At 40.1% G+C, this 72,089-nt stretch overlaps 1 pseudogene; it reads left to right on the plus strand.

Annotated features, from left to right (window-relative positions):
• The first annotated feature begins 20,719 nt into the window (after nt 1-20,719).
• LOC137771014 (mediator of RNA polymerase II transcription subunit 25-like) lies at nt 20,720-60,225 on the plus strand (annotated as a pseudogene).
• The last annotated feature ends 11,864 nt before the right edge of the window (nt 60,226-72,089 follow it).

Consider the following 72,089-nt stretch of genomic DNA (forward strand, 5'->3'; position numbering starts at 1 on the left):
AGGCCTCAGGAAAAACCAACCCTGCAGAATCTAGATCTCAGACTTCTAGTCTCTAGAATCATGGGAAAATAAATTTCTATCGTTTAAGTAACCCAGTCTGTGGTTCTTTACTATGGCAGCCCTAGCAAACTAATACCTTTAGCAAACTGGCCATTTGGCCAACGTGCTGTCAGTGCTCACCTCTTGCCCAGATGGGGTCTCCCTTCTGGCGTCAAGAGGGCTGCCAAAGACCCTGGGTACATCCTTCCTGGTTCACAGCCCAATTCCAGCTAGTCCTGACATTCACTCTAACTATAGGGCATAGATCACGTGTGTCATGAAATAATATTTTGCATTTATATTAAAATTACTTTTCTTAGTATTCTTTCAATGCACGCTTCTTTACCAAGCTTATTTTTTATTTTATTTTGTATTTATTTGGCTGCATCGGGTCTTAACTGCAGCACACGGGATCTTCATTGTGGCTAGTGGGCTCTTCATTATGGCACGTGGGCTTCTCTCTCTAGTTGCGGTGTGTGGGCTCAGTAGTTGCGGCGCTCAGGCTTAGTTGCCCCACGGCATGAGGGATCTTAGTTCCCTGACCAGGGATCGAACCCAAGTTCCCTGAGTTGGAAGGTGGATCCTTAACCACTGAACCACCAGGGAAGTCCCCTATATTCAAATTACTTTGGTTTGGTTTTTGGTTTGTGCTTTCTTGTTGGTGACCTCCCCACCTATTTTATAAGGAAGAATTGACAGTCCACTTTTTGACTTTCTAAAGAGGCTCTTGGAACCCATGGACCATCGTTGTAAAGAGTGAAGCTTTTGCTTTGCCTGAGCCAGACATCATAGAAGGAAAGGATAAGGCTCTTTCCCTCTAAAGGCAAAGTTTGAAAGGAGTGGGGCATAACGTTTCTTTGGTAACCGTGAGCACCACGTGGAGAGGTGTGGAGTCAATGTCAAGGACAGCCAAACTCAGACAGGTGAACACCCTCAGTCCACAGCACCAGGAGGCTCAGGGCCGCTGTCTCAGAGACCACGGCCAGTCCAGGGGAGACCAGCATGGTACCTGTTAGGGGCAGCCTTAGCAGTGCTGTCTTTCTTGCTCCAGGCAGAGAGGCCACAGGGACTGCCAACTGTCTAACAAAAGTGGCACCTCTTAGAGCTTTGGATTTTGGCCAGCTCGTGCAAACTTTACTTTAAGGACAATGTCCATTTCGGGATCGTTTTAATCCCCCCCCCCTCCCCAGCCACCACCAAATACAGGTTGATGCCTTGGACACTCAGGGAAGGCAGAGATGTTAGTGACGGGAAGGTCCCAGAGCGCATACTTTTCTGAGGCTGAATAGAACTAGCTGGAGATTTCTACCCCAACATCCTCACACAGCAAATCCCTTTATAGGGATGCACCATTGGCCCAGGAACTACTGCAATGTCCTCATTAACTTGGGACTGGCTTTGTGCCCCGCCAACCCGTTCCTCAGAACGGGGAGCAGATCTTCTAAGTGCAGGGGCCAAGGATGGGGGAATCCCCAATGCCAATGAGAGGCTGGTGATGGAACGAGGTAAATGACTACTTTAGCAGAAATGTAAGTTTAAGTGGCCAAAGCCACTGTGGTCCACTATACCCTGTAACCTCTTGTTCCTATACTTTAGATTTTCCCAGAGAAAGGAAACATTTTTTCCCCCTCTCAGGTTCACACACGCTGCCCAGGAGCTCTTGACCTTCCCTAAATCTTTGGTAAACAATTGCAGTCAGTGCACGGTAACAGCAGACCACAAATAAGATGCATTCCGATAGTGGGATAACAAGGTCAGAAAGGGTCAGTTTTATAAGGATTAACAGGAATTCGTACAAAGAAATGGAGTTAGCTATTTGTGTAAATATTTCCAGTGTGTCAACCCCATTAAATGATATTTTGCAAATATGACTAGGGAAATTAGTATGTCTCTCACAGATCTTCAAAATACCAAGGATGCCTGTCCCAAGTCTTGTCAAGAAGAAACAGATAAGATACATCATAGGTAGTGACTGGGAAAAGATATGAGGCCAGCTTGTGGGGTGCTGGTAATGTTCTGGTTTTGGATCTGGGTGTTAGTTATCAGATGTGTTCCATTTATGAAAAGTCATTGAGCCGTACATTATGATTGTGTCCTTTTCAGTATCTCAAAATAAATTTTAGAAAGAACTAGAGAGAGATAACCTTGTAAATTAAGCTACCATCCAATGTCTAAATATTTTGAAGAAGTCCCTCAAAGTTATAAACCTTTGGTCATTGGTAGGGAACATGGACACATAATAATTTCATAGTAGGAAAGTTTTAGGGTTTATCCAGGTCTTTGTATGGGAAAAACAGACTGACAGATTGAGTGGTCTGGTTATAGAGTAGTCTCTGCTCCTACAAGCAAGGACGATTCTCTTGGATTCCTCGCAAGCTAGGTGCTTTTCCAGCTTTGTCTGGTCAGGTGCTACAGTCCCCTGCTGGCCTTGGGCAGGGTCTGTTTCCCGGGCACTTTGATACCAGTGCGGCATTGCCCCAAGGGTTGGGTATAAGGCCTCTATGCCCTGGCAGCACAAAGCCACAGTCCTTCACCCAAAACCCTTGGGGCCAGATACGCTTCAGAACACAGATATTTTCAAATTTTAGAAAGGAAACAGTGCACATACTGTATATTCAGTCTGTAAACCCACCTTCTAGCAAAGTCTGGGGCTACACCATGCAACTAAACACACATTCTGCAGTGTAATTCATGAATATTCACATAAAGGACGATCAAAGGAGACTTTAAATAGCCTCACCTCAATTCATGGAAGTTCTGCTCCCTAATAAGTACAGAAACTGGTTTTGAAAGATTTGGGATTAGAGGCTGCAGATAAAGTAGTCTGGACCCATATATACTCACCATTTTTAATCAGTAAGTTAATATTCTGGATTTATAAATTTCTTATAGCTGTGACTAGTGTGGATACATTTCTCAGAGTCAGATACTCTTCCACACACACCCCCAGGTAAATTGATAAAAATACAATAGCTAGAATCAGCAAACCCAAGAAAAATGTTGGACAGTGTGCCCTCTCCAATGAGTGGCCATCCTGGAAGGAGTGGGTGAAAACGGCCTGCCAGAACTTTCTCTGCAGCTTACCACAAGGCAACATTCATTTTTGGATAACATGCCCTGATCTAAGACTTTCCCTTTTACCTCTTTCCTAAAAATCGCCTAAGAGACCTCACTGGTCAAGTAAATATTTGTCTAATGGAAAAGTCATTCAATTCAATAAATTTAACAAGCGAGTGTATTAGGACTGTGTTATTTTAACCTACACAATTTTGATGCTCAAGGTGTGATCAAGTATGCTAAGAAAGAATCAATCTCAATTTTTCTGAAACCTGCAAATCTAAAACTGGGAGAGGGACTTCCCTGGCGGTCCAGTGGTTAAGGCTCTCTCTGTGCTTCCAATGCAGTGGACATGGGTTCGATCCCTGGTCAGGGAACTAAGATCCCACATGCTGCATGGCCAAAAATAAAAAAGGAAACTAAATAAATAAATAAAACCGGGAGAAGTTTTCTGCTCTTTTGTTCGAGGAGGATTTGGGAACTCAATTTGGAGGACCTTTTTTTTTTTTTTTTTTTTTTAATATTTATTTATTTATTTATTTATTTATTTATTTAGGGCTGTGTTGGGTCTTCGTTTCTGTGCGAGGGCTTTCTCCAGTAGCGGCGAGCGGGGGCCACTCTTCATCGCGGTGCGCGGGCCTCTCACTGTCGCGGCCTCTCTTGTTGCGGAGCACAGGCTCCAGACGCGCAGGCTCAGCAATTGTGGCTCACGGGCCCAGCTGCTCCGCGGCACGTGGGATCCTCCCAGACCAGGACTCGAACCCGTGTCCCCTGCATTGGCAGGCGGATTCTCAACCACTGTGCCACCAGGGAAGCCCTGGAGGACCTTTTGGTTCAGAAGTAAAGCCCACTGCCTGCTCAGAAATGGAAAGTTTGGGAATACATGGAGCCCTATTGCTGTGTTTTCATGTGTGCAGAATTGCATTTCTGCAGATTTTTATCAGGCTGGGTGGGAGGAGGCCCTGAAATGGAGAGAAGTTTTTTCCCTCTCTTTAGACCATAGAAAAAAACAACCCTGATGAGGTGGGCATGGTCAAGGCAACCCCACTGGGGAGGGTGCACTGGCCACAGTGCCTGGTGCCAGGCCAAGGCCTAAGGATAGAGCTGATCAGGAGAAGCCCCCACGGAGAGGCATGACCTGAGGACTCTGTCAGCAGTGATGTCCATTTAAGGTTGTTCTTTGGGTTTTGTTTTGTTTGGTTTTTTTTAAACATCTTTATTGGAGTATAATTGCTTTACAATGGTGTGTTAGTTTCTGCTGTATAACAAAGTGAATCAGCTATACATATACATATATCCCCATATCTCTTCCCTCTTGCGTCTCCCTCCCTCCCACCATCCCTATCCCACTGCTCTAGGTGGTCACAAAGCACCAAGCTGATCTCCCTGTGCTATCCGGCTGCTTCCCACTAGCTATCTATTTTACATTTGGTAGTGTATATATGTCCATGCCACTCTCTCACTTTGTCCCAGCTTACCCTTCCCCCTCCCCGTGTCCTCAAGTCCATTCTCTAGTAGGTCTGCGTCTTTATTCCCATCCTGCCCCTAGGTTCTTCATGACCTTGTTTTTTTTTTTTTTTTAGATTCCATATATATGTGTTAACATACAGTATTTCTTTTTCTCTTTCTGACTTACTTCACTCTGTATGACAGACTCTAGGTCCATCCACCTGACTACAAATAACTCAATTTTGTTTCTTTTTATGGCTGAGTAATATTCCATTGTATATATATGCCACATCTTCTTTATCCACTCATCTGTCGATGGACACATAGGTTGCTTCCATGTCCTGGCTATTGTAAATAGAGCTGCAGTGAACATTGTGGTACATGACTCTTTTTGGGTTTTGTTTTGTTTTTAATTTGGCTTTGGTCTTTTCAGATTAGTACTTCCCTTTAACTTGTTTTTGTTTGTTTGTTTTTTATTTTTTTTGCAAAGTTTGGTTAAACATTTTGGAGGAGAGCACTGAATCTGCAAAGAGAATAAATACAACCAGAAAAGAAAGTACTAAAAGAATCTATAAAGAGTGGATATGTGTATATGTATAATTGATTCACTTTGCTGTATGCATGAAACTAACACAGCATTGTAAATCAAGTATACTCCAATAAAAATTTTTTTTTAAAAAGAAAGTGCTGAGATTGAGGTGAGAGAGGGTCAGATCACTGCAGTACGGCCCATCCTGTTTACTGACCGGAGCAGGCAGCCAACAGTTTGCAGGGATACTAAAGAGAAGGACGGAATCCTATTTAAAAAATAATCGATGGGTAATGACTTGGCACTTACAACAATGTAGGTGACAGCACATTAGCTCAGTCGTGAGGACCACGGAACAAGAGGTTTAACTTCTGCCTGGGAGACACAAGACAAGGGCAACGTGACACTCACAGGGAGGATCAGACTGCATGACCCCCAAGACTGATTTCAAATCTTGCCTCTACCACCTAGTGGATCTGTAATTTAGGAGAGTCCTTGAAAACTCTCTGAGCCTGTTTCCCCACCTAATATATAAATTTACTTATTCCTGCTTCATGGGGCTCCTAAGTAAGATTGCTTATGTAAGATTTTTATGCAATTCCCAATAAGTTATTATTATTGTTAGTATAGCACAATATATGAATAGTATATGCTAATATAAATGTAATATGATATCAGTTACTTATTAATAAATCATTATTATTATCCTTTACAAGTTAATTAAGGCTTACGAACATTTCCTTAGTAAGGGAAGATTTTGAATTGCTATATCCTTTAGAGTTTATTACATATAAATCTGTTTGTGAATGATATCACTGCATACAGAGCATGGAGTCAGTATTTTTAAATAATCCTGTGTTGTCCTCATGAAGCCTCAGGAAAAAGAACATTTCAAAAACCCATCAGAGGGGCTTCCCTGGTGGCGCAGTGGTTGAGAATCTGCCTGCCAATGCAGGGGACATGGGTTCGAGCCCTGGTCTGGGAAGATCCCACATGCCGCGGAGCAACTAAGCCCGTGAGCCACAACTACTGAGCCTGCGCGTCTGGAGCCTGTGCTCCGCAACAAGAGAGGCCGCGATAGTGAGAGGCCCGTGCACCGCGATGAAGAGTGGCCCCCTCTGGCCACAACTAGAGGAAGCCCTCGCAGAGAAACGAAGACCCAACACAGCCAATAAATAAATAAATAAATAAAAATTTTTTTAAAAAAGGAGTCTCTTTAAAAAAAAAAAAACCATCAGAGTACCAAAAATGTGCCAATCTGAAGAGCCGAGTGTTGGTGGCTGTGGACTTGTGCAGAGACTCCCTAACATTGGCTTTGGCAGTGAAACGAGGAACAATCACGTTGAGAAGCTATTCAGCAGCATGACCCAGCCTTTCCACCCTGAAATGTACATTTTCTAGAATCACTCATTCAGGCAGCAAGGAGACATGTATAAGGATCCTACTGAAGCAGTTTCTACTAGAGAAACAAGAACCCTGAAAATAACCAAATGTCCACTAATGGAAGAGTGAATAAATAAATTGAGCTGTAGATAAACAACAGAACATTATTTAGAAACCAAAATGAATAAACCACAGGAAAAGCAAGTTGCAGGAGGATATGTACAGTAAAATGCTATTTATAAAGCATTTATAAACATTCAAGGCAATAATGCATTGTTTAAGGAAAATTGAATATTTTGTTAAAGCATAAAAACATATGTGATCATTGTAACTACCCAAGTCAGGATGGTTGTCACTCCCGGGACGCGGGGGGGAGACTCGTTGGTGAGATCTACACAGGCAGCTTCAAGTGTATCTGTAATGTTCTCTTTCTGTTAAAAGAAAAACAACCTGAAACAAATACAGCAAAAAGAAATTAAGATTTTACAAAGCTTTGTATTAGGCATATTGTTCATGATATCATTCTCTCCAGTTTTCTGAATTTTTGAAGTTGCTCACATTTAAAAAAAAAAAAAAAAAATCAGGACTTCTAGGGAATTCCCTGGGGGTCTAGTGGTTAGGATTCGGTGCTTTCACTGCTGTGGCCCAGGTTCAATCCCTGGTTGGGGAACTGAGATCCCACAAGCCAAAAAAAAAAAAAAAAAATCAGGACTTCTAGGTTCCTGTAGGAAAATGGGAGCCAATTAATTCTAAATCTTTTCACACATTCTCTAAAAAAGATGGGAATGCACAAAAAGTGTGATAAAGCCACCCATTATCAATGCCTACAGCAAAACTAAGAGACAAAGAATATTAAAAATCTCATGTGGGGAATTAGGTACCCAAAACCAATAGAGACAGCTGCAAAGCCCATATCAAGGTAAAATCAAGATGAAGAGTGCGGGGAAAAGGAGAGGATGCAGATAATACGAGGTCCACCTGGGAAAGTCAAGAAAATCAATGACAAGACTCGTATAGACAATAAGAGAATTCAGTAAGGTAGTATGATATTAAATAAACCTTAGAAAATCAGTAACTCTCATACATACAATCTATAACCAATTAGAAGTTGCAATGGAAAAGAAAACATAATTTTTAGTAACAAAATAAAAACTAAATTCTTAGAAATAAACTGAACAAAAAATTTGCAAAAGCTATAGGAAGAAAACTTTCAAAACATGCCTAGGGCTTCCCTGGTGGCGCAGTGGTCGAGAATCTGCCTGCCAATGCAGAGGACACGGGTTCGAGCCCTGGTCTGGGAGGATCCCACATGCCGCGGAGCAACTGGGCCCGTGAGCCACAACTACTGAGCCTGCGCGTCTGGAGCCTGTGCTCCGCAACAAGAGAGGCCGCGATAGTGAGAGGCCTGCGCACCACGATGAAGAGAGGCCCCCGCTTGCCGCAACTAGAGAAAGCCCTCGCACAGAAACGAAGACCCAACACAGCCAAAAAATAAATATTAAAAAAAAAAAATGCCTAAAAAACCCAAAAGTAGACTTGAACAAATGCAAAGACATTCCTTGTTCCTGGTTAGGATGACAACATCAAAAAGATGCCAATTTGCCACCAGTTAACAGGTAAAATTAAAGTGATCCCTGTAAAAATATTTCTTTTTCCTAGAGCTAGACAAGTTGATTTGAAAGTACATACAAAAAGATAAGCAAGAGAAACGTGAACATTTTGAAAAAGAAGAGCAGTGAGGGGAGCTTGCTGACAAGGCAGACAGTAAAATGTAGTAGAAAGTCTCTATAAATTAAGACGATGTGGTCCTGGCACATAAACGGACAGACAATCCAGTGGAACAGAATAGAAAACCTAGTGGTACTCCCAAGTACATGTGAAAGTTTATTGTATTATGATGAGGACATCTCAAATCACTGTAGAAAACATGTACTTTTTACTAAGTGACGTTAGGACAAGAGTATAACCATTTTAAAAAAGATAAAATTGGACCATACTTCATGCATTGAACCAGAATATACTCTGAATAAGTCAGAGACCTAAATGGCTTTTTTTTTATAAGTACAGGAACTATGAGAAATATGGATGAGTGCCTTTATAACCTGGATGTAGAGAAAGTTTTTCTATGAATGACTCAAAATCTAGTAGCAATTAGGAAAAGATTGATAAATTTGACCATATAATACTAAACCCATTTTTTTTTACATGGGAAAAATCCCATAAACAAAGGGAAAAATGAATGACAAGCTGATAAAATATTTGAAACTTAAGCTTCTTAATATATAAAGACCTCTCAAAAAAAAAAAAAAAAAAAGGAGGGACAACTGTAGAGAAAGACAAATAAAAGACAAGAACAGACATTTCACAGAAAAAGACAAATGATACTTAAGCATATGAATACAGACTCAACTTCTCTCACACTGAGAAACAAAAATTAAAACTACACCAAGCTACAATTTCACATCCATTAGACTGACAAAATTTCAAAAGCTTGACAACACACTTGGTGAGAATATGGGAAAAGAGACATTCTCATACATTGCTGGTAGAAGTACACAAAGATATGCCCTTGGCATGCACAATGGTATGGAAGGGAATTAAGAAGATATAATAAAACTACATATTCACTTATGCTTTGACTCAGCAATCCAGTATCCAGCAGTTTACCCTGAAAGTACATGTCCACAAATTATAAACAACATTTGTACTAGTTATTCCCTCTGCATTATTTATAATGGCAAAATATTGGAAACCATTCAAATGCCCATCCCGGAGATGAGCTGAATAAACCATCATACAATGGGATAATCTACAGCCATAAAAACGGGGGGGGAGGGAATCAATGAATCTTTATGAACTGATAAGAAGTCACTTGAATCAAAATCCCTAAAATGACAAATTAAGCCCCAGCCCCACACCACCCCTGACTTATTTCCTATTATTTCTCTCGGGCTTATTCCTCTGGAGCTGCTGGTTGTAGTACCAAGTCAATGAGGGTACATTCCTACCTTCAGTCATTTGCATTTGATATCCGATTCCAGAGATCCACATGGTTTCTCCATTATTTCCTTCAGGACTTACTCAACTGTTGTCTTCTCGGTGAGACATTCACTGGCTGTTCTGTCCAAAACTGCAACCTCTCCTGACCCTTCCTTTCTTCCTTACATGCTAGATATTTTCCTCTAGCATTTATCACTAATACACTCTATATTTTATCTATTTATTTAATTTTATTAACTATCTCTCACACTAGAATGTAAATTCCATAAGGGCAGAGATTTTTCACCTTATGTTGTTTACACCTGTATCCTCTGTACTTAAGAGAATGTCTGGCACTCAACAAGTATTCAATGGATAAGTAGATGGGTGGATGGATGGATGGATGGATGGATGGACAGATGAATCCTTCTGGTAATTTTTTTTGATAATTTCTTCCCCACATATTCTATTTCTCTTTCTGAAATTCCAATTAGTCATACATTAGGTCTCCTGGATAGATCCTCTAAATCTATGCACAAAGGCAAGAAAGTAGAGATGACGTGGCGTGCAAGGAGCAGAGAACAAAAAGGGGAGCTGGAGCTTCAAGAGGCTGGGCTGATATTCAGCTGGAAGGATATGCAAATTGCTAAAGCAATGAAATACTTCTGAACTAGTGGTAAAGGGCCACGAGTCCCGGCCCTCGAATGTTCACCCTGCCATCCCAGCTGCCCCCTGGGTCCCCTGGACCGCCCACACCCCAGTGACCAGAGCTGCCCCTGACACAGCAGGGTTGCTGCACGAGCCTGCTTCGGTGCTGTGGTCCCACCGGCTTGGGCTGATTGGCACCCAGACTTTACCGGCTGTTACACATTTTGAACATCGTCTCAGAGCATAGGATTCTGAGGGTGACTCACAGCAGGTTTTGGAAAGGTGGGCTGGAGCCCTCGAATGCCACACCGTGAAGGGTGGATTTTATTCATTAAGAGGGAGGAGGGTGTCTTGAGTAGGCAAGTAATTGTCTTGAGTAGGCAAGTAATGTGATCAGATCGTCTTGAGTAGGCAAGTAATATGATCAGAGCTCTGACAGCAGCTAATTTAGGATGATATGAAGGAGAGAAACTAGAAACGGGGATTCAGTGATCTTTGTAAGGAACGACACCACCTTATTAAAACGGCGGCGGCATCTCCTCTAATTAGTTATTACAGTTATTAAGGTAAGGGAAACATTGCCAACAAACTAGATCAGACCCGACCTTATTACTTTGTTCTAATTATGAATGTTTGTAATTGTAGCACAACTACTGTTGTATCTGCGTGAGTGGCAATGCGATTCTGATGTATGTCTGAGGGCTCTAATGCCGGGATTTACAGAGTATCAGTTGATAACCATCTTCCATCCGCTGCCTCCATCATCTCTGTGAAGACAAGAACCTGCTCTGTTCTGCCTGTTATTTGAGGGCTGTATCTGTGATTTCCCCATCCCCCATTTCTCCCCACATGCCCACACCCACACACATACACACCTGAGCAAGCATGCACATGTACACATACTCACACACACGCACACACACACACACACACACACACACAGAGTCATAATACTGCTTCTTGCCTGTGAGGATCACTCCTTTGCCTGGAATGTCATCTCTCCTTTTCTCCTGGATGGATCCTCCTATTCATCCTTTAATTCAGGACGTGTACTCCTGCTCCTCTTCCAAGAAGTCTCCTCCGTAGCCCTCTTCAGCGCAGTGTGGGTTGTTCCGTAGCACTCCACGCATCATTGTATTACCACTTTAGATTGCAATTGTTTGTTTGCATTTCTATCTCCCCTCTTAGACTATAATGAGCTCCTTCGTAGCCTCTACTATGCCTGTATCCAAAGTAGTAGCACAGAGACCTCGCTGGTGGCCCAGTGGTTGGGACTTTGCCTTTCCGTGCTGGGTTGCAGGTTCGATCCCTGGTTGGGGAGCTAGGATCCCACATGCCTCGCGGCCAAAAAACCAAAACATAAAACAGAAACGGGACTTCCCTGGTGGCGCAGTGGTTAAGAATCTGCCTGCCAATGCAGGGGACACAGGTTTGATCCCTAGTCTGGGAAGATCTCATATGCCGCAGAGCAACGAAGTCCGTGCACCACAACTACTGAAGCCCACGTGCCTAGAGCCCGTGTTCCGCAACAAAGAGAAGCCACCGCAATGAAAAGCCCGCGGACCGCCAGGAAGAGTAGGCCCTGCTCAACACAGTTAGGGAAAGCCCGGGCGCAGCAATGAAGACCCAATGCAGCCAAAAATAAAAGTAAATAAATTTATTTTTTTTAAAAAAAGACAGAAGCAATATTGTAATAAATTCAATAAAGACTTTTTAAAAATGGTCCTCATCAAAAAATCTTAAAAAAAAAATACTAGCACAGTGGCTGGCACATGGGAAAGCTCTTTTTTAAAAGTTTGTTGAATGAACTCATGGATGATGGTTTTAACTCTAATTAAAAGAATCGATGGAGCCTAACGTCTAATTGTTCTCATATCCTATGTAACCCTTGATCTCTTCAATGGTGACTGTTTCTCCAGTCTCATCTGCTACCCCTTGCTCAGCTGCAACCACGCTGGCCTCTTGGCTGCTCCTCTAGCACTCTGACCTTGCTCTACCCCAGGACCTTTGCATGTCCTGCCTGGAATGCTCTTCCCCCAGGTCTCTGATCAAAGTCACTGAACAGACATTACAGTATGTACTTATTTGTTTATTGTTATCGATCTGTGATCTGCCTCCCACCCCCACCATTAGAATGTAAATTGTTGGGAGCAGAGATCTGGGTTGATTCACTGTAGTATCCCAGCACCTAGAAAGGTATCTAGCACTTGATAAATGCTTGTTGAATAAAAGGGTTTCCTCCTGTATAACATGGTCTGTCCCAGACTGCTCACTGTGGTCCCATTACCCCTTCTCTTATACTTCTACTTAGAGAATCCCAGACTTCTAGCCAGGTACCTGACTACCTGGATTAAAAACTACATAGAGCTTCCCTCGCAGTTGAGTATGATCACTTGGCTAAATTCTGGCAGATGAGCTGTAAGAGGAAATGATGTGCCCAGATTCCAGGATGTGTCTTTAAAGGGAGCTGCCATGATCCTTCTTCCCTCCTTTCTCCAACCTACAACTTGGAACATAGATGTGATGACTCTGCTTGGCTCTATCTTCAATAAAGAGCACACAGTTCTTAGAAGAACTGTCAACGTATGATGTGATGTTTATGCCACTGTAATATTCTTTTTTTTAAATTAATTAATTAATTATTTTTGGCTGTGTTGGGTCTTCGTTTCTGTGCGAGGGCTTTCTCTAGTTGTGGCAAGCGGGAGCCACTCTTCATCGCGCTGCGCGGGCCTCTCACTATCGCGGCCTCTCTTGTTGCGGAGCACAGGCTCCAGCCGCACAGGCTCAGTAGCTGTGGCTCATGGGCCCAGTTGCTCCGCGGCATGTGGGATCCTCCCAGACCAGGGCTCGAACCCGTGTCCCCTACATTGGCAGGTGGATTCTCAACCACTGCGCCACCAGGGAAGCCCCCACTGTAATATTCTTGCTTGACCACTTAAACCAGTGGCCTGTGAAAGTTGGTGGATTCATTAGAATAAGGTTCTAAGAAAGTTTTCAAATCTAGGCTACACTGCCAGTAGAGTGAGAGTGTTCTAGAAGCCTAATTTCCAGTGACTGGTAGAAACTCTGTGTACTTTGCTGCGTTTATCGTATTCTCCTAACTTATCAATTAGTGCAGGAAAATTCTCTCTCCTTTATCGTTTGTAACTGTGTACTGAAGTCATAACTGTGCTAATTTTAAGAAAACCTATGCTTGGATATAATAATACAATATTAGTGAGAGTCCAATCAGAAAATCAGAAACCACACTAGGCTTTTCAAATAGAGGGAACTTAATACAAGGAATTGGGTACACAGGTGCTGAAAGATGGAGGCAACTCAGATATTAATAATTGCAGGAAGCAGCTATGACTCCTAGAGTTGAGGGGACAAAAGTGAAGAGGAGTGATACCAAAATGTTGCTTAGATTTCTGAGTGGGGCACTGCACCGCTGCTACAAAGACCTCAGAAGGCTGGGCATGGCACAGCAGGTTCTGGAAGTACTGAAAGAAGCTAGCTTGTGATGCTGGAGGGACGCTAACAGGAGCTAGAAACAGGAGGGAAATCTCTCCTCCTCCCACTTTCCCACCTCCCCCTCGAGCTCCACATGGCGACATGTCATCAGGCAACAGGATGCCAGAACATAATGGAGTCTAGGGCTTCTAGTTTGCTCAGTCCCATTCCTGCCACCAAAGAGTGGACCATCACTGGTGGGCTTGGGGCCAAGAGACCATAAGTGAACAACCAACAGAAACACCTCCTGCCCCATGGTTGCCCAACGGAGTCATCACATCCCTCAAGGCTCAACTCAAGGTGACAGTTTGGAATTGTAATTACTGTAAATATGGGAAGGGAAGAGCTCCAAAGGAAAATATCCAACCCACATTGTAATCTTTACAATTAGGTCTCCCCGCTTTAGCTTTCAGTTTTAGTACTATGATTTTTTTTTAACCTAAAGTGAAAGCCAATTTATATATAAATCTATGTTTGGACTCACATTTTCTTATGCCCCTATTAGTGATGATAATGTAAAATTATTTCAGGCTATGAAATCAAATATACCATTTTTGCAACACCGAATATATTCAGGGGAAATATGTCATTTCTGTTACTGTATTAGAATATCAGACATAATGCTATTTCGGGTCCTACCATTTGTTTTACAAATGTGCAAGCCTTTCTATAACAATCCTTTGTTTCAAAGATCATTCTGACGCAAAGATCTCGAGCACGTAAAAACCCATAATAAATCCACATTGATTCTTTCAAAAGAACTCCTTTCTGTGACTAAAAAATGAAAAACAGACCGTAAATATTTGCCCAAATTGGAAAAAAAAAAGCTTGAGTGCAAGAGCCCTAAGTCCAGTTCCTTTTGCATTGATTCACCAAATGGTGCCTCTCAAAACTGTTCTTATTTTAATGCCTCAATTCCATGGAAAGAAAGTGACTTCACTCTTTAAATTTCAGATCTTATGGCTCCAGGATTCTTTGGATTTGATGAGAAATGAGATGTCTCTGGGCTTGGATCCACCCAGCTGCTCTTTGTACTCCATTTCTACAGCAGTGTAATGTGTCTAAATACATTAGTTCAAGGATTTACAGTTAGTTCCTAGACACTGAGAAGTCAGGGTAGAGAGAAAAGTTTATAAATTTTGCTCAGCATAAAAGCCTTATATAAATCATGGCATCTTTTTTTGGAAACCAGTGTTACCAGCCATCCTGACAGGTATATATTTTAAAAGCCTTCTTGTCTGCTGTTACTAACTCAGGGAAATACGTATATAAAAGGAAGCAAACGCCAAAATGGTTGGGAGCCAGATCAGAAGGAGTGACAGTAAAATGACAATGCAAATGCATGTTGTCCTTCAAAATAGTCACCATGGAGGAAAATACACATATTCCAGTGACGCTGCCATTTGCAAGTGTTTAGGGGACAGTTCTGAATCTTTTTGGAGCCACTTTAAGAGACTCATAAGAAAATCAGTTTAATAGGCACTTTGACATCGGTCTTAGCAATGTCTTTTGAGATATGTCTTCTCAGGCAAAAGAAACAAAAGCAAAAATAAACAAATGGGACTATATCAAACTAAAAAGCTTCTGCCCAGCAAGGGAAACTATCGACAAAAAGAAAGGACAACTTACTGAATGGGAGAAGATATTTGCAAATCACATATCCAATAAAGGGTTGATATACAAAAATATGTGAAGAATTCATACAACTCAACAACAACAGCAAACTGATTAAAAAATGGGCAGAGGATCTGAATAGACATTTTTCCAAAGAAGACATGCAGATGGCCAGCAGACACATGAAAAGATGTTCAACATCACTAATTATTAGAGAAATGCAAATAAAAACCACAGTGAGATATCACCTCACATGTGTTAGAATGGTTATCAAAAAGGCAAGAAATAACAAGTGCTGGAGGGGATGTGGAAAAAACAGAACGTTCATACACTGTTGGAGGGAAGGTAAACTGGTGCAGCCACTATGGAAAACAGCATGGAGATTCCTGACAAAATTAAGAACAGAACAAGCATATGATCCAGCTACTTCACTTCTGGGTACTTATCTGAAGAAAACTAAAACAGTAATTTGAAAAGATATAGGTACCCCTATGTTCATCAGAGCATTATTTACAATAGCCAAGATGGAAATGACCTAAGTGCCCACTGATGGCTGCTGAACGGATAAAGAAAATGTGATATGGATTTTTTTTATTACTCAGCCATAAAGAGGAATCAACTCTTGCCATTTGCAACAACATGGATGGATCTTGACCATATTATGCTAAGTGAAATAAATCAGATGGAGAAAGATAAATACCATATGATTTCATTCATATGAGGAATATAAAAAATAAAACAAACGAACAAACAACAGAGTAGTGGTAACAAGGGAAAGGGGGCAGGAGCAGGGTGAAATGGTTAAAGGGGGTCAATTGTATGATGACAGACGAAAAGTAGACTTTTGATGGTGTATACAAAAGCCAAAAGATAATGTGGTACACTTGAAACTTACATAATGTTATAAACCAATGTTACCTCAATTTCAAAAATCAGTTTAGTCACTTTCTTCTCAATGCTTGTTTTTTGCGACCAAAGGGTATTTACATAGCTCAGTGTGTTACCAGATTTGATTCCAAGTGAGTTTTGGATGCTTCCCATTTTTAACAGCTATCTTAAAAGTCAAACATTATGTATCTATTGAGAATGCTCCTAAAAATGGGTTTCTTTTCTAAAACATTTCCAAAATACAAGTTCCAAGGTATTTTGCATATTGGGTATAATCCAAGTGTTGGCTCCCAATGTTCCTAACCCTGAAAGAAAAAGTCAATGTTCAGAAAAGTGGAGGTTTAGATTCTGATATTTTGTTAAAAATTGGTCACAGCATTTTATAGACCATGTACTTTAGCCGTGCCTTTAAGGGTGGAAAAAACTTCAACAATCTTCCCCAGCATTTTGCTTTCCTTAGTTAATTACAATCTTCATTTAAATGAGATGCTTTTCCAGGATGAGTTTCCCAATGATAGTGTCACATTCAGTTACACTCCAGAAGATTCATGATGAATAAAGGCTCACAAACTCAGAAAGACTTTTGTTGTTATTACATGAACACTAGAATGTAATCAAAGATAGCAGCAGAAAAATGTCTCAACAAATCAAGTAAACAAAATGAAACCAACAGACCAACAGAGGGAAAATGCTTCCTGAAAGTAAGTATTGGTTGGTGACGGCATATGTTCTATCCCTTTGTATTAGTCTGTTCAGGCTCTCGTAACAAAATACAATTGACCATGTGGCTTAAACAACAGAAATTCATTTCCTCACAGTTCTGGAGGCTGGAAAGTCCAAGATCAAGGTTTCTGGTGAGAACTCTCTTCCTGGCTTGCAGAGGGCCACTTTGTCCTCACATGGCCTTTCCTCTAAGTGCAGGTGGAGAGAGTGGACCCTGGTGTCTCTTTCTCTTCTTATAAGGGCACCAGCCCTATCAGTTTAGGGCCCCACCCCATTACCTCATTTGACCTTTATCACCTCCTCACAGGCCCTATCTCCAAATATAGTCACGTGGCAGGTTAGGGTTTCAACATATGAATCTGGGATGGGGGTGGGGAGGACACAGATAATTAGTCTGTAACACCCTTCCTTCTGAACACTGAAGTCATTTCCACGGGGTTCAAGACAGAGATTAAAATAAAGAATAGTGAGGCCAAACTGTCAAGCAAAGGGATCTACTAAAAGTGATGTCCAAGTTCGTGGATGAAGATCCGAACAAAACTCAGAATCCGAGAAAGGATCAGAAGACACACACAGGTGTTGAGCAGGAAAAATGATGAGCATCTAACTTTAAGTTCATTACTTGGAAAAAAGATAAAGAGAAAAAAATCTACCAGGAGTGAGAGGAGTGAGGTTTAAATATCCACCAGTGTCCTTTGTGTGAGCACTCTGATACTCTCTCAGTAAATTCCATTTCTGTTCAGACTAACCAGAGGTGATCTCTTTTTGCAGCTAGGAAGCCTGAGTAGCACACAACCTCTAGTCCCAATAGATGGAATGGAAGTGGAATTCTAAGCCAGAAGAATTATTGAAAATTGAGCATTATAGCAAGCATCAGGTACATAAACTGGACATGAACTTGATGTGGAACCAATTAGAATAGAAAAGCAAAAACTCCCCAAGCAGTTTTTTTTTCTTTTGTCCCTGAGGCTTTGTGAAGGTCATGCAGACTTTTCAGCAGTTTTTTGACAGCAGACTTAAAACACTCCCTGAATCTGAATCTCCTTGGTTAAGAAAGGCATACTTTTTTGATTTGCTTGGCTAGTTCTCAAAGCCAATTCTCTGCAGTGTCTCATAAAGGCCAAGCAACTTTAAAACGATTACAGATTGCTTCTAGAGTACGAAACTTAGCCAAGTTTTGAGAAGTAATTTATTCACAACCTGATGTGTTCCATCAAGTAGAAGCCCAGGGGTCTCTTTCATATCTAGTGTGTCAGGAACAAATGGGTTTCAGTGAATTCCAGAAAACAAAGACATTTTGGGAACAGTTTTCAGGGAACATTCAGAACTTTCTAACACCACAGGGCCTAATTTGCTAGTATATCGAATTTCAGCGATCCTAATTTTAGAGTTTTACAACACCTGCTGGTAAAGCCACCCAACTTTCTCTTACTGAACTGATGAAGTAGGTAAGAGATAATTTTTTATTGAGAGCTGGGTAATCAGGAAACAGGGAGAAAACAAAGGAATATTGCTCTTTCTCTCAGAGATGAGTCCACACAACACAGCATGAAAAGCCTACATTTTCATACAAACTAATTAAAACTACTTGAGCCTTACCTCGTTAGACCAATTTCATCTAAGCTAAACATAGGCAGAGACTCCTACCGTCAACAGATTAAAATCATACAGGATATGAGACTTGTGTAGTTGCCAGCTTAGTAGATGGGCCTCTCCTTATCCAGCAAAGATGTGTGTTTCCTGCAGAGATTGACCACTGATTAGATTAAGGGCTTAGAGGCAAAGGTAAATATAAAAAGAATTGCATTGCAGGCAGTGAGTGGATCCCAGTGGGTAACCTGAGGATGACCACCTTGATAATAAACATAAATAACTACGTCAGAGGTCTGCTTCCACTTCCTTTTAGTCATGATTTTCCTTTCCATTTATTTTGTATAATAACAATTAAAAATTAGCAAGTACCTCACAAGGATTTCTGGGTGCCAATAACAGATTGGGTATTTGATGTTGGCGTTTGACATTTAGCATCACATATATGAGATTTTGATTTGATATTTCTTCTCTCTCTCTCTCTCTGCCTTTGTCTCCACTTTCTTCATCCCTTTTTTCTAATGTCTGAAACAAAATTTGTCATTCGTGCTCATTCTAGGTAATCTGAGGAAAATCACAGTTGTCAGTCTCTGCTCTTGGTTTTGACCTTGTTCTGTGTTCTGTTCTCAGGGTAGGCATTTGTCACAGCAGGGAGAACATAGAGAGGTTCTGGCCAGGACAAGGCTGTGTCTCAGAGTCAAGGTCTCCGTGGTGCCTACTGGGTGGCAGCATCGCTGGGAACGTTCGGGAGGAGAACTGTCATGGGACACTGATGAGGGGAGAGGAACAGGATCCGAGGCAGGAGTACCTTGAGGAGGGACCGAGAACCCGAGCCAGCACCAAGAGGAGAGCTGACCAGCCAGGGGCTGGAGAGGTGGGGAGAGGGTCAGGAAGCAGAAATTATGAGAAGCCCAGGCAGAGTCCAGGTCGTTGCAAGAACTCTTGTAAGTCTAGGGAGAAAAGAAGCAACGCTAAGTCCTGTCAGGGACCCTAGAAGAGACTAAGAGGATCGCCGCCCCCATTCTTGGGTACAGGGCAAGGCACGACTCCTCTCTCAAGCCAGTGCAGCCCAGGGCCTTGGGGAATACTCAGCAACTCTGGGCATCCAGCCCTATGGGGCTTAATGGTGGTTTGCCCTCAACAGAGGTTACACTGGGAGGGAAAGGAGGGTCTGAAACATGACAGCGTTGTAGAGACTGTTGCCTTATAGCTTAAAGAAGCAGGAAAAAAAAATATTTTCAACAAGCAAGAGCTATTGTTGTATACTGACATTCCTGGTACCGGGTTTTCGGATTTCCCTGTTTGCTTTTTGTCTGTTTGCTATCTAGAACATAACTACGCCTTAAGTAGGATTATTGGTGGCAAGCAAAAGAAATCACCCCTGGCTGAGTTAGGCAGAAAAAGTAGTTTATGAAAAGGATATTAAGAAGTTCATGGGATCACTAGGAGTTCTGGAGAGCCAGGCCAGGTATCCCAAAGTCCCACAGCAGGACTCTTTCCCAGCTCCAAGTTAGCAGCTCCCCCAAGCAGTGGATCCTGCAGATTGCGCTGCCACCACCGCTGCCGTGGAATCTTAATCTTGCTGCATTCAGCAATGCCTCCAGCCACCCATATGCTGGGGACACAATTGTGCTGCAGCTGCCCTCACCACCAACTCTCTACAGTCCCTGCTTCTGGGTGTCCTCAGCTTCTGGTTCAAACCCAAGGGCAGCGTGTGAGGTTGACAAAGCCTACATCATGTGATCATGGCCTCACAGCAAGGGACACCGGGAACACAAGTACCTGGCAATTTTAGTTCCCATAATGGTAGGTGGGCTCTAACTTCCACAAAGACTCATACAGCAGAGAACTCATCACACTGGAGACATCGGCATGGGACTCAAGTGATGAGCAACGAAAAAGAGTGGCTGGGGGAAGGGGGAGGGGTAAATTGGGAGATTGGGATTGACACATACACACCACCATATATAAAATAGATAACTAATAAGGACCTACTGTATAGCACAGGGAACTCTACTCAATACTCTGTAATGGCCTATATGGGAAAAGAATCTAAAAAAGAGAGGATATATGTATTTGTATAACAGATTCACTTTGCTGTACACCTGAAACTAACACAACATTGTAAATCAGTTATACCCCAAAAAAATTTTTTTTAAAAAGAATGGCAGACATTGATTACAGGCATCTAACACAGCTATAATAGAGTGTTATGGACTGAATGTTTGTGTGTCCCCCAAATTCATCTGTTGAAGCCCCAACTCCAATGTGATGGTATTTGGAGGTGGGACCTTTGAGAGGTGATTAGGTCATGAGGGTGGAGCCATCATGATGGGATTCGTGTCCTGGTAAGTGGATCTTTCTTTCTCTTTGTGCCATTTGAGGACACAGCAAGAAGGCGGCTGTTTATAAGCCAGGAAGAGAGTCCTCAACAGACACCAAATCTGCTGGCACCTTGATCTTGGACTTCTCAGCCTCCAGAATGGTGAGAAGTAAATGTCTGTCATTTAAACCACCTGATCTATGGTGTTTCATTATAGAAACCAGAGCAGACTAAAACAAGTTGGAATGGAACTAGACCCTATTAAGTGATGACAATGCTGGGCCTTTCCTCTCTGACTTGCTTTGCCTCACTCCCCTAGTTTCATGGTTACCCCCCTGCCCGACTGCCTACTGGGGCTTCTCAAAGTTCATGTCCTCTGTTCTCATCTGCCGACTCCCCGGTTCCTGACCTATTGCTCCCCTCTAACCTCTGGAATCTGGCTTTGACTTGCTTTCCTGTTTGCTCAGGGCATTTCTCATTCTCAAATTCTGGCCTCTCCTGCTGTCTGTTGGTCCTGCCACTGCAAATGGTTCTGGCACCACTTGTGAATGATGACTATGCAATCCTCTGTGATAAAGGATTCTACTATATCTTAAGATAGTAGCTCTGTAAAGTCATATTATAATAAGGCCCTACAGGTAATTGAATCCCCGTGGAGGAGGCTGGAGTGTATGTGATTCATGCCAAAGCCTGTGTCTCCATGGATCGCGTTAAGCGAGCTGTACTGTATCATTTACGAGGTATTTTTGCTGACTTGTTATAATAGGCTCCCCAAGCAATCATCCCCCAGAGCATATCTGAATTTTCAATAACTGAGTTAAAATATTACTTTAAAATACTTGTCTCTTGAGTGCTCTTTTACAATAATTGCCATAAATCTGACAAGAAGTTTAGGAGAAGACAAAGTGGCCACATCAGCAGCTGTGCAATAAAGCCCTCGTCTCCCTCCTATGGCTCCTTATTGCCAGGTCTGTAGACGTAGCCTTAGCTGCCCTGTGGCTAAATTCTTCAACTGTGAGGTCCTCTAAAAATCCCAGTGACACACCTTATAATGCTGTTGAGAGAAATCACTCAAGAATGTTTGAAAAGCATTTTTGCGAAATAAAATGCTGAGTAGTAATCTGGAAAGCATGATACCATTCAGAAGGCAAAGAGACGAAGGAGCAATAATCATATTAGGACAAATCGTGTTCTCCTTTCCACCAAGGATCAAATATGATATCTGATATACAATGCAGTAGCGTTCCATTCTGAAGAGTCCCAGAGCTGAGCAAGGAGTTAGATTCCTGGGAAGCAAAAACACGGAATGAACCCAACACTGGGGAGATATTCGGCCTCAGGTTCAAACTACTTGATGAACCATCTCTAGGGGAATTTTATGTGGTCTTCTTCACCCTCCTGCCACAAAAACTGTTCACTGTGAACTTGGACTTCTGAGCCTCCTCATGTGTCAAGCTTTGTATGTTGCTGTCCAATGCTCTTGGTGTGGTTCTCTACTTTCACAAGTGCTTTGCAGTCTGCAAAACACTCTCACATCCATTTTTTTCCTCTGAATCTCAGGCAGCTCAGCAGGTAAACAGAAGAGGTAAAGTCACAGGACCTCAAAGCACAAGCACAGGGTCCCCCACTTTCATGGGATGTCACAGGGAGTCAGCAATGGTGGATCTGGGTCCCCTCATTCCTACTCCACTACTGTTTCTCCCATGCCTCTCTCATTTCACATTAAGCATGTTCTCTCTTCCAAGAGGTCCAGAAAAGAAACTTTCTTCCCTTGGTTTTCAAGGAGACATGGGCTGTTTTTACTCACTCAGCATCCCTTCTTTTCTTTGGGGAGCTATCCCTTCTCAATTTTTGCTAGTCCTGATGTCATCAAGAGATGGGCTCAGAGTCTCCACAGCTGGGCCAGAGCCTCTCTTGCCACACGGCGTATCTTGAATTGGTAACTTACATATGAAAACTAAGAGATTACAGGTTTTCCACTATTCACACAAAAGGGAGAGTTGACTTGTTTCTGTTATTGAGATCCCCAAACATCCCTGGTGGTGTCCTTCTTTAGGCTAGGAATTCATATTTTGCTGAAGTTAGCCAGACTACACTGACCTAACCAATTCAACTCCATTAATGCCCTTAGTTAGCTGCCCTGGGGGAGGAAAAAGCCTTGATTTTAAGTCCTAGAAAACAAACAAATTTTAGCCTCTGGGAAACATGTCCAAACTCATTTTTCTTGCAGACAGGAAGATACTTTTTTTTTTTTTTTAAAGGGACCGCTATTTATTTATTTATTTATTTAGGCTGTGTTGGGTCTTCATTTCTGTGCGAGGGCTTTCTCTAGTTGTGGCGAGCGGGGGCCACTCTTCATCGCGGTGTGCGGGCCTCTCACTGTCGCAGTCTCTCCTGTTGCGGAGCACAGGCTCCAGACGCGCAGGCTCAGTAGTTGTGGCTCACGGGCCCATTTGCTCCACGGTATGTGGGATCCTCCCAGACCAGGGGTTGAACCCGTGTCCCCTGCATTGGCAGGTGGATTCTCAACCACTGCGCCACCAGGGAAGCCCCAGGAAGATACTTTTTAAGATTTGTCTATGTGTGCAAGCTCAGCCTGGCATCGACAGTCAAAGTTTATGCAGGTCCTACAGCATTAACACAAAAGGCCTCACAAATCTTTCAGGGAATGGTAACACTTTTCAGACAGTCACTCATGGAAGTGCAAATAGTCATTAAACATCCTCATCGTGTTGACTAGACAGATCTAAACAGGCTTCTGAGCCTAGATTGACTAGCATCCCAGGAGATCTTAAATAACTACCTTGCCAAGCATTTTCAAAAACACATCCTGCTCTCCGAATTCCATTTGGCTCAAAGGGTTGGCATAGAGCCAGCTTCTCTTCCTTTGATCTTGGAAATTGTCCCCTTCTTCCCAGTGATTGTCTGAAGCAAAAATGAGAACCCAAGAACACATACGTTTGTTTCCTCCAAACTCAACTCCTCACTGGGGCCATCACCTCTCCCCGGCCCTCCTTTACATCACAGCTTACTTCTAGCAAAGGAGACACTATTCATTATTTATTCTACTGCACACATTTATATTAAAGTTACCTATTCTAGAACATTAGGAGGCTCACTTTCAGCTACCAGTCAGCAGGTGAAAGAAACACCATGAGGAATGAAACAGTTGACACTCCTGTTCCATTTCCATGACTAGTACCCATGACCTTAGCCAGGTTACTTATCTTCTCCGGACTTTAGTTCTGCATTCCCAAGTTGAAGAGATTGGAAAGGATGAACGCTAAGATCCCTTCAACCACTAACATTCTGCACTGCCTGTCTACATTCTCCAGAGATCTGCCACTCTTCTTTGTGATGGCCATGCCTAGCTAGCCTGTGGAAATGAAAATCAGGCAAAACAAAGCAAGCAAATCATCCCTATCTTGAACTGTAAATTATATGCAATTATTTTGCACAGTAACAGAAAAAAACATTTTTTATATTAATGGTGCTGAGAAATATTAAGGCATGTGTCAACTGAAAAAAAATGCACAACCTAAAAGTTGAGGTTATGCTTTATTCCTCAGACTTGTTAAGGACTTAATGCCTGAAGACAGTCTCTCAGAGAAAGGTAAGGTAGGAGCCAGGTTATATAGGAGTTTCCACAACAAAGACCAGGTAGTTGGAACTTCAAAAGATTACTGTTAATTAAAGAAAAAACCAGACATCTCAAATTAATGAATTTAGAATTTTTCTTTGTATGGGAAGATGCAAGAGTCTGGGCTCACTGAAATCATTCTTTGATATGCACCTTAACTATCTAGGGCCAGTATCCTGATTTTCTTTTTTTTTTTTTTTCTGATTTTCTTTTTTCTGAATCCTCTCAGGGTATACAGTGGAGAGGGGTAGAAGGGGGTGTGTGTGGCTGCAACAGCTGATGGCTTAAAGGCTGCAACATCCTTTGTTTACTGATATGGCAGGAAACATTTTTCATCCACATATGCGCTGTGTATCTCTGGTAGTTTTATTCATTAGGACTAAGACAAATATTGAAGATAATAATCCAGGGACTTACCTGGTGGCACAGTGGTTGAGAATCCGTCTGCCAATGCAAGGGACACAGGTTCAAGCCCTGGTCCGGGAAGATCCCACATGCCGCGGAGCAACTAAGCCCGTGCGCCACAACTACTGAGCCTGCGCTCTAGAGCCCGAGCTCTGCAACAAGAGAAGCCACCACAATGAGAAGCCCGCGCACTGCAATGAAGAGTAGACCTCACTCGCCGCAACTAGAGAAAGCCCGCGCGCAGCAACGAAGACCCAACAACGAAGACCCAATGCAGCCAAAAATTAATTAATTAATTAATTTTTTAAAAAAAAGATAATAATCCATTGCCATGAGCAAAAGTTGGGAAGGGACAGGAGTAGTATGTGCATATGTGTGTGGGGGCGGGGGGGTAATATGAACTACCTCTATCTCACCAAATTATCTCTAAAATATATATATAAATAATCTGAAGAGAGTAGGTAACTTGGATATTTTCATCCTTAATTTGAAGTTTTTAAAAATTAGTTTTAGTTACTTTGATGCACAGTAACTCCAATTAAGCTAGCAACATGTCAGGTAGCATAGTGGGATCAATGGTGACCCTCAAAAAGATATGCCCACATCCTAATCTCCAGAGCCTGTGAATGTTACCTTATATGGCAAAGAGTGAATGTTACTTTATATGGCAAAAGATATGATTAAAGATATTGAAAAGGAAAAAAAAAAGGATATTGAAAAGGGTAAGTATAAATCCTAAGGAAGTAGAAGGAAAAAAATAAAGATAAGGCAAGAAGATAATTAAAGAAGCAAAAAGAATATAAGAAAAACTGGTTCTTTGGAAAGATGAAATAGAAAAAATTGTAAGACTGGCTTAGAAAAAATAGAGACTGTAAAATAAGTAATCAGAAATGAAAGGGTGGAAGTACAGGTAGAATAGAGACCTTTCTTAAGTATAAAACAATAATAATATGAAATGTTATGCCAATAAATTTGAACTCAGAAAAATATTTATAATTTCTTAGAAATTTTATTAAAATCCCAAAATACATAGAAAAAAGTATATGTAGGTAGATAGATAGATAGACAGATAGATAGATCACTCAGTATGAGAAAGGATTTTATAATCATGATACTAGGGACAAATGTATAATGAAAGAGATTAATCAAGTTGAAAAATATAAAACAAAATTTACCCCGTAAGTTAAAGAATTATCCAAAAATGTTTTAAATTTTTTAAAAAACTAGAAAATATTTTCAACAAATATGACAGACAAATGTTAATGTAGTAAATGTTCAAAAAGTTCTTTTTAACACATAAAAAAGTAAACATCCCAGTGAAAAATAGAAAAGATACAGGTATGCATAATTTACAAAAGTAGAAACCAAACGGCCTTTGATTTTTTTAAATCCACGCTTGGCTCACTAGTAAACAAACAAACAAACAAAACAAAACAAAAATACCTGAGAAAAGTTTTGCTCCCAGTCTAACCATAAATTAACAGATAATTTAAGAAATGTATAGACACTGGTATTAAGGTGCACTCTGGTCTAATGCTGGCTGGAGCTTAATTTGACATATTTCTGGATAGCACTTTAAAAATACATAGAGGGCTTCCCTGGTGGCACAGTGGTTGAGAATCTGCCTGCCAATGCAGGGGCCACGGGTTCGAGCCCTGGTCTGGGAAGATCCCACATGCCACGGAGCAGCTGGGCCCGTGAGCCACAATTACTGAGCTTGCGCATCTGGAGCCTGTGCTCCGCAACAAGAGAGGCCGCAATAGTGAGAGGCCCGTGCACCGCGATGAAGAGTGGCCCCCACTTGCCACAACTAGAGAAAGCCCTCGCACAGAAACGAAGACCCAACACAGCCATTAATTAATTAATTAATTAATTAATTAATTAAAATTTAAAAAAACAAAATAAAATAAATAAATAAAATAAAAATACATAGAAAGCACTTATAAATTTGTACATTCCTTAGATTCAACAATTCTAGTTCTATAATTTACTCTAGGAAAATTCATGGATTTGCATAAAATCTTATTTCTAGGGACATTCATGTTTTTACCAGAGAAAGTTTGGTAACAAACTAAATATCTAACAATGGGAAAAACAAAACTTTGCAACTATTAAAAGTGGTGCTGTAATGGCACAAAGGTAGACCAATAGACCAACAGAACAAAAAATAGAGTCCACAAACAGACTCATGCAGACACAGCCACGTTATTTACAACAGAGGCATCTGTTCAGTGGGGGAAAGGATCACCTTGTCAATGAATGTTGTTAGAGCAGTTGAATATTTGTATGGAAAAATGAACTTTGACCTCTAGCTCACACCATAGACAAAAATTAGTTTCTAGGGGATCTTAGCTCTAAATGTAAAGGTAAAACTATCAAGCTTTCAGAAGAAAACGTAAACAAATGGCTTCATGAGCTTGTGGTAGGCAAAACTTTCTTAAGCAGGATACCAAAAGCTTTAACCACGAAAGAAAAAGAGTTGATAAATTGAACTTTATTACAGTTAAAAACTTCTATTCATCAAAAGGCATCACTCACAAAAATAGCATTTCACAAAAGAGGATACCCAACAGCTGGTAAGCATATGAACGATGCTCAATATCGTTACTCATCAGGTACATACACATTAAAACCATAGTGATACCAGCAAATACCCACTAGAATGGCTAAATTGAAAAAACCAAGAATGCCCACTGTCAGTGAGGATATGGAAGAAATGGACTCTCATACACCCCTGGTGGGAGTATCAATTGCTTCAAGCTTGGAAAAATAATTTGGCTACCGAAACTAAACATACACCTACCCCATGATGCATGCCTGGGTACTCAAGAGAAATGAAAACATATGGCCACAAAGAGACTTATACAAGAATGTTCACAGCTGCTTTATTAATAATAGCTACCCAATGGAAGTAACCCAAGTGTCTGTCAACAGGAGAACGGATAATTATGGTGTATTTGCATAGCAAAATACCATGTAGCAACAACAAAAAGAACGAACCGTTGATAAGTGGATGAATCTTTTAATAAAATTATGTTGAATGAAAAGAGGCAGATCCAAAAGAGTACTTTTTACAAAATTATTCCATTTATGCAAAGTTCAAGAAGGGGCAAAAATAATCTACAGTGATAAAAGTCAGAATAGAGGTACCTGAGGGGAAATATTGAAAAGGAAGGGGCCCATGGAAACCTGTGTGTTGATGGAACATTCTACATACTGATTACTATGTAGAGGCTAATAGATGACAAATATGTAAACATTTATTGAGATGTACGCTTAAAATACATACAGTTTTCTGTATGTAAATTGTACCTTAAAAACTTTTTAAGAGAAGTTGTAAAAGAAGAATTAATGGTATGGGGACTGTGAACATTATATTAAGTAAAAACAAGTTTTATTCATTAATTTATCCATTCAACAAACATTTATTGGGCATCTACTAAATGCCAATCATTGACCAAGGACACAGAGAATAATAGTGAATAAAATAGAAAATGTCTCTGTCTCAGGCAGCTTACATTCTAGTGTGGAGTTTGTTGAACAATAAATATATGTATGATCTCACTCATATGTGGAATCTTAAAAAGAAAATTGAACTTACAGCTACAGAAAACAGATTGGTGGTTGCTAGAGATGGGGGAGGGGGAGCAAATTGGGTGAAGGTGATCAAAAGGTGCAAATTTCCAGTTGTAAGCTAAATAAGTCCTGGGGATTATAATGAACATCATATTGACTATAGTTAACAAAACTATATTGTATATTTGAAAGATGCTAAGAGAGTAGATCTTAAAAGTTCTCATCACACACACACACACACACACAAATGTAACTATATGTGGTAATGGATGTTAACTAAACACAGTAATCATTTTGCAATGTGTACATGTATTCAAATCATTATGGTGTACACCCAAAACTAATACAGTGTTATACATCAGTTATATCTCAATAGAAAGATCAAAGTTTGCATAACAAACACGTTGAGTTAAAGTGTGTTACATATCAATAAAAATAGAAAAGAAAGATCTTTGGTACTGAGTGTTAGAATAGTTAACTGAATCTGAAGAAAATTTCAATCTGTTCCATTCTCACCTTGTCTTGTACACACCTCATGTGCAGTTAACATTTTTTGAATGAGTGAAAGCATGATTATCACTGTATAAAGTCTATACTTTTGCAGAGAATAAAGATAAATCTGTTTTCTGTCAAAACCCAAAAGTTATACAATATATTGGCTACATTACAAAGAAAATTACAAAGAAATGTTTTTAAAAATTGGTAACTTATTATAATTATTCAATTATTTGAAATGCTCATTGCATATCTGTTTAAATTTATTTTTAAAAATGAATTAGTCCACAGCAAAAAAAAAAAAACAGTCCATAAAGTTCAGTGCATTATTGTAGTGTGTGTGCACATGTGTGTGTGTATATACCTATTTTGCCAATGAATGTTTCAAATAAGCATAGAATAGAAGACTGGAAAATTTTAACAGTAGTATCTGTTTTGGAGATTACAAGTAATTTTTATTACCTTATCGTTGCTTTTATCATTTTCTACAATGACCGTATATTCCTTTCATAATCAGAACAAAAATATCATTGACAAAACTCTGAATGTAAGCACCTTGGCTCTAGCTGTTTCTCAGCAGAGAGCAAGCCACAGTATGTTCCCTGAGAACTTGTAGTTTCTAAGTTTTGACAGCTGTGTAACACTTGGAGCAGCTACATAAGAACCTGAATGAACCTATTTAAGGCAATTGGTGTGGAAGTTATATTAAGAAAAGAAGGAGGACAAAAAGGCGGCCAGGAAAAACTTTTTAATTGGCATCGTGAAATGGTTTCTGCAGGGTTATTTGCTAAGCCAGGATTTTTCATTGAACATGAGGTCAAAGTCGTTAAATCAGAGCCTGGAAAGAATATGAATTGCAGTGGAGTGTTTGTCCAACCTGCTAAATCATATCCTTGCTTCTGTCATTGACTTGTAGAATAGCCTTAGGAAAATTTATACAACTTGATTTCTCATTTATGAAACAGGAAGAATAATCTCTAGATTAGAGGTCCACTGCAGTTTCCCACTTGGCTGTCACAAACCTAAACTGTATTTCTACCCCCAAAAGATCCACAGTGGGGCATGCACCCAGATCCCCAATTGACCACTGTTTATTTCTTGCTTAAATCCTTCCATGTGCCATATTATAGATCACAGAACTCTATGCTAAGGAAAAGTTATTATGTGCAAATATGTTTGAAATGGAATTTAGGTTATTTAGAAATCTGTAATCTGTGGTTAATCTGATCATTTAATATAGAACAATTAAGTGAGAAATTTATCCCAATTATAAAGGCATTCAGCTATGTGAATCCACTTCACATTGCAAGCCCTTTCTGTCAGAGAAAGTCATGTGTTCTAGAAAAGTATATCAGATAACACTTACATTAATTGTAAGAAATGTATAGACACACACACATACCTATATATATATATATATATATATATATATATATATATATATATATATATATATTGTAATAGTTAATTTTATGTGTCAACTTGAGTAGGTCACAGGAGGCCCAGATATTTGGTCAAACATGATTCTGAGTGTGTCTATGGTGGTGTTTCTGGATGAGATTAACATTTGAATCCATTGACTGAGTAAAGCAAATTGCCTTCCCTAATATGGGTGGGTCTCATCCAATCAGCTGAAGGCCTTAATAGACCAAAAAGTCTGACTATCCCCCAAGTAAGAAAGAATTCTTCCTGCTTCCTTCAAACTGAGAGATTGGCTTTATTCCTTCCTCCAGACTCGAAATGAAACATCTGCTATTCCTAAGTCTCAAGCTTACAGTTTTTGGACTGGACTACACCATCTTCAATCCTGGTTCTTAGACTTTTGGACTTAAGCAAGAACTAAGCCACTGGCTCTCTTGAGTCTCCAGCTTGCTAACTTACTCTGCAGACCTTACGACTTGCCAGCCTCTGTAAATGTGTGGGCCAATTTCTGTACCTATCTATCTATCTATCTATCTATCTATCTATCTATCTATCTATCTCTATAGAGAGAGGGGGGAAGGGAGAATCCTGAATAATACAAGGTGAAAGACTTGTGTACTGAAACTACAAAATGTTGCTGAAAATATTAAAGAAGACACCAGTAAATGCAAAGACATCCCATGTTCATGGATTGGAAGACTTAATAGTATTGTCAATACTACCTAATGTGATCTACATTCAATGTAAGCCCTATCAAAATCTCAATGATGTTTTTTGCAGAGATAGAAAAATCCATCCTAAAATTCATATGAAATTTCAACTGACACTGAATAGCCAAAACAACCGTGAAAAAAAAAACCAAAGTTGGAGAGCTCACATTTTCTGATTTCAAAACTTATTATAAAGCTACAGTAATCAAAACAGTGTGGTTCTCTCATAAAGACAGACTATAAACCAAAGGAATAGAACAAAGAGTCCAGAAACAAACCCTCATATATGAGATCAAGTAATTTCTGATAAGGGTGTCAAAATTATTAAATGGGGAAAGGACCATCTTTTCAACAAATGGTGTTGGGGAAATGGTATATATATATATGCAAAAAAAGAAGTTGAACCCTTACCTTACACCATAAAAAAAAAAAAAAAACAGAATGGGTTAAAGATCTAAATGTAAAACCTAAAACTATACAACTCTTTGAAGAAAATATAGAGGGAGAGATTCATGATATTGGTTTTGGCAATGATTTCACAAACATGACACCAAAAGCATAGACAAGAAAAAACAAATTAATTTGACTTCATCAAAATAAAAACCTTTTGTTCATCAAAAGACACTGTCAACAGAATGAAAAGGAAACCAACCTATTGAAAGGGAGAAGATATTTGCAAATCATATATCTGATAAGGGATTAATACCCAGAATATGTAAAGAACTCCTACAGTACAACAACAACAAAAAAGTCCTATCAAAAAATAGGCAAAAGACTTGAATGAGCATTTCTCCAAAGAAGATATACAGATTGCCAATAAGATCCTGAAAACATTCTCAACATCTCTAATCACAGGGAAATAGAAATAAAAGTCACAATGAGATATTAATTTGCACCCATGAAGATAACTATTATCAAAAAACAAAACAGAAGAGAAAATAACAGGTGTTGATGAGGATGTCAAGAATTGGAACACATGTGCTACTGGTAAAAGTGTAAAACGGTACAATCCTTATGGAAAACAGTTTGGTTGTTCCTCAAGACATAAAAATAGATTTACCATGTAATCCAGAAATTTCATTCCTAGGTATACACTGAAATGAATTCAAAGCAGGGACTTGAACAGATATTCACTTGAACAGATTGTACATCCATGTTCATAGCAGCATTTTTCATAATAGCCAAAAGGTGGAAGAAACCCAAGTACCCTTCAGTGGGTAAATGGGTAAACAAAATGTGGTGTCTATACACAATAGAATATTATTCAACCCTTAGAAGATAATGAAATTCTTACACATGCTACAACATGAATGAACCTTGAAGACATTATGTTAAGTGAAATAAGCCACTCACAAAAGGACAAATACTTTATAATTACTCTTATGTGAGGTACCTAGAGTTGTCAAATTCATAGAGACAGAAAGTAAAATAGTGATTGCCAGTGCCTGGGGGAAGCGGAGAATAGGGCATTATTTATCGTGTGTGTAATTTCAGTTTGGGAAGATGATAAAAGTTCTGCAGGTGGATACTGGTGATGGTTGCATAATTATGTGAATATACTTGATGCCACTGAAATGAATACTTAAAAACAACTAAAATGTTAAATTTTATGATTTGTTTATTTGTCCACAATAAAAACTAATCTTGGAAAAAGTGCAAAAATTTTGTTAGGGGAAACTTCTGTGAGAGAGAATGGGGAGGGAACTAGAGGGATTTGAGAGATCCATCAGACCAGGAAGCACGTCTGACTCTAAGGAAAGGAGAAAGGGAAGGAGGATTGAATGAAAGCATCCTAGACCTCGGTTCAGTTTAAAGAGGTTTTGACAAGTCCATCAGCCAATATCCACCATCACAGGAGTCCTCATTTTCTCCCAGAAATGGGCATGCTTTAGTGTCATCAGCATACGGGGTATTGGCTATCTAAGGAAGCAGCCCTAAGAAGTGTCAGTGGGTTTCAGCATGCAACCACTGAGGCCCTTCGCCGATTACACTCTATAGTCGGAGGTCAGCAAGACATACTATCATGACCACCCCAAAGGCTGTGCATGATCTGCCACCACCATTGCCTCTTGACTCCTTAGCCTCCTTCCCTTTGCATCATATGCTCCAGCCACACTGGCCTTGCCAATCCTTGGAGACACTGGGCATATTCCTACTGGAGAACATCTGCACATGTTACTGTGCCTAAATGCTCGTCTCCTGAGTTTCCATGTGGTTTGCTTCTTCACTTCCTTCAGATCTTTACCCAAACATCACTTTCCCAGTGAAGCCTGCCCTGGCCACACTATCGAAAATTTCAACACCCCTTCACCATCCCTCATACACATACACAGACTTTCTGACTCTCCTCTCTGCTTTTTTTCTTAGCATTTGTCACTATAAAACATAATATACTCATTTATTTATATTGTTTGTTTCCTATCTCTCCTACTAGAATGTAAATTTCACATCAACAGGAGCAGTGTGACTTGATTGGTTATTGTTGTTTATTCAGCAAGTAGAATAGTGCATGGAATATATTAAGCATTCAATAAGTATAATACAACACTGAACACACAGAAGAAAAAAGATTGAAAATATTAATACATTTATTGCTGATGTGCAGATGAGTCACTACAAGAAATCCAGAGGGACATCTTCTTGGCAACATTTTGTTTGCAGTTAGTCCAAACTTCCATGTGTACTTGGAAGGAAGAGACTTCATGAAAAATCTATAATTCAAACATTTCTCAAGTTCAGAAAGGTTTTTCATGACAAAAACCAAGGAAGCTTTTAAAGATAACAATAAGACAAAAGAGTCATGGTCAAGGGACCCCCAGACCAGCATGAGTGACTCCTTTTGGTTAAGAATGGGATAATTTGTGCATCAAAAAACTTACTGAAAGCAATTGATTTAAACACATTGAACTTATTTTTTAAATACTCATAGTTCTTAATGATAAAAAGGAGAAAAAGAGAAAGTTAAACAGGGCAACATCAAAAACAAAAACCTGACCCTTGAGACACAAGTAGGAAAACTAGGGCGTAGATTTCTTATTGCAAAGATCGGCAAATAAAATACATGGATTCATCACTTATCCTAATTTCAGGATAACCAAATTCCTTTAGTTGATAAGGAAACATCTTTCTTTTCAAAAAAACACCAAGCTTATGTATGAGGAAATATAATAATTTTTTAAATCATCATTTTGCAACCCCCAGTGAAATATTTGATACAGTCAAACATCATCAATGGGTGAAACAGATTAGAGGAGAATACTTCAAGAGAAGAGGAAAATAGATTAAGCCAATGGGACAAAATCACAATAATTATTTAATATACATAATGGATGTATGTGGCTTATTATTCTCTGCATTTTGCGTGTGTTTGAAAAATTTCATAAAATCATTAAAGAGAATGGTTTACCCTAATTAATTCTAATGAATGAGAGTTTACTGTAAGTTACAATTAAATCTTCCACTTAACCAACTTATGCTGCAATATCCCAAAATATTAATTCATTTAAGTAGAGGGAAAAATATAGCATTATAATATTTAACCTTAAAATATATATTTGGAAGGTATGATACCCATTAATTCAACCTAAATTTTATTGGAACCTTATTATTAATCAATTATAGTTCTAGATGCTAGGAATGTAGTGATGAACAAGTCCCTTTCCTCTTGGAGTCTATGTGCTAGTAAGACTGAGAGAGACAAATAAATGAAAATACTAATCACATAGTAATAAGTACCTTGAAGGGCTTCCCTGGTGGCGCAGTGGTTGAGAATCTGCCTGCCAATGCAGGGGACACGGGTTCGAGCCCTGGTCTGGGAAGATCCCACATGCCGCGGAGCAACTAGGCCCGTGAGCCACAACTACTGAGCCTGCGCGTCTGGAGCCTGTGCTCTGCAACTAGAGAGGCCGCGATAGTGAGAGGCCTGTGCACCGCGATGAAGAGTGGCCCCCGCTCGCCGCAACTAGAGAAAGCCCTCGCACAGAAACGAAGACCCAACACAGCCAAAAATAAAATAAAAAATAAAATAAATTAATTTAAAAAAAAAAAAAGTACCTTGAAGAAGGTAAAGTAAGGAAAGAAGATAGAGGGACAGAAGGACAGCAGAAGTGGAGGATATTTGAGATAAGGTGGACGGGAAAGAAATTTGTAAAGAGGTGATACTTGAGCTTAAATCAAAACGGTGTTAGGAGCATACCTTATGTAGATCTAGGCAGTGAAGCTGGTTGGGATGGGAGAAGAGTAAGTGTAAAATCCCTGAATTGTAGAAGAACTAGATGTATAAGTAGGACACTATAATTAAAGAGAAGGAAGAGTGGGGAAGAGGGGTAGGGAACAAAGCACGTGGAGCCTTGTGAGCCATGGTAAGGAATTTAGATTTTATTCTAAATAGGATGAAAAACTATTGAAGAATATGAAGCAGAAGAATGATGTAGTTTGATTTAATATTTTAAAATATATACCTTGATAGATTTAGAATTTGTACGTCTGAGTTCATAGCAAGATTGGCCTAAAACTTTCTCCTTTTCTCCTTGAATGGTTTTGGTGTCAAAGTTGTATTAGTGTAATAAAATAAAGAAGAGAACATTCCTTCAGTTCTTATTCTCCAGAACATTTTATATAAGACTAGAATTATCTGCTCCATGAATAATTTATAAATATTGCCTGTAAAACTATCTGATCCTGATATTACTTTATGCACAGACTTATGTTCAATTTATTTAGTAGCTATATAATCTCCTTATGTTTCCCAGTTGCTTAGTTGAATTTGGTAAGTTATATTGTTCTAAGAACGTACATTTTTTCAGTTTTAAAATATATTTACATAGCCTTACGTTTCTAAGATGGAGTAAAAGGGACTAGATTTACCTCCCGACTGAAACAACTGTTAATTGTTGGGAAAATATATAAAACAAGGTTTTGAACACATTTGGACATCAGGCAACAAAGAACAGTGACCCCTGAGAGACGAGAGACAAATAAGATGAGCCCTGTAACTGACTAGTTTATGCCCTTGGAAGAATTTCCAGGCTACAGCACAGGGTGGGGAATCCCGGACAGACCTTGGAAGACTCCCAGAAGTTAGAAGATAGAAGACAGAGTCCAAGGTGGCTAGAGTTCATGGACAGAGTACCAGAGAGGAGGGAACAGTCACAGGGGAACCCCAGCAGAGTAAAAATCAGCATAAACATGTGAGAAAACTACCCAAGGCTGAGGACAGAATGGCCTGAAAGGATTAAAGGGAACAGTACACAGAACTCACTTGAGGCTCAAGATAGTGCTTGTTCCTAAGATCCAGTCAGGAAAACCTCATAATTCATGGGGCTTTAAGGAGAGCACTCGGAAAAATCTTGCTTCCATAGTGGAAGATAACTAGCTCCAGATTAAACACTGCTCTGGTCCTACCTAATAAATCTTAAAAGCAAGAACCAAAGAATCAAACTGTGTCCTTGTAACTTAACTGTGTACCAGAATAAAGCTCAAGAATTTTTATAGAAATACAAATATATCCAGCATGAAATGAGGTAAAATCACAATGTTTGGTTTCCTATCAAAATTTACTAAGGAGGCAAAGAAACAGGAAAATATGACCCACGTTGAGGAGGAAAATCAATCAACTAAACCAACACAGAATTGATACAAATGTTAGAATTAGCAGACAAGGACAGGAGAACAGCCATTATAATAGTTTTCCATATGTTCAAAAAATTAGAGGAAAGAATGCACACGTTGAGATGCAGAAGACAAAAAAAAAGGCTCTAAATCAATGGAGCCATAAACTGGTATTTCGTGAAGATCAATAAAAGTGATAAATCTCAAATGCAGTGATTTTCATCTGGGGGTGATCTAGCCCTCTGAGGGATACTTGGCAATGTCTGGAGATATTACACAACAAAAACTCTGGGAAAACAGTGTCTGAATCTGAAGTATTAAGATTCTGATGGTGGGTAATTTCAGGTACTCAGGAGAACTGGGGTGGAGGATTGAAGTTCATTTCTAGAAGCTTCTGCTCTGCCTTTGAGCCCCATCCCCTCAATATACCATATAGGCTAGTGGTCTTCAGACATTTTTTTAATGGACTCCATGAAAGAATTTTAAAGAACTATGTATCCCCTTGTTCATTTCTAAGTTGATATCTAAATTTTCCATCATGAATTTAAATACTTGTAGAGGATATAGTTTCTGACTTACTGTAAATTTTGACATTTTAAACTAAAACCATTACATCATTCTTAAATGTATCTGGTGGGCTCCAAATACCCTAAATATTTGATGCCCACCAACATCCATTTAAAAATATGTGAACAAGCTCTTCTTTCACAGGAAAAAAAAAGAAGGGATAATAGAGCTAAAGAAGGGATAATAGAGCTCTGCAGCTGCCAGCATGCGTTATCCTACAAGAGAAGGGAAGAACACTCCCTAAGGCAAGGTTATCTCCTCCTCAGTTCCAGAGAGCAGATCACTTCCTCTATTTCAGCAGGCCAGGCTGTCCCTGCCTGTGGCCCTGTGCATGGGACTGTTGCCCAAAGCCACTGGGGCAATGTTGCCACCCCCAGTGAACTGGGAATGTGGAACCAAGAGGGCAGAGCATGAAGCCAAAGAGTATTATTCTTGAGCTTTAAAGTCTTATGGAATTTGCTCTGCTAGGTTTTGGACTTTCTTGGGACATGTGGCTCCCTTTTCCTTGCTGATTTTTCCCTTCGGGAATGGGAATGTTTATCCTATGCTTGTCCCACTATTGCATTCCAGAAGCAGATAACTTGTCTGGTTTCACAGATTCATAGGTGGAATTTTGTTTCAGTGTGAATCTTATGTTGAATCTCCCTGACACTGATTCGGATGATATTTGCATGAGAATTGTGACTAAAGAGTTGATGCTGGAATGAGTTGAGACTTTTGGGATGTCAGTATAGGAAGGAATGTATTTCTCATGTGAGAAGGACATAAATTTGGGGGGCCAGAGGGCAGAATGTTACAGGCTGAATTGTGTCTCTCTCAAAATTCATATGTTGAAACTCTAACTCCCAGTACCTAAGAGTGTGACGGTATTTGGAGACGGGGCCTTTAAAGAGGTGACTAAGTTACAATAAGGCCGATAGAGTGGGTCCTGATCCAATCTGACTGGTGTCCTTGTAAGAATAGGAATTTGTACACAGAGAGACACCAGAGGGGGTGGTGTGTATACAGACAAAAGATTATGTGAAGACACAGTAAAAGGAGGACAATCTGCAACTCAAGGAGAGAGGTCTCAGAAGAAACCAACCTGCCAACACTCTATATAAAAACATGTTAATTCTCCCCAAAATTGATCCATGAGCTTAATGCAATTCCAACTTTTGGGAAAGTTGACAAGCTGATTCTAAAATAGAATTTAACCCTAAACAATTAAGAAAATCCAAGAACTCTTGAAGAACAACAACATTTGATAACATACTGTTGGACTTATTATAAAGCCACATAAAATAAGCCTGTGGTTTTGGTAAAAGAAAGACATATAGACTGATGGAACAGAAGAGAGAACCCAGAAACAGACCAACATATACATGGATCCTTGGTTTATGACAGAAATGGCACTTCAGAGCAGTGGGGGAAAGATGGTGTTTCTAATAGATGGTGCTGTGTCAATTTGACATTCATAGACCTGGCTTTTACTAAATCTATCTCTACTTGTTATAGGTCTATTCAGATTTTCTATTTCCTCTTGGGTTAGTTTCAGTAGTTTGTGTCTTTCTAGGAATTTTCCTTTCATTTAGGCTAATTTGTCATGATACTTTTGTTCACAGAATTCCTTTATACTCTTTTTTATTCCTGTAAGGAACAGCACTTCTTTTATTTCTGCAATTAGTAATTTGAGTCTTTTCTCTTTTTTTCTTGTTCAGGACAGCTAAAAGATCATCAACTTTGTTGTTCTTTTAAAAAAAAAAACAGCTTTTGTTTCATTGACTTTATTGCTTTTCTATTCTCTATTTCATTTATTTCCATTCTAATTTGTATTATTTCCTTTCATGTACCTATTCTGAATTTAGTTTTCAAAATTTAACAAATTTTAGCAATGTTTTTTAGTTTTCAGTGCACAAGTCTTTTACATCCTTTGTTAAGTTTATTCCAGTATTTTGCCTTTTTTGATGCTATAGTAAATGGCATTGGTTTTTTAAATTTCCTTTTTAGGTTGGTCTTGTTAGTTTACAGAAATGCAACTGACTTTGTGTGTTGATTTTTTTATCCTGCAACTTTGTAGAAAATGTTTATTAATTGTAACATGTTTTTTGTGGAATCTTGAGTTTTCTACACATATGATCATGTCACCTGCAAACAGAAATAATTTTCTTCTTTTCCAATTTGAATGCTTTTTATTACTTGTTCTTGTCTAATTACTCTTGCTAGAGCTTTCAGTACTGTGTTTAATGGTAGTGGTGAGTGAGAATTTTTGCCTTGTTCTTGATATTAGAGGAAATCTTTTAGTCTTTCACTGTTGAGTATCATGTTATCTGTGGGCTTTGTGTTATGTTGAGGTAGTTTCCTTCCATTCCTAGTTTGTTGAGCATCTTTATCATGTGTTAAATTTTGTCAGATTCTCTTTCTGCAGCAATTGAGATGATCATGTGGTTTTTTTCTTTCATTCTGTTTTATCAATCAATGTAGTGTATTACATTGATTGATTTTTGTGTGTTGAACCATCCTTGAATTTCAGGTGTAAATCCTACTTGATCGTGGTGCATGATCCTTTTAATGCACTGTTGAATTCAGTTTGCTAATGTTTTGTTGAGAATTTTTCCATCTATATTTATTATAGATATTAGCCTCTAGTTTTCTATTCTTGTAGTATCTTTGTCTGGCTTTGGTATCAGAATAGTACCGGCTTCATAAAACGAGTTTGGAAATGTTCCCCCTCTTTAATTCTTTGGAAGAGTTTAAGCAGAATTGGTATTAATTCTCTAAGTATTTGGTAGAATACTTCTCCAGTGAAGTCATTATGTCCTGGGCTTTTCTTTGTTGAGAAGTTTTTGACTATTACTTCAAAAACAACCAGTTAAACAAGGAGGCTTTTAAACTGAGGTATCTAATACCTTAGGAGCCTGAATAAGCAAACCAAAATCTAAGTTTGTATATGCCTCAAGATTAAGAAATTGAAACCTAAGGACAACCAAATCACAAATGGCCAACCACGCTTTTCCAAATAAGGCCAACACTGAAGCTATAGCCAGTCAAATAATTTCCTTGCTTTGCTTCTGCCTTTTCTCTATAAAAGTCTTTCCTTAGCTCCTATTGGTGGAATACTTCTAACCACTTCCAGTTTGGTGCTGCCTGGTTCAAACTGATTTTTGCTCAAACAAACTCTTAAAAATTTTAAAGGACTTCCCTGGTGGTCCAGAGGCTAAGATTCTGTGCTCTCAATGCAGGGGGCCCGGGTCTGGTACCTGGTTGGGGAACTAGACCCCACATGCCACAACTAGGAGTTCGCATGCTGCAACTGAAGATCTCACATACCACAACTGAAGATCCCACATGCCACAACTAAGACCCTGAGCAACCAAATAAATTTTTTTTTAATTTTAATATGTTTCAGTTTATCTTTTAACAGAGTGTTTAACTGATTTACATTTAGTGTGTGACTGATAAAGGAGGATTTATGTCTACCATTTTGCTATTTGTTTTCTACATGCCTTATGTCTTTTTTTGTTTGCTTCTTTGTTTTTGTTTTTTATTTTATTTATTTATTTTTCTCAACTTTATTGGAGTATAAATGCTTTACAATGTTGTGTTAGCTTCTGCTGTAAAACAAAGTGAATCAGCTATATGTATACATATATCCCCTATCTCCTCCCTCTTGAGCCTCCCTTCCACCCTCCCTATCCCATGTCTCTAGGTCGTCACAAAGCACTGAGCTGATCTACCTGTGCCAGCAGCCGCTTCACACTAGCCATCCATTTTACATTTGGTAGTGTATATATGTCAATGCTAACCTCTCACTTCATCCCAGTTTCCCATCCCCCCCATGCCCTCAAGTCCGTTCACTACATCTGCGTCTTTATTCCTGCCCTGCCACTAGGTGCATCAGTACCGCTTTTTTAAATTATGCATATATGTGTTAGCATATGGTATTTTTCTCTTTCTGACTTACTTCACTCTGTAGACAGATTCTAGGTCCATCCACCTCACTACAAATAACTCAGTTTCTTTCCTTTTTATGGCTGAGTAATATTCCATTGTATATATGTGCCACATCTTATTTATCCATTCACCTATTGATGGACATTTAGATTGCTTCCATGTCCTGGCTATTGTAAATAGTGCTGCAATGAACATCGTGGTACATGTATCTTTTTGAATTATGGTTTTCTCAGGGTATATGCCCAGTAGTGGGATTGCTGGGTCGTATGGTAGTTCTATTTTCAGTTTTTTTAAGGAACCTCTATACTGTTCTCCATAGTGGCTGTATCAATTTACATTCCCACCAACAGTGCAAGAGCGTTCCTTTTTCTCCACACCCTCTCCAGCATTTATTGTTTGTAGATTTTTTGATGATGACCATTCTGATCAGTGTGAGGTGATACCTCACTGTGGTTTTGATTTACATTGCTCTAATGGTTAGTGATGTTGAGCATCTTTTCATGTATTTGTTGGCCATCTGTATGTCTTCTTTGGAGAAATGTCTATTAAGTTCTTCCACCCATTTTTGGATTGGGTTGTTTGTGGTTTTTTTGATATTGAGCTGCTTGTATATTTTGGAGATTAATCCTTTGTCAGTTGCTTCATTTGCAAATATTTTCTCCCATTCTGAGGGTTGTCTTTTCATCTTGTTTACGGTTTCCTTTGCTGTGCAAAAGCTTTTAAGTTTCATTAGGTCCCATTTGTTTCTCTTTGGTTTTATTTCCCTTACTCTAGGAGGTGGGTCAAAAAGGATCTTGCTGTGATTTGTGTCATAGAGTGTTCTGCCTATATTTTCCTCTAAGAGTTTTATAGTGTCTGGCCTTACATTTAGGTCTTTAATCCATTTTGAGTTTATTTTTGTGTATGGTGTTGGGAGTGTTCTAATTTCATTCTTTTATGTGTAGCTGTTCATTTTTCCCAGCACCACTTATTGAAGAGGCTGTCTTTTCTCCATTGTATATTCTTTCCTCCTTTGTCAAAGATAAGGTGACCATATGTTCATGGGTTTATCTCTGGGCTTTCTATCCTGTTCCATTGATCTACATTTCTGTTTTTGTGCCAGTACCAGTCTTGATTACTGTAGCTTTGTAGTATAGTCTGAAGTCAGGGAGCCTGATTCCTCCAGCTCTGTTTTTCTTTCTTAAGATTGCTTTGGCTATTTGGGGTCTTTTGTGTTTCCATACAAATTGTAAAATTTCTTGTTCTAGTTCTGTGAAAAATGCCATTGGTAATTTGATAGGGATTGCATTGAACCTGTAGATTGCTTTGGGTATCATAGTCATTTTCACAATATTAATTCTTCCAATCTAGGAGCATGGTATATCTCTCCATCTGTTTATGTTATATTTGATTTCTTTCATCAGTGTTTTATAGTTTTCTGAGTACAGCTCTTTTGCCTCCTTAAGTAGGCTTATTCCTAGGTATTTTATTCTTTTTCTTGCGATGGTAAATGGGATTGTTTCCTTAATTTCCCTTTCTGATCTTTAGTTGTTAGTGTATAGGAATGCAAGAGATTTCTGTGCATTAATTTTGTATCCTGCTACTTTACCAAATTCATTGATTAGCTCTATTAGTTTTCTGGTGCCATCTTTAGGATTTTCTATGTATAGTATCATGTCATTGGCAAACAGTGACAGTTTTACATCTTCTTTTCCAATTTGTATTCCTTTTATTTCTTTTTCTTCTCTGTGGCTAGGACTTCCAATACTATGTAGAATAATAGTGGCAAGAGTGGACATCCTTATCTTGTTCCTGATCTTAGAGGAAATGCTTTCAGTTTTTCACTATTGAGAATGATGTTTGCTGTGAGTTTGTCATATATGGCTTTTATTATGTTGAGGTAGGTTCCCTCTATGCCCATTTTCTGGAGAGTTTTTATCATAAATGGGCGTTGAGTATTGTCAAAAGCTTTTTCTGCATCTATTGAGATGATCATATGGTTTTTATTCTTTAATTTGTTAATATGGTGTATCACATTGATTGTTTTGCGTATATTGAAGAATCCTTGCATCCCTGGGATAAATCCCACTTGATCATGGTGTATGATTCTTTTAATGTGTTGTTGGATTCTGTTTGCTAGTATTTCGTTGAGGACTTTTGCATCTATGTTCATCAGTGATATTGGTCTGTAATTTTCTTTTTTTGTGATATCATTTTCTGATATCAGGGCATCAGGGTGATGGTGGCCTCATAGAACAAGTTTGGGAGTGTTCCTCCCTCCACAAGTTTTTGGAAGAGTTTGAGAAGTATAGGTATTAACTCTTCTCTAAATGTTTGATAGAATTCACCTGTGAAGCCATCTGGTCCTGGACTTTTGTTTGTTGGAAGATTTTTAATTATAGTTTCAATTTCATTACCTGTGACTGGTCTGTTTATATTTTCTAATTCTTCCTGGTTCAGTCTTGGAAGGTTGTACTTTTCCAAGAATTTGTCCATTTCTTCCAGGTTGCCCATTTTATTGGCATATAGTTGCTTGTAGTAGTCTCTTATGATCTTTTGTATTTCTGTGGTGTCAGTTGTAATCTCTCCTTTTTCATTTCTAATTTTATTGATTTGTGTCCTCTCCCTTTTTTTCTTGATGAGTCTGGCTAAAGTTTTATCAATTTTGTTTATCTTCTCAAAGAACCAGCTTTTAGTTTTATTGATCTTTACTATTGTTTTCTTTTTTTCTGTTTTATTTATTTCTCCTCTGATCTTTATGATTTCTTTCTTTCTACTAACTTTGCGTTTTCTTTGTTCTTTTTTAGGTGTAAGGTTAAATTGTTTATTTGGGATTTTTCTTGTTTCTTGCGGTGAGCTTGAATTGCTATGTACTTCCTTCTTAGAACTGCTCTTCCTGCATCCCATAGGTTTTGGATCATCGTGTTTTTGTTATCATTTGTTTCTAGGTATTTTTTAATTTCCTCTTTGATTTCTTCAGTGATCTCTTGATTATTTAGCAGCACACTGTTTAGCCTCCATGTATTTGTGTTTTTTACTGTTTTTTTTCCTGTAATTGATTTCTAATCTCGTAGCATCGTGGTCAGAAAAGATGCTTGATACAACTTCAGTTTTCTTAAATTTTCCAAGGCTTGATTTGTGACCCAAGATGTGATCTATTTTGGAGAACGTTCCACGTGCACTGGAGCAGAAAGTGTTCTTCCACTTTCTGGTAGAATGTCCTAAAAATATCAATTAAGTCTATCTGGTCTATTGTGCCATTTAAAGCTTGTGTTTCCTTATTTATTTTCTGTCTGGATGATCTGTCTATTGGTGTAAGTGGGGTGTTAAAGTCCCCCACTATAATTGTATTACTGTCAATTTCTCCTTTTATGGCTGTTAGCATTTGCCTTATGTATTGAGGTGCTCCTATGTTGGGTGCATAAATACTTATAATTGTTATGCTTTCTTCTTGGATTAATCCCTTCATCATTATGTAGTGTCCTTCTTTGGAAGGCAGCTATGCTCACCACTATACCACCAACGCTGCACTGTAGTGTCCTTCTTTATCTCTTGTAACAGTCTTTATTTTAAAGTCTATTTTATCTGATATGAATATTGCTACTTCATCTTTCTTGTGATTTCCATTTGCATGGAATATCTTTTTCCATCCCCTCACTTTCAGTCTGTATGTGTCCCTAGGTCTGAAGTGTGTTTCTTGTAGAGAGCATATGTAAGGGTCTCGTTTTTGTGTCCATTCAGCCAGTCTGTGTCTTTTGGTTGGAGAATTTAATCCATTTATATTCAAGGTGATTATCGATATGTATATTCCTATTACCATTTTCTTAATTGATTTGGGTTTGTTTTTGTGGGTCTTTTTCTTCTCTTGTGTTTCCCACTTAGAGAAGTTCCTTTAGCATTTGTTGTAAAGCTGGTTTGGTGGTGCTGAAGTCTCCTAACTTTTGCTTGTTTGTAAAGCTTTTGATTTCTCCATCGAATCTGAATGAGATCCTTGCCAAGCAGAGTAATCTGGGTTGTAGGTTTTTCCCTTTCATCACTTTAAATACGTCCTGCCACTGCCTTCTGGCTTGCAGAGTTTCTGCTGAAAGATCAGCTCTTAACCTTATGGGGATTCCCTGGTATGTTATTTTTGCTTTTCCCTTGCTGCTTTTAATATTTTTTCTTTGTATTTAATTTTTGGTAGTTTGATTAATATATGTCAGTGTGTTTCTCTTTGGGTTTATCCTGTATGGGACTCTCTGTGCTTCCTGGACTTGATTGACTATTTTCTTTCACATGTTAGGGAAGTTCTCAACTATAATCTCTTCAAATATTTTCTCAGACCCTTTCTTTTTCTCTTCTTCTTCTGGGACACCTATAAGTTGAATGTTGGTGCATTTAATGTTGTCCCAGAGGTCTCAGTTGAGACTGTCTTCAATTCTTTTCATTCAATAACTATCAATATTTTTACAGTTATCAAATAACTGTCACACACTGTCCATGGGAGTTAAATTGATCCACCACTTTTGGAAAATTTTTGGCAGTATCCAATAAATCTGAGCACACTTCATATCTCAGCAATTCTCACTTCTGTGTACTGACCTACAGAAATGCACACTTGAATCAAACGTCATCATGTGGAAAGAGCATACCCTGTACCTGAGAAAATAAAGTCAGAATAACCAATAACAACATTTATTCTAATAAAATTGCTCAATTTTAAGAAAAAAATCCTTTGGACATCCAAGCAAAAGACCAAGTTAAAAGGAAAAGAAAATCTGATTGTCATTAGACTTTTCAACAGTTATGCTAATAGCGTGCTAATGAGTGTTTCTTGAAGAAATCTACTAGAGAATGAGCTTTAAACAATCAAAATGACCTGAGAGATCTTGATGTAAAGACCATTGTTGAATGTTAAATACATAGTAGTTACCGAGAGAACTGAGACCAGATGAGGATTATAAGGAGGAAAATATATAAGGAATGGCTATATTCATTATAATTATGGGGTGTTTTTGTTTGGGGGGGTTGTTTTAATTTATTTTATTGAAGTATAGTTGACATAGTGTTGTGTTAATTTCTGCTGTACAACAAAGTGACTCAGTTATACATATATATTCTTTTCCATATTCTTTTCCATTATGGTTTGTCACAGGATATTGAATATAGTTCCCTGTGCTATACAGTAGGACCTTGTTGTTTATCCATCCTATATATAACAGTTTGCATCTGCTAATCCCAAACTCCCAATCCATCCCTCCCCGACCTCCCCTCACCCTTGGCAACCACAAGTCTGTTTTCTATGTCTGTGAGTCTATTTCTGTTTCATAGATAAGTTCATTTGTATCTTATTTTAGATTCAACATATAAGTGATATCATATGGTACTTGTCATTCTCTGTCTGACTTCTTCATTCAGTATGATAATCTCTAGGTCTATTCATATTGCCGCAAATGGCATTGTGTCATTCTTTTTTAAGGCTGAGTAGTATTCCATTTTATATATACATATATAAAATCTATATCTCACATCTTCTTTATCCATTCATCTGTTGATAGACATTTATGTTGTTGCCATGTCTTGCCTATACAATTACGGGGTTTTTTGAATAAATTTATTTATTTGTTTTTTGTGGGTTTTTTTTGGCTGTGTTGGGTCTTCATTGCTGTGCGCAGGCTTTCTCTAGCTGCGGCAAACGGGGGCTACTCTTTGTTGTTGTGTACGGGCTTCTCATTGTCGTGGCTTCTCTTCTTGCAGAGCATGGGCTCTAGGTGCACAGGATTCAGTATTTGTGGCACGCAGGCTCAGTAGTTGTGGCTCATGGGCTCTAGAGCACAGGCTCAGTAGTTGTGGTGCATGGGCTTAGTTGCTCCATGGCATGTAGGATCTTCCCGGGCCAGGGATCGAACCCGTGTCCCCTGCATTAGCAGGTGAATTCTTAACCACTGTGCCACCAGGGAAGCCCACAATTATATTTTAAATAGGAGGAAAACAGAGAGAACAGATGCACAAAAATAATTTTAACCATATTGGTGCAGGTAGTATTGCTATTCTATCCTGGGACTATTACGTGTGTAAGATGGGATAAAGTAAGTAAATACTCATGTGGTAGTCTAATTCTGTCATCCTCCATATCCTTGAAAATTATTCTCAGTATGGAAGAAAAGATTTCAGATTTAAGACAGAAGAGGTTAAATTAAAAACCTTGTAGTCCTGAATTTGAATTGAAGTATTAATCTGGCCTCATGAGGGTTTTTTAATGTACTTCTCCCAGTTCTGTCCACTGACAAAGCATAATAAGAGTGACCTACCCACTAGCAATGAGCACTCCTGCCCCCAGGGGGTGGTCATGAAATATCACTTTCTACTTAAAAGAAATCAAAGCTTCTTGAAGAAATAGCTAATTCTAGGACTTGGGCAAGAAATATACAAAAGAAGCCTAGTGCATCTTGTCATAGCAGGTAATGTATCAAAGACTACTGGAGTGTTATTAAAAGGACACTGGAGAGGGGACTTCCCTGGTGGTCCAGTGGTAAAGAATCCACCTGCCAATGCAGGGGACGCGGGTTCGATCCCTGGTCGGGGAACTAAGACCCCAAATGCCGCGGGGCCACTAAGCCCGCGCACCACAACTGAGCTCTCACAGCTCAACAAGAGAGCCCGCGAGCCACAAACTACAGAACCTACGTGCCCGGGAGCCCATGAACCTCAACTAGAGAGAGAAAAGCCCACACGCCACAACTAGAGAGAAGCCCATGCACCACAACGAAAGATCCCGCGTGCTGCAAATAAGACCCAACGCAGCCAAATAAATAAATAAATATTAAAAAAAAAAGGACACAGGAGCAACTTGAAGAAGGTGGACACGATGATCATCAGGATAAAAAGACTAAAATATTTTTAATGATCCATAAATAAGAAAGTTTATCTCTCTGAAAAAAATACATTAATTTAGGAAACACTTTGAAAAACATTTTATATATTCTTCAATATGTCAGCCTGTTTTCTGAATTCTAACATAATTATTTTCACCCTAATCTAAACTGCAGTTTAAATACATGAGTTCATAATGATTCTTTAAGAATTTGGCTACCTTTGAAGGATGGTAGGGTGTCATTTCCGTATTTTTAACACTGGTTTTTCTCAAAAACAAAACAAAGCAAAACAAAAAGAATTAGGCATTTCTCCTTACTTTCTTATAGAAGTTATACTGGATATTTTTCCTGAGTGCATCTCCATGAGTATTTTTACAAATCCCTCTGTCCTTTGCATTTCTTATAAACTGCCACTGGGAACTACAGGCTTGATCGTATTCAGGTTTGAAATTTTGAGTCAGATTACTTCATAATAGGAAACTCTATGTAGACCAAGACCCAGTTTCTTCAACAAATACAATGCACAAGTAGTTATAATGATAGAGGGGAAATCTTTCCATTAAAAGTGGCTTAAGTGACATTTTTTAGAAACAGGCAACACTAAACTTTATTGTTTAGGGATACACAATTGGGTGGCAAAACTGTAAAGCAAAGCATGGAAATGATTTTTATGTTACCTGGATACAGGTAAGCCTCTGTCTTCCCTCCGGAAGGATGGGGCATGTGGTGGGTTCTGTGCGGTTGGTCAAGGTTTATCCCTTGACTTGGGTGGTAGTTACAAGAATTTGCCTTATAATAATTCTGTATTATGGACAATTGTTTGATATGGTTTATGTATCTGTGCTATATTTTAAAATAAAAATTTAAAAAAGAAGTCAGGATAGTGATTAATTTTGGAGAGGAGGGTTTAAAGAGGGCATGAAAGTTTTGAGGACATGGTGACATTCTCGTTATGGGTCTAAGTGGTGGTTATTTGGGTTTGTGTAAAAATGTGTCAAAATAAACATCCATGATTTCTTCACTCTTCTATATGTATATTTTACTTAAGTAGATATTTTTTAAAAGATATTTTAAAAACTAAAATGAAAAAAATCGCAAGAAAGTCTTCCTTACACACTGCTTAATTTACCCTTCATTTTTTATTTTAGGAAATGTTGCCTTTTAGAGTCATCTGTGTCATGGGAGAAATACATTATTTCATACTTGATTTAGAAGGAGTCCAGATGCTATTACATTGTTTAGTTGGCGCTGTGTGGAAGTGTTACTTAAAGACAGACTTTCAGTGCCAGAAATTTCTTTGCAATATATCATATTAAACACCAATGATTTGTGTTTTAAGTTTTGGCTAATGCTTTTCGTACCATTTGATTTCTTACCGTAAACTGTGAGAGCTATCTGCAGGGAATCTAGGCCTTTCCTGTTTCTCATTTCCTTCATTTTGGGAGATAACATCACGGTATAGAAAGAGACGACCCAGTTACTTCCAAATCCATAGATTCATCAGGGCTGGGAAATGTCAAATCAGCACCTGAATAAATAAAACACGAGCCCATTAGTGCGAACTTAGGTGACCTGTCAGCATCATTAGGCTTTGCTGCGCACAGGGAGCCAGATGGTATAAGGCCTTCAATAACGATGGCATCTCTCGAGAGAGCCCAGCAAATTCAGGCTTTGCTTTTTGAATAAGCATTCCGATGTTTACTTTCCAGGCAGGGACCTCACTTAGCTTTCAGGCTGCTGTAATTCAAACCCTGACCTCCTAGGAGTCTTTCCGCCCTGCTGTGAATGGATGCACCCAACTAGATTCCATAGTGGAACTCAAATCCACCGACCTAACACACATCATGACCCCACAGTCAGAGAACCTTCACCAGGCCTTATCACTGATATTGGTAGTCTCAAAGGTAATCTCTGCCAGGACCCCTTTGATTGAGAGGCTCAACTCATTAAGTTTACCATGTAAGCTTGAGCTGTGAACATTAATGGGGTTTTTTTGGGTTTTTTGTGCTTTTTTTTTTTTTATAAGTTTATTTATTTATTTATTTATTTGTTTTTGGCTGTGTTGGGTCTTCGTTTCTGTGCGAGGGCTTTCTCCAGTTGCGGCAAGCGGGGGCCACTCTTCATCGCGGTGCGTGGACCTCTCACTGTCGCGGCCTCTCCCGTTGCGGAACACAGGCTCCAGACGCACAGGCTCAGTAGTTGTGGCTCACGGGCTTAGTTGCTCCACGGCATGTGGGATCTTTCCAGACCAGGGCTCGAACCTGTGTCCCCTGCATTGGCAGGCAGATTCTTAACCACTGCGCCACCAGGGAAGCCCGAACATTAATGTTTAAAAATGTAAAGTTTCAAAACAAAAAAAAACTTTTCTTAAACAAAAAAAAAAAAAGAAAAAATTTTTAAAAAAGAAATAAAAGAATGCAAATTTTACAGGCATGGACCTAGACCGAGATTCAAATCCCAGCCTTGTCACTTACTTACTAGCTGTGTAACCTTGAGCAACTTACTAAACTGTTCCAGGCCTCAGTTTATTCATCTGTAAATGGGGAACATGTCATCATCTATCAAACAGATGGGAATTAAATGGTATTGTTACGTATAAAATACTCAGAACCGTGATTACAGTAAGCACTCTGTTTGTTATTATTATTATCATTAGCTGTGTGAGCTTTGCACAAGTAACTTACCCTCTCTGTGCTTTAGTTTCCTTATCTAGAAAATGGAAATAATAAAAATAAGACCTACCTTATAAGGTTATTATAATAGTATAGTCCCTTTCTAGTCCCTTTCAGTCTCTTCTGTGCAATACACAAACTCTGAGCAGGATGAAAGAAAATCATAATTTTAGTAGCCCTTGAATTCATTTTTTTCAGTTGTCATGTTTTAACTTATCTTTTTTCTTCCAGTTTTATTGTGATATAATTGACATACAGCACTGTAGAAGTTTAAGGTGTACAGTATAACAATTTGACTTACATACATCATGAAATGATTATGGCAATAAATTTAGTGGACATCCATCATATCATATAGATACAAAATTAAAGAAATAGAAAAAAAATTTTTTTCTTGTGATGAGAACTCTTAAGATGTGCTCTCTCTATACCTTTCCTGTACAACATACAGCAGAGTTCATTGTATTTCTCATGTTCTACATTACAGTCCTAGTATATCCCTTGAATTCCTTTTAAAGGAGACCTGTCTTCCTTTAGCAAAACTCTTTAATAACATCACTTGGGTGGAAAGTGAGACTGTCAGGGCATTAATAATAGTCAAGGGGGCACAAGAAAAGCTAAACCACTTGGGAATAGGAATGAATAGAAATGCTGAAGTGCAGACAGAGCCAAGTAAAGAGAAAAGCAGAAGGGAGGTTGAGAAATGCAATGAAATGGCTGAGGGTCTTTAGAGATCCAGAAGGTCTACTATTATCGTTTTATTTTTGTTACATAAACACCACCCATCTTCCGAAAGCAAGCAGTCTATTACCACCAACAAAAGCTTTGTGTAAGTGTGCATGCGTTTATGTGTGTGTGTGTTAGTCATGGAGACGTGTTCAGTTCCATGTTTGTGAGTGGTGTAGGAGGGAGACTTCATGCCTGAGTGTGGCTGACATGGACTAGTTGTTCACGAGCATCCTTCATCTGTTCAATACATCTTTCCAGGGGCTTCCCTGGTGGTGCAGTGGTTGAGAATCTGCCTGCCGATGCAGGTGACACGGGTTCGAGCCCTGGTCTGGGAGGATCCCACATGCCGCGGAGCAACTGGGCCCGTGAGCCACAACTACTGAGCCTGCGCGTCTGGAGCCTGCGCTCCGCAACAAGAGAGGCGGCGATAGTGAGAGGCCCGCGCACCACGGTGAAGAGTGGCCCCCACTTGCCACAACTAGAGAAAGCCCTCGCACAGAAACAAAGACCCAACACAGCCAAAAGTAAATAAATAAATAAATAATAATTTAAAAAAGAAAAGTCAAGCACGGATGGCTTCTTTAAAAAAAAAAAAAAAAAAAATCTTTCCAAACAGGACTTCTGAGTTCTAGCTGAGGATATGGATATACCCAGGTGTATATATATATATATATATATATATATATATATATATATATATATATACCCAGCTGAAGTCTCCATTTCCTGTTCTCTTGCAGCCAGGTGTGTACACATGAAAAGTTCTAGCCAATAAGACTGGAGAGAGATAGTGAGCGCTGCCTCCTGACCTAGATGATTACACCCCCAGCACACCATGGAAAAGACTGTGCGTTGACGCCAGGTCCTGGGTTTTGACACAGATGCAATGACTTGTTTAGACGTCGGGCTGCCTCCCTCGAGGAGGAGTTGAGTGTGTCCGGCACCAGCAGGAAGCAGGTTGTAAACGTGATGCAGACTTTAAGTGGCCAGACTCTCCAGTGTCAATTTCATTACAAAACTAGGGTTCAGAGAGAACAGCGGACAAGAGAGCTATTCTCAGAGAGTAGAACCAGAGTCTGGCCTAAAAGTTACTCCACTGCCAGGGCAGGGAGCCTTCACATCTTGTCCTGCAGAAATTGATCAACGCTATGGACCACCGGGTGCCGGGTTTCCAATTTTTTTTCTTTTCCAAATAAGGATTTTTATAGCAGTTGTCCTTGTCCTAGTCTACCATTTCGTACTGCATCTCTGGGAGGGACCACAGATAATGTGGGTTTTGTTTTGTACGTGTTGGGAAAGGCTGTCTCATGCATGCAGTCTTTGGGCCCCAACTCTGCTGCAACAGAATGGGCCTTGGGCCTGAAACACTTCCTACCAAGAGATAAAGGGCCCACACAGCCTGTGCCGGGCTTATCGCCCTGTGTGGGAATATCTTTCCTTGTTTCATGCTCAATGAGTACTCTTTTGTCTCTGCTTAAAGCCTGTGTGTCAAATGGCAGCTGGCCAACCCCACTGCTATGTCTGTCCTCTGCAGGGAAGGGACAAGATTCCTTCAACTGCAGCACCAAAAGAGTGCGTATAGGCCAATTGCCCTGTGTCACTGCCAGGAGCGAGCCACTGGCCAGGGGACCCTGAGGCACACAACTGAAGCTAATCTTACTCTGTCTCCTTTCTGTGTAAGTAAAGCTTTATTTCATCCAGTGCGGTCTTCCTTGGCCACTTTGATACAAGATGCAATGGGAAGAACTTTGGACTTCTATTCCTGCTGGTTGGCACGGTGGTGATCTTTGCTATGCTCCCTGCAGCTGGAGTCCTCCCCTGGGATTGGTAACTGGTGCGTGGTACTCTGCTCCACAGTCAGTCATCAGGTCATGAGAAGCTATACCTAAATTTGATGGAAGAGGATGCATAACAACTTGATATCCTAGCTATTAAACTGGAGGAGGCGTCTCACTTGAGGAGGTGTGAGTACATTGTCTGCATTGGAAGAGAGGGGAGAATTAACATTTAGGGATCTAGAAGGATCAACAGTGACAGAGATCTAACCATAGCCATATCTGTGCCCCACTTCTTATTTTAATTTTTATTGGAGTATAGTTGATATATAATGTTGTGTTAGTTTCAGGAGTATAGCAAAGTGAATCAGTTATACATAGACATATATCCACTCTTTTTCAGATTCTGTTCTCATATAGGTCATTACAAAGTACTGAGTAGAGTTCCCTGTGCTATACAGTAGGTCCTTATTAGTTATCTGTTTTATATATAGTAGTGTGTATATGTCCACCCCAAACTCCCAATTTATCCCTGCCCTCCCCTTCTACATAAGTTTGTTTTCTACATCTGTGACTCTATTTCTGCTTTGTAAACAAGTTCACGTGTACCATTTTTTTTAGATTCCACATATAAGTGATATCATATTATATTTGTCTTTGTCTGACTTACTTCACTCAGTATGACAATCTCTAGGTCCATCCATGTTGCTGCAAATGGCATTATTTTGTTCTTTTTATGGCTGAGTAATATTCCATTGTGTGTGTGTGTGTGTGTGTGTGTGTGTGTGTGTGTGTGTGTGTGTGTGTGTGTATATATATATATATACCATATCTTCTTTATCCATTCCTCTGTCAATGGACATTTAGGTTGTTTCCATATCCTGGCTATTGTAAATAGTGCTGCAATGAATATTGGGGTGCATGTATCTTCTTGAATTATGGTTTTCTCCAGATATATGCCCAGGAGCGGGACTGCTAGATCATATGGTAACCCTATTTTTAGTTTTCTAAGGAACCTCCATGATGTTTTCCATAGTGGCTGTACCAACTTACATTCCCATCAACAGTGCAAGAGGGTTCCCTTTTCTCCACACCCTCTCCAGCATTTATTGTTTGTAGATTTTTTGATCATGGCCATTCTGACTGGTGTGAGGTGATAGCTCATTATAGTTTTGATTTTCATTTCTCTAATAATTAGTGATGTTGTGCATCTTTTCATGTGCCTATTGACCATCTGTGTGTCTTCTTTGGAGAAATGTCTATTTAGATCTTCTGCCCATTTTTTGATTGGGTTGTTTGTTTTTTTGATATTGAGCTGCATGAGCTGTTTATCTATTTTGGAGATTAATCCCTTGTCAGTCACTTCGTTTGCAAATATTTTCTCCCATTCTGTAGGTTGTTTTTTCGTTTTGTTTATGGTTTCCTTTGCTGTGCAAAAGCTTTTAAGTTTAATTAGGTCCCATTTGTTTATTTTTGTTTTTATTTACATCCATGCCTCCCTTCTTCCATAATGACAGCCATTACTGGACTCATGTCAGCTGCCAGAAGCTACACTTCTCAGCCTCCCTTGCAGCAAAGGGGGGCCGTGAGATGTGAGCAGGATTGATATGTGCCACTTCCAGATCATTTTTCAGAAGAGCTAGGTATGCACTTCCCTGGCTGTTCTTGCCCCCTTCCCAAGAATGTTTGGAAGATGGTAAGAACTTCAGACACTGACCAGACCTAGACTCTGTATCTGTAGACAAGTGCTTCTCTATCTGTGGTGGAGGACAATCTCTCATGGAAGAATACTTTTGAAATATACTATAAAATTAAATCTCTAGAAAACATGAAATGAATAAAAAACGGAGACAATTTCCAAATGTTTTACTATTTGACTCCATAATATTGATAACAAAATTATATTTCAAAAAATGTAATAATAAACAACACAGGCATGTTATAAAACTAGGCACATTAAACATAACAAAAGACATGCAACATTTCTTCACTGAAAAGAATAGAATATTGCTCTAAGAAATTAAAGAAGACCTAAATAAATGGTGCAATATGTTTTTGGATTGGAAAACTCAATATTATTAATTCTCCCCATGTTGATTTATAGATTCAATGCAATTCTGATCAAAATTCCTGCAGGCACTTTGGGTGAAATTGACAGGCTAATTGTTAAATTTGTAATGGAAATTCCTATAGACCTAGAACAGCAAAAGTCATTTTTAAAAAGAGTGAAGTTGGAGAAAACTATCTGATTTCATGATTTACTATAAAGCTACAATAATTAAGACAACGTGGTTTTGGTAAAAGAATCCACGTAAAGATGACTGGAACAGGAAAGTGATTCCAGAAGTAGAACCACTTATATATGGTAAGTTTATTTTCCACAAACATGCCAAGGTAACTCAACAGAGAAGGGAAAGTCTTTTCTACAAATAGTGATGGAATGACCAGATATCTGAATTTTTAAAAACTGAACATTAATCCTTACCTCACACATCACAAAAATTAGAAGTGTATCATAAATCTAAATGAAAAAACAAAAATTGCAAAGCTTTTAGAAGAGAACATAAGTAGACAATCTTTAAAACTTTGAGGTAGGCAATGTTGTTTTAGGACACAAAAAACATAAACCATAAAAAAATGTCTTTCTTTACGATAGACATCATGAAGACAGTGGAAAGTCAAGCTGAGGAATGGGAGAAAACATTTACAATACATAGCTGACAAAAGATTTGTATCAGAATATAGAAAGAACTTTTTTTTTTTAAAATAAATTTATTTATTTATTTTTGGCTGTGTTGGGTCTTCGTTTCTGTGTGAGGGCTTCCTCTAGTTGCGGCAAGCGGGGGCCACTCTTCATCGCGGTGCGCGGGCCTCTCACTATCGCGGCCTCTCTTGTTGCGGAGCACAGGCTCCAGACGCGCAGGCTCAGTAGTTGTGGCTCACGGGCCTAGTTGCTCCGCGGCATGTGGGATCTTCCCAGACCAGGGCTCGAACCCGTGTCCCCTGCATTGGCAGGCAGATTCTCAACCACTGCGCCACCAGGGAAGCCCTAGAAAGAACTCTTACAACTCAATAATAAAAAGACAAATAACCCCATTAAAAAAAAGACTTGAGCAGATATGCAAATGGATGATAAACACATGAAAATATGCTCAACATCATCAGTTATCAGAGAAATGCAAACTAAAACCACAGTGAAATAGAGCCATATATACATTAGAATGGCTACAAATTAAAAAGATCAACAATACCACTGATACGTGGCAACTAGAACTCTGGCACACTGCTGGTGAGAAAGAATGAAGGAAACATATCTCATTGACCCAATCTGGGACAATCTGAACATTAAAATAAAAAATGATTCAGTAACAGACAATAATGCATTAAGTAAAACAGGAATCATGAGACATACATAAGACATACATACATACATATATAAGAAAGGAAAACACCTTACAAGAGAATGTCAACTAATAAACGTAGAAGGAATAATGGAATTAGAAAATCTACATTTAGCAAGCAGTATAGTAATAACTGATTAAAGCGAAGAATTGCTAACAGATACTAAAACTAGTGGGAGAAATTTTGATGAAGAACAGGAAATGTATATAAAATACTAAGTACAAAATATTTATTAACGCTACAATAAAGAAATAATGAAGACATGATTCTAACCAAGTGAAAAATATTAAAGCTGTGTGCTTCCTACTTATAAAGCACAAAGAACACAGAATCACTTCTGTGATATTCCTGAAAATATTATATCATCTGAATGTAATCATGAGGAAACAGCAGACAAACCAAAACTAAGGGCTATTTACAAAGTAAGTTGCCTCTACTTTTCAAAATTGTCAAGACCAGAAAAGCCAAAGGAAGACTGAGGAATGGTTCCAGATTGAAAGAGACTAAAAAGATAACACAAGTAAAAGCAACATGTGATTTTGGATTAGATCCTGAACCTGTACAGGACATCATTTTTGGTTTTTTTTTTAATCTATTTATTTGGCTGCGTCGGGTCTTAGTTGCGGCACGTGGGCTTAGTTGCCCCACGGCAAGTGGGATCTTAGCTCCGCAACCAGGAATCAAACCCACGTCCCCTGCATTGGAAGGTGGATTCTTAACCACTGGACCACCAGAGAAGTCTCCTGCATGTGACATCGTTGGGACAATCAGTGACATTTGAATGGGATCTGTGGGTGTTAATTTCCTGATTGATGGCTGCCCTGTGGTTATGCAGGAGACTGCCCTTGCTTTTAGAAAACATTAAGAGGTAATGTTATCATGTCTGCAATTTATTCTCTAATGAATAACTCAGAAAAAAAAAAGATTATTATTGTTCCGGTTATTATGCTGAGTAGCTAATTACCCCAAAATTTAGTGGCATAGGACAACCAGTTATTATGCTCATGGATTCTATGGGTCAGGGATTCAGCACACAGTGTGGGAGGCTTGTCTCTGCTTGGTGATGTCTGGGACCTCAGCTGGAAGACGTGGCGCCTGGGGGCTAAATCATCGCTGTATTGTCTGGCGGTTGTTGCTGCTTGTTGGCTAAGCTGATGCTGGCACTTCTGGCTAGAAAACCTATACGTGGCCCAACCACGTAGCCTGGGCTTCCTCACGTAATGACAGCTGGGTTCTTAGGGTGTCTCAAGACAGATAACCAGGCAGAAGGTGTGTCCTTTTTATGACCTAATCTGAGAAGTCACCTAACCTCACTTGCGCCATACTCTCTCGGTTGCTGCAGACACACACCCATTCAGGTTCAGGAAGAGGGGATGTAGACCACACTTCCTGATGGGGAGTGCCAAGGTTCTAAAAGAGCATATGGAGCAGTGACAGATTGTTCTGTCCATTTTTGGAAGGTATTATCTGCCATGTATGTACATAAAGAGAAAAAGAAAATGATAGTACAAATGTGATAGAATGTTAACCACTGGGAAATCTGCATGAAAAGTACACAGGAATGCTTTGCACTACTCTTACAACTTTCTATAGGTCTGAAATTATTATTTTTTGAAAGATAGAAAATAAGTAATAAAAATGTATTTCATTGGGCTAATAATGTTAAACTATGAATTTAGAACGGGCTTGGCGGCTGGGCCGGGGGCCTTGTAGCTGACGTGGTGTTTGTGATTGAGGGCACAGCCAACCTGGGGCCCTACTTCGAGGAGCTCCACAAACACTACCTGCTCCTGGCCATCAACTATTTTAATGGTGGTCCTGCTGCCAAGACGGACTTCGGGGGAGACTATGGGGGGACGCAGTACAGCCTCGTGGTGTTCAACACAGTGGACGGCGTTCCCGTGTCCTACCTACAATATCACTCTCCCAGCAGCAGCGCCTATGGCTTTGTCATCTGGCTCGACGGCATGGAGTTCATGGCGGGGGGCGCCGGTCGAGAGCTGCAGCCTCATGGCTGAAGGCCTCAGCAGGGCCCTGCAGCTGTTCGATGACTTCAAGAAGATGCCGGAGCAGATTGGCCAGACACATCGACTCTGCCTCCTTATCTGTAACTCGCCCCCCTACCTGCTGCTTGCTGTCGAGAGCACCGCATACTCTGGGTGCATGACGGAGACCCTCGTGCAGAAGGCTGGGGACTGAGGAACCTACTTCTCCACCGTGTTGCCCTGGAAGCTGCCTGCCCTGCAGCTTCTGGTCGAGAAGGCGGCTTCTCCCACCAGGCTGGAGCCACTGCAGCCACCAACAGACGTGAGTCAGGACCCGAGGCACATGGTGCTGGTGCGGGGGCTTGTGCTGCCCGTCGGGGGTGGCTCGGCCCCAGGCCCCCTCCAGCCAAAGCAGCCCGTGCCCCTGCCTCTAGATCCTCCCTCGGGCGCCCCGCTCTCGGCAGCCCCCCAGCAGCCTCTGTCCCTTGTCCCCCCCGCAGTACCAGGTCCCCTGAGTGCAGCTCAGGTGGCTGCCCAGAGCGCAGTGCAGGCCGCCAAGAACCAGAAGGCTGGGCTGGGCCCTCGCTGCGCCCATCAACCCTCTTCAGCAAGCCGCTCCAGGAGTGGGTACCCCCCTACAGCCAGGCCCGGGCCCCCCGGTGCCCCCAAGCCACCTCCCCCTTCCCAGCCCAGCCTGGTCTCCCCTGTGGCCCCTGGCCCGGTCCTGGCCACCCCCCTGCAGCCCGGGGCACTGCTCAGGGCGGGCACCGTTCTCCGGCCCAGCTCGGGGCCCTGGCCCTTGGCGGGCAGCAGTCAGTCTCCAACAAACTCCTGGCCTGGAGCGGGGTCCTCGAGTGGCAAGAGAAGCCCAAACCTGCCTCTGCGGTGCCAGCACCAAGCTGACTCGGTCACTGCCTTCTCAGGTCTACCTGAGTCACGGCGAGAATCTGAAAACAGGACAGCGCTGATCGCGCAGCTCACAGCCCAGCAGCTGCTGATCACCCTGCGCCCTTGGCTCTGGAGCTCAGGGATGGTCCATTCCCACTTCACCGACAAGGACCTGGACTCCCTCAGAGGTCTCTACCGCATCCTGGGCAGCGGCTTCGCTGGCCGCGTGCACGTCCCCGCCCGGCCCCCTGCGAGGTGCGTGTGCTCACGTTCCCGCACTCATTCAGGAAGGTCTTCATGGGCCTCATCCCCTGAGACCAGAGAGACTTTGTCAACGGCGTCCGGCAGGTCCTCACCAACCACAAGCCACTCCAGCAGCAGAAGCTGCAGCAGCAGCTCCGGCCGCCGCAGCCCCAGCCTCAGGGGACCGTGGGAGCCTCTGCAGCCACGGGGCAGCGCCAGCCCCGGGGTGCTGCCCAGGCCCCCCCCAGGCACCCCACAAGGCCCTCCTGGAGCAGCCCCCCGCCCGCCCCCTCCCGGACCCATCCATCGGTCCCAGAACCCTGGGGCCAACCCCCAACTGCGGGGCCTCCTCTTCAACCCGCCACCGCCCTAGACTGGGGTCCCCCCACCTCAGACCTCTGTCCACCACCTCCAACCACCAGGGGCCCCTGCACTGCTGTCCCCACCGCACCAGGGGCCCCTGGGCCTGCACGTGCTGCCCCTCGAGTCCTGGCCTGCGCAGCTTCCCCCCCAGGGCTCCACTGCCAGGTCAGAGGCTGCTCAGCAGGGTGGCCTGGGGCCCGGCCCCCCAGCCAGGCCGGCAGCCCAGCGTCAGGGAGGATGACATCCTCAGGGACCTCATCTGAACCCCCAACACCCAATAAAGTTCCTTTTAACACACACACACACAGGCTTGGTTAGGAAATAAAATAATTATGAATTATTTAAATAATACTATAACTATCAATAATTACTAATGTTTTGAAAAGTTTATAAATCATTACATTTTCTCAAACTGCAATTAAAATATCACACGCTGTAATAGGGTCCTACTGCCCGTGACTAGGACACCAAAGATGTCACATGACCTTCACCACACCTGTGTTCTCAGCATCCATCCTGCAATACACTCTGCTGAGTGAGACCATCATGCACTTCCAGGTGACAGCAAGGTCAAATTTCTATGAAAGTTTCTAAATGCTTACACAGTTTCAGAACCTACCTCGTCATGGACCACAGTGTGCGGACCACACATGGAGTAGCAACTGTATTTCTAGTGCTTTTGTTGAAATGGCTCAGCCTGTATCCCAATACGACCGTTTTTGAATACTTTATATTTCCTCATCTGATTTGAAATGTCATCTTATCATAAACCAAGTTCTCATATATAGTTGGTCTTTTTCTAGGTCTCATATTTTATTCCATTAGTCTTCACTAGTGTCACATAGTTTTAATTACTGTAATATTTCCTTCTGAAAAGTTTCATAATCTTCTTCTTATAGGGCTGTTCATTTCTTACTTAATTCATATTATTCCTGGATATTTGAGAAGGTGCTAGCAAATACTGAAAGCGTGAATGAATATGTCATCAAGGTCCAGCTCAAGCCTGAACTGAGACAATCATAGAATTCGGACTGGAGGATGCAGGGTCCCTGGCAGAAGTGGGTCATGTCAGAGTCCAAGGAGTCTCTTAGGATACACTCATCATAGGGAAAAAAAGAGAGGTGTGTAAGTTTGGGTCTGTGATGAAACCTTATCATCAAAGGGAAGGAGTACATTAAAATGTCTAAGTCCTAAAGAAAAAGAATGTAGTGAGTAAAAATGAAAACATCTGTTTATGTATATTAGACCTCTGGGAGAAGCAGATTCTCAACTGTATATATGTAAATAAGAAAGCAAGAGCCAGGGGAATTAAGTTCCCACATCCTGCAAGCCGCTTGGTGCGGCCAAAAAAAAAAGCAAGAGCCAGGACATTTTTGAAATTAAAACAACAATGAACAATGAACATTGAATTGTCCTACTAAATATTGCAACATATTATTGAAATCATAAAAATTAAAATAGTTTGGTATTGAGACATGAATGAATAAACAGAACAGAATAGAAAGTCCAGACATTAACCAAAATATATATGGGAATTTAGTATGTGATAAAGGTAAATCTCATATCAGTAAATGGTATTCAGACAACTAAGAAGAGATTTGGAAAGGGAAAAGTTGTACAAAAAGCTCACACTGTACACCAGATTAAATTCCAAATGGATCAAATATTTACATGTAAAAAAATTAAAATATAAAAGAAAACATGAGTAAATTCTTTTAAAACTTTAGAGCAGGGAAGATTTTTTTCCTAAGGAAAACTCAAGATTCAGAAGCCATAAAAGAAAAGATTGATAAGTTGACTACATAAATATTTTAAACTCTTCAATTAAAAATATAAAAATCAAAGTCAAAAGAAAAATGGGCATTTGGGGGAAAAAATAGAAACTTTTTCCACAGGAAAAAAGGTAAAAGAACATAGAATTCAGTAAGTAAAAGCTAATAGCCCAATAGAAAAATGGACATAATTAGATAGTTTATAGAAATATGAGTGGCTCTTAACCCATAAAAATGTTTAATCTCACTTATAATAAAGGAAATATGAATTTAAACTATACTGAATGCCATGTTCAACCTATGACTAACAAAAATCCATGTTTGACAGCACAATCTTTTGGCAAGAATGTGGGAAACCAGTATGTTCACAAATTGCTGGTGGAAATGCAAACAGATTCAACTCTCGTGATCATCAATCAGAAATATCACAGTTATAAATGTATTCACCCTTTGCCTCAGCACTTCCACTTCTGGAAATTTACCCTACAGATATAACTACATTCTTTTTTTTTTTTTTTTTCGGCTGCGTGTCTTGTGGGATCTTAGTTTCCGGACCAGGGATCAAAGCCCGCCCGGAGTGAAAGCTCCAAATCCTAACCACTGGACTGCCAGGGAATTCCCTACACTCTTATGAAATTACATACGTACAAAATTATTCATTGCAAGATTGTTTGTAATAGCAAAAGACTGAAAATAACTCAAGTGTCCATCAGTAGAGTATGGTAAATAACTTATGGTAACTTATAATGGAATATTGTGTGGCATTTTTCACAAAAGTTGCTAAGTACTGCTTCAGAAAATCTCTGATATGTTAAATGAAAAAAAAAGCAAGGTGCATATATTAGTTCACTGGGGTTACCATGCCAAAGTACCACAAACTAGGTAGCTTATAACAACGGAAATTTATTGTCTGACAGTTTTGGAGGCTAGAAGTCCAAAATCAAGATGGCAGGGCCATGCTCCTTCTAAAGCCCCAAGGAGAGGATCCTTCCTTGCCTCTTCTAACTTCTGTTGGTGGCCAGCATCCTTGGCATTCCTTGGCTTGCAGCTGCTTCATTTCAGTCTCTGCCTCTGTTATCACATGACCTTCTCTCTATGTGTCTGTGTTCAAGTTTCCCTCTTTCTATAAGGACACCAGTCATATTGGATTAGGGTCCACCCTAATGACCTCATCTTAACTGGATTACATCTTCCAACACCCTATGTCCAAATAAGGTCCCATTCATAGGTACTGGAGGTTAGGGCTTCAACGTATCTTTTGGGGGGACACAATTCACCCTGTAATAGTGCAGAATAGTATTTGTATGCTGCCTTTTGTGTAAGAAAAGGAGATAAAAATACGTTATTAATATTGATAGAGAATCTGTAGAAGAATACATAAGAAAATAATATGAGTTTTTATCCTGGGAGGGGAATAGGACAGATGTAGGCAAGAATGGGAGGCAAATTAAAACATGCACCAATTTTGAGTATTCATTGGGGAAAAAAAGATTCCCTTAACCTTGTTGCTTGGAATCCTTTCCTTCAAGAGGTCCAGGTTCAAGGATGTAGGATTGCCTTTCCTTTTCTATAGGTCCAATCACCCTATTTCATTCTTCAGTGATTAATACCTTCATAATCATTATATTGGAATTGATATTAATGTTCAATGTTAGAATTAATCTACAGACAAAGCATAAGGAAGACTTAATTATAATTTCAGAAAAATAATCCTTGACAACGAAAACTAATGATATCACTGACAAACCCAGCATAAAGGAGTAGGAGGGAAAATGGAGGAAAACATAGGTACAGCAACTGTTGCATCTTCTATATGGGCAATAAGTAAACAGTGTTAAAAGTCAAAGTCAGGGGCTTCCCTGGTGGAGCAGTGGTTAAGAATCCGCCTGCCAATGCAGCGGACACGGGTTCGAGCCCTGGTCCAGGAAGACCCCACATGCCGCGGAACAACTAAGCCTGTGTGCCACAACTACTTAAGCCCGAGCACCTAGAGCCCATGCTCCGCAACAAGAGAAGCCACCGCAGTGAGAAGCCCACACACCATGCAGCAACGAAGACCCAATGCAACCAAAAATAAATAAATTTTAAAAATAAATAAAATAAAAGTCATAGTCAGTTACTATATAACTAAATTGGAGGGGTGAGGGAGTGTTGAGAGGCAAGAGAAGGGAGGTGAGAGTGTTAAATTCAGGGAGTCAATAGACATTTCTAAAGTTGATAAATCAAAAAATAGAAATACATAAGCATGTTATTTAGAGTTCGGTAGCAAACAAGCAGATGAAATAATAATAAGAACAGTTAAAATTATTGGGGGGGGGGTTATTTTACTTTTTATTTTTACTATTTATTTATTTTTTTTTATTATGTGTCTCAGGTAGAACAATGATCCTCAAAATGTTCATTTCCTAATCCTTGGAACCTGTGAGTGGTGACCTTAATGGCAAAAGTGACTTTGCAGATATGATTAAGTTAAGGCTCTTGAGATGGGGCCATTATCCTCCTTAATCAGGATGAACGCAATGTAATCACAAGGGTCCTTGTAAGAGGGAGGCAGAGGGTAAGAGGCAGAGAGGAGATACGACGATGGAAGCACAGGTTGGAGTGATACACTTTGAAGATGGGGGAAGGGGCCAGGAGCCAAGGAATGCAGGTGGCTTCTAGAAGCTGGGAAATGCAGGGGAAAGGATTCTCCCCTACAGCTCCAGAAGGAACACAGTTTTCCCAATACCTTGATTTAACCCTTAAGACTCATTTTGAACTTCTGACCAGCAGAACTGGAAGATAATAGAGATGTGTTATCTTAAGCCACTAAAATTTGTGGTAATTTGTTGCAGCATCGACAGGAAATGAATACACGATGCATGTGTTACTTGTACAGTTAAGTCCCCTACATACGAACCTTCAAGTTGCGAACTTGCATTCACATGTCCAATCACGTAAGTTAGTTTACGTGTTTGGCGTACATTGTCACGTGTGTGCATCCTCTACGACGGGTTGTGCTTTTGTGTACTTTCCTGTACGGTACTGTATAGAGTACAGTAGTACAGTATCTTTATTTCAAGCTAGATCTGCAAGAGGACGACTTCACTGAACTCCTTGCTATGCAACATGAGGAGCTTACTAATGAAGACCTGATGGAATTGGAGGCCCAGAGAAAAGACAAAGAGAGACAAGAAGAAGAAGTAACTGAAGAACTGAAGAGATTCCCAACGCAGGAAATGGCAAGGGGATTTTCCTTATTTGAGGAGGCACTGCTGGTTTTTAAGGCACAGGACTTAGAATGTGTACCACAAACACAGAACGGTACACGAAGGCTGCAGCAGCCGTGCAGAATGCACTCCAGTGTTAACCGTGTCATCTATGATGAAAAGAAAAGAGCTACTACCCAGACATCACTGGATCGTTTTTTCAAGAGGGTAGATAGAATTGAATCCAGCAAGGAACCAGAGGCTGTGCCATCAACGTCAGGCGTGAGTGACATTGCAGCTTGCCCCCCGTCTCCTATTGCTGGCGATCCTTCAGCTCTACCATCTCCCACCTCCTCTCCCTCCTCCAGTCAGTAACTCTTCTTGCCTGTTCACTCGATGCCAGCTCCTGGATGCCAGCTGTTGTTCTGTACTACTGTACTTTTCAAGGTACTGCACTGTAAGATTAAATGTGTTTTCTTTATTCTCTCTGTGTGTTTTTCTATGTATTATTTGTGTGAAGAGTATTATAAACCTATTACAGTACAGTACTATATAGCTGATTGTGTTAGTTGGGTACCTAGGCTAACTTTGTGGGACTTACAAACAAACTGGACTTACGAACGTGCTCTCGGAACAGAACTCGTTTGTATGTAGGCGACTTACTGTACTACTTTTAAAAATTAAAAGAAATGGAAACAATCACATATAAGGCTGTCAGTGGAGAAAATGTGAGAAATGGAATCAAGTCCCACCCTTTTTCCTTGGGGAAGGTAGGGAAGGCCATGTTCTCATTTTGTATGTATTAGTTTGGGAAGTTTAGCAGGCCAGGAAAACTGTAGAAGATCCATTTTCATGGAAGCCCAAATACTGGATTATCAGACACTGTTCTGCCCCGAAACACTCAACCTGGAAGAAGCTTTCTGCCATCCTACCCATCTGCAGCTGACCCAGAAGGCTAGCACGGAGAACAAGCCTAGGGTCATGCATAAGGACAAAGCTAGGCCCTGTTAGAGGGTCATGGGGGGATGCCCCCACCTGCCCTGCTCATGGCCATTTGTTTGGAAGTCAGTGTGGCCACCGGTCAGATGGTTTGTTACGAGATCACAGGACAGTGCCTAGGAGAGATGGGGCGTAGGCTGTTTCAACCAGGCAGGTAGGAGGCCTCCCTTCTTTTACCAGGGTTCCACTCCACTCTACCATTCCTCTGGGTGGTCTTCCTCCCACCCCCAATGCCAGGACTTTACACTTTAGAAGAAGTACCTAACAGGATGACTTCTAAGCACATCACTAACTTACACTGATATGGTGATTTGGAAAGCACCACAACTCTTGGTCTTACTGGTGCTTATTCAGAAAGGGACTCCTCACTCCCAACCCCCATTTTTTTTGCACAATTTTTTTTTTTTTGGCCTTACTGCATGGCTTATGGGATCTTAGTTCCCCGACCAGGGATTGAAACCAGGCCCTTGGCAGGGAAATTGCAGAGTCCTAACCACTGGAGCGCCAGGGAAGTCCCACCAACCCCAACTTTTATCACAATGGTGTGTAAGATTTAAAACTACCAGAGATGGCCTTGGTCATCCTAGTTCAGGAAATCCTGTTGGTAGAACTCAAGTGAAATAAGATCTTTCTCCCACTGAAGAACAGGAAAAGAAGGTGGTGACAGGGCAGGTGACAAGCCCAACTGGCAACTTTGAAATGTGGTTGGAGTAGGGGCCAGAGATTTAAAGTGTGCATTACAGCTGCATTTTGAAAATTTCTCCATCAAAACACTTAACACCACTTGAAAGGATCTGCATTTCTCCAAGGCCCTTAAGTGTTGATGTTTTTCCTGCACCTGCTAAGTCACTCCTGAAACCGACACTCTTGTTTCCAGCTAATGGAATTGTTCTATTAAAAACTGGAATGAGTAGACTTTGCACTGCTTTAGTTCATGGAAGAAATATTCATTCTTAGGAGTAAAAAAAATCCCACTTGGTAAGTCAGTACCAGGACAAGAATAATGTTTAGTCGAAGTGACACGTACAGGAAAGAAAAGTACTCGATCTAGGGACAAGAAGTTCTCCTTTAAGGAACTGTTCATGTATGGTTGATCCAGGGTATATTACAGCAAGATGAAAGGATGCTGAGAGATCATTATAAATCCATGATTGAGCCCATTCCTCCAGTGAAGAAATTGACATCGAGTAAAGCTCAGTGACTGGCCCAAGGCCTATTAGATAGTAAGTGGCAGAGCCAGGAATTGAAAGCAGATGTCCTCCAACACTCCAAGCCCAGTGTTTCCTCCTTTACCAAGCTGCCTACCTGTCAGAAACCTTGTGCGCGCCTGTCGTCTTACTCGTGTATCGTGTGATTCATCCTGGAAGTGGTCTATGTCACTTCTGCTCACGTTTATTAGCCAAAGCAAATCACATATCAACGAGGCAGGGTGGATGGATGGCCCTCTTCCTGGGAGAGCAGTGAATAAAAATGGAAACAATAATACAGTCTGTACCACCACCTTCCTCAGTCCTTTGAACCCAGCAGCGGTAGCAGCTGTTGATAATCTCTAGGTTAGTTCATTGTCCTTCCTCTGTGGGGCTCTTCCATTCCCTGTGTAACCAGTACCTGGGATTGGCAGCTCTGTTTAAATATTCAAGTGATTTCTGCTTCTTAGTTAAGCCAGCTGTCTCTACCACATTAACATATGAACCCTTTCTATGTTTTAGGATGTGCTAGGCACAGATCACCACGTGTGGTGTGGATTTTTTAAAGTAGTACTCTGTGCAAGAATACTAAGTGAGTAATAATTATGATCACGGTCAGCCTGAATCAGTTGGGAGTTGCCTCCATTCTGAGCGACAGAAAATCCAAAGCAACAGTGACATAAACAAGAAAGAACTTTACTTCACTTGTCCATAAACCATGCCTCAAAGGGTCTGATCTGATAAGTCCATAATCATCAGGGGACCAGGATCGTTGCTTGGCTTCTCCTTCATGCTACCAGATGGATTGAAGCAATGACAAAGTGTTTTGGAACTCGGCAGTTCAAATGGCTGCCTCCTGCAATCCCCTCCCCCAATTGCTTTGAGAAAGGTTACTTGCCTGTGTTAACTTTTTTGCTTAAAAAATGTGTAGGTTGATACAATTTCAATTGGCCAGAACTCAACACCTAACCGTAGCTAGCCACAACGCAGGCTGAGAAATATTCATCTTTATTCTAGGCTGCTACGCGACCAGCTAAAAATTGGAAGTTCTGTTATTAAAGGATTATGGAGAATGGATACCCAGGGAAAAGTAACAATCTCTGACACACCCACAAACGTTTTCACTAGTTGATAAATCTTGAGTAACTATTTCTGTATTCAAAGTAACTGTAAACCCCGAGGAGGACGCAGGCAATTTTTTCCATTATGGAGAAGAGAGAATTTACTTTTCAGAACTCTGAAGGGGATCTGATAAAGAAACTTGCTCTCCTCGTAGTTAGAAAGAGAGAAGAAGCAGCTAATAGACACCAAGTTGAAACAGAAATTGGCAAGAAATGCTATTATACTGATATTAAAACAAACGTAATCAATGTTTATATAACACTTTTTAAAATTGTTACAGTCGCGCTCATTAAATCCTCACCAAAAAACTGTAGTTTGTATTACCATCCTCATTTGACAAGAGAGCTGAAATTTAAAGAATTTAAATGATTTACCCAAGTTTAAAAGCAATGGACTAAAATTAGTGTCCTTAAGGTCTAGACTTCAGAATCTATGCTCTTTCTTCCCCTCCAGCATGCCTCCTTTCGTGGAATTTGACAAAGCACATATGTCTCCAGGCTGGAAGTACATGGTGATGACTCACAAAAATCTCTGAGAGATATATATACAAGGACACTGGAGATCTGAGCTACGTCATAGTTGGATCATTGAAGAAAAGACCTAGCCCTTTGTTACAAGATTGCCTTTCTATAAACCAAAGAGGGCATGATGAAAGGTACATTATTTTTTCTAAGTGAGATTTACAGGCAGTGAAGCATGGAAGCCTAGAATTCTCCCACCTGCTCTGTTTCCTGAGACATTTAGCTTCTGACCATCCTTCTGCCTCGGTTTCACTCCCTAGACTGCTGGGACACAGAACACTCCCTAGACTGCTGGGACACAGAAAGACAAACACTGTGTGATTCCACTCTTAGGACATATGTAAAGTAGTCAAAGCCACAGAAACAGAAAGTAGAAAGGTGGTTACCAAGGGCTGGAGGGAGGAGGGAGGAGGAATTTGTTTTAATGGGTAGAGAGTTTCAGTTTTGCAAGATAAGAAAGTTCAAGAGATCTGTTGCACAACAGCCTAAATAAACTTCATGAGACTGAACTGGACTTTTAAAATGATTAAGATGGTAAATTTCATGTGTGTTTTTTTTTTAACTGAGATACAGTTGATGTACAATGTTATGTTAGTTTCAGTTGTACAACATAGTGATTCAAAATTTTTTAGATTATACTCCATTTAAAGTTATTATAAAATATTGGCTATATTCTCTGTGCTGTGTAATACATCCTTGTAGCTTATTTCTTTCATACAGAGTAGTTTGTACCTCTTAATCGCTTACCCCCATCTTGCCCCTCCCCCTGCTTTCCTCTCCCTACTGGTAACCACTAGTTTGTCCTCTGTATCTGTGGGTCTGTAAATTTTATGTGTTTTTACACACACACACACACACACACAGAGAGAGACATAAGAAGCAAAATTCTCCAGGTGAAAAGTAAGATTCTGGTCCAGGAATCAGTTACACAGCTTTGAGATGCCAATCTAAATTGTAACTAGGTAACTAAGCCATAGCTTTTGGGTACACCACGCTTGATCAGATTGGAACTGTGCTACTGAGGTTTTCAACTCTTTACAGGTGGATTGAATTAAATGCTGCCATTGCCAAATCTGCAGAGGAGAGGAGGTGGGTTGAGGCAGATCCTTGGTTACTCACAGTACACAGCTAGCTCAGTCCTTCTCACACAAAGACAGTGGATAAATCTTTATTCAATTCTTTACAGCTGAACTTTATGACAAATTGTATTCCAAAGTGGCTCTAGTAGTACCAGAGACATTGATGTAGACTTTGAACATTGTTTCAGGTAAAGTGGAAATGGATAAAAGCAATATTTCTAGTTAATATATCTTTAGATAATGTGATTTTAAATGTGTGAGTTAAAATGTAATAAATATTAATGAAGTTATTTACAAAACCGAAACAGACTCACAGACGTAGAAAACAAACTTATGATTACCTAACGGGAAAGGAGAGGGGAAGGGATAAATTAGATAAACAACAAGGTCCTACTGTACAGCACAGGGCACTATATTCAGTATCTTGTAATAAACTCTAATGGAAAAGAAAAAATGTAATAAATATTAAAAATAGATGTTTTACTATTTTATCTATTTTGAAAAGTTTATATATTCAGAATTATAGGGGAGTTTTTTTTTTTTTTTTTTAAGGAGAACCCTAATAGTATCTGGTGTTGACTCTCCTGATTTCAGAGATGTTCTCCTAAGAAACAACACACACTGTCATGGAGTCCCCAGCGCTTGCCTCTAATCAGCCTGGACTCTGCATCACTCCAGCTGTTTGTGCTGCTTGTGGGTATGTGCTGGGACTGGATCTCCAACTTCTACTCTTCCAGTAACTGGCTCCTGGGTACAGTCTTCTGATTTTGCTTCTTTCCTCTCACGGGATTTGCTACCCTGCCGGTGTCTCCCTCCACTTTTCCCCTCTGCTTACTGGACGCCATCTACTGCCATACTTTTCCATTTGCTTCATCCCTCTCTGCTTTATGTTTTTAAAACTTGGGCACAAAATACATTATATTTAGCCACAAACGCTGGGATTTGTTAGAAGATAGTGCTAAGTGCTCTTAGCAGCTGCATACAATAACCAAAGAAGGTTTGATAATAATAAGCCATATGTACAGAATAAGGACCAAAAGCCATGCTTGTCCTCCTGAGAGAAGTACAATGGTTGTGGAATCCTCAGTCTAAGGGGCTCCTTTCAGGGAAAATCTGACCCATCTTCCTATAGCTAAACTGTGGTACTCTGAAAACGTACAAGTTATTAGGGTCAGACATGCAAATTTGCACAAAGGCGTACAAAGGTCTGAAACTTGATAAGCATTTTTTTATTAAAGTGGAAAAGACCCTCTTCTTTGCTCTAATCATGTTTTATAATAATTCATTTCTCTGTATGAACCCTTTTGAAGTTGGTAAACCAAGGCTGAAGTGATGGAAACATATTCTGAAAGATCTCCCAAAAGGGAGCTCCCAATACAAAGTAACATAGGATAAAAAAGCAGAATAACGACCTTAAGGTTAGCTTCTGATCAGATAGTCTAAGTTCCAACTTTGGCTCTGCCACTCACCACATACCTGACCTTGGATAAGTTACTTAGTGACTCTCAAGCTCTATTTTGTTCACGTATATAATGGGGATAAAAATACTACTTACCTGGGAGAGTTGTTACTACAACAAGTAAATGAGAGGGTGTATGTAAATCTCTTATCACAGTTATTCTTAGAGCTTAGTAAGATTTGGGTAACTGGTAATATTGAAAGCAACATAAAACCCCTGTTCCTGCCATGAGAGAGCAGGTTTTTAAAACATTCTGAATATTCAGAACAGATCAGCTGTTGGGTAGCTGCAATTTATCCTTAAAACAGCAGGTGGCACTAGTACCATATTTATCTGGGACTACATGTCCCCTGATTTTTTTTTTTTTTTTTAAGCATTCATTTTCAGCTTTCTTTTCCAGAAATAGGAGCATTTCCCCCTTGATCTTTTAATTTTTGTTATCCCTCTATGGTTTAGTAGGCTATTCAGTAGAATAGCAAAGTAAATTATTTCTATTTTTAGTTTTTTTTGGTTTTGTTTTGTTTTGTGCGGGTTTTTTTTTTGGCTGCATTGGGTCTTCATTGCAGTGCACGGGCTTCTCACTGTGGTGGCTTCTCTTGTTGCGGAGCACAGGCTCTACGCGCACGGGCTCAGTAGTTGTGGCACACAGGCTTAGTTGCTCTGCAGCATGTGGCGTCTTCCTGGACCAGGGCTCGAACCTGTGTCCCCTGCACTGGCAAGCGGATTCTTAACCACTGTGCCACCAGGGAAGCCCTAGTATTTTTAATGCAGACACAAATTGCCATGGTCTGATTTCATGA

The sequence above is a fragment of the Eschrichtius robustus genome, chromosome 10, assembly GCF_028021215.1.
Source record: "Eschrichtius robustus isolate mEscRob2 chromosome 10, mEscRob2.pri, whole genome shotgun sequence".
NCBI classification, from domain to species: domain Eukaryota; kingdom Metazoa; phylum Chordata; class Mammalia; order Artiodactyla; family Eschrichtiidae; genus Eschrichtius; species Eschrichtius robustus.